We start from the raw sequence: 60,948 nt of genomic DNA, 5'->3' as shown, positions 1-60,948 counted from the left end.
TCAGTTTACAAGTATTTGAAGAGCAATAAGAATATCAGATCCCAGCTACGAGTAGACGCACGTGGCGTCTGAGTGACAATATGGTACTCGTGCCCATTTGGTTTTGTGGCTTTGGGGTACGACAGTCCACAGCAATCTGGATGATTTCCCTTTAAGAAGCGTGAAGCGGTGCCCCGTCCTCAGAGCGTCGAGTCCTGCCGCAGCGCCCCTCACCTTCCGGCTCGGCCAGTCCTGGGGATGAGGAGCAGCGCCCCGCGCCAGGGCCCGCGGGCGTCAGAACTACGTTACCCGGAAGGCATTGCGCCGGCAGCACTGGGCCAATGAGGGCTCAGCAGAGGCATTTCCGGGCGAGACGACGGCGCCTGGGCGGGCCTTCCTGCGGCGTCTTCCGGCGGCATTTTGTAAACTTGGGAAGGCGGCGTGCGGCAGACGTCGGAGTCCTGGGCGGGCCTGGGCAGGAGACCGCCGTGCCCGCTGCTCTGAGGCGGGTCAGAGGCTCGTGGCGGGCCCAGCGGGCATCACTCGGGCTTGCTCTGCTACTGGGCCGGCCTGCGGACACGGAGCCTGGTACCTCTGCTCCCTTCCCCGCCCCGCCCACTGACCCCGGCGGCTCCGTTTGAGGTAAAGGGCTGGGTCCTGCGGGCCCTCACACAGCTCTTCTTATTCGGCTTCCAAGCCTCATACTTTTGTTGTTTTGCATGTCCTCTTAATGTAAGTCTCGCATTTATTTATATTTACCCCAGTCATTTTGGTCTTACAAATTGTGAAATATATGAAGGAAAGTGCAGAGAACTTAGAATGTGCAATTGAGTGGGAGATACTCGACAAACGTAATTTGGTTCCGCCTGTTTTTAAACTTTACATTAATGGAATCATAAGGATTATGATGTTTTTACTTCGTTTGCACAGTATGTCGTGCTTTTACCCATTTCGTGTCTATCCATTTCATTCACTTTCATTTTTGCGATGGTATTCTGTGGTATGAATAGGAGTGAAATGTCTGTTTTTGCGCATGTTTTCCGCACTTACTAACATTGCTTCTGTAGCTGCCATGTGTTCTGGGGTGTATAAGCACGCAGTTGTCTATCGTGTATATTAAAGATAGGAATTTTTTTCCCAAGTAGTCAAAGGCTTAATGTATTTTATAATGTAATACTAATTTTGCAAAATTTTACCAGTCTGTACACTCAGTAGTAGCTTACGATATTTACTCATTTCTGCAGTTTAACACAGCGATGTGTGTCAGCCTTACCGAATTTTTGCAATATATGAGTTTTGCGTTTTTTTCTGATTACCATTTTCTAAAGTGTTTTGTTTGCCATGTACGAACAAGTAATCGGGTTTGTGTTTTTAAATCATTTACTTATCCTATATATCAACTTTTTTTAACAAGTGGTTTCATCAGCCTGTTTTCAATTGTGTGGCTTGCCTTTGCAGTTCTTATGATAATGGGAGCCCTTTATCTTTACTGTAGTTGGATTTATTGTATATCTTACATGTCTTTATTGCTATGCTTGTCTTTGGTTTGAGTAATCTGTGCTGTTATTGGTACTTTCTTATAACTTGTAAGAGATGTGATTTTTTGTCCATTAACAGAGGTGTAAATTTGTATTTTACCCCCAATTTAAAAGCTGCCTTTTTAATTCTCTGTAACACCACTGCAGCCATAAAGCAAGCTCTGTAGTTTAACCCTAGTTCTATGCGACTGTACTAATAGCACTCTGCTTCTTTATCTAGCTTTATAATCTCATAATTACTCTTAGAGTGAATGCTCTCATATTGTACTTTAAAAAGATTTTTGTTTACTCTTCACTTATAACCTTGTGGTTTTTCAGAAATGGCTTTTTCTCCAATCCAAAGTACTAGGGGTTTTTACACTTGAATCTTACTAACTTCTCCCTACTCAAAAAACTATTGTAGCAAACTCTCATAGTCATTTGTACTGCAGCAACAGCAGTTAATACTGTCAAGAATGAAGATTGGGAGAGGGGCGGGTGAAAAATATTTTTATGAATGAAAAACACATTTTCTTACTCTCTCCATACTTATTTGCTGACCTCGCTGACTTGGTATCTTCTCTTATTGGAATATTTTCCAACCTGTTCATCCTGGTATTCATTATGTGGAAACATTTCTAAGGCATGTGCCAAGGTTTTTCTTTATTCTGAGTCTTTTAGCACTGTAAACATTCTGTTTATAATCCTGCACCCTTTTTTCTTGAGAAGTCTTTCATCTTCACTAGGTAGGGTTTGGGTTTTCTCACTCTCTCATTTTTCATATAATCAAGGTATGATCTGCCCATTTTTTCCCAGAAAAATAATATAACATTTAAAAAATTTACAGCCCAATTCACCTCTATTGTACTTTTCTTCTGTATTATTGGCTGCATACTCTTTGATTACCTCTATCTTGGGACAGTTCTGTAATTGTTTCCATAGAGAAAATGGGAATATATATTTTTATTATTATAGATAGTTAAGAAAGTGTTCATGGTCCCAAATATTGCCATGTAAATGTTTAGGATTGTTGCTAAACTCAGGAAAACATTTTTTATAGGCATTTCAATTTTTTTTTAATTTATGAAGGTTTCACCTGAGCACCATTGTAGTTTCAGCATTCACCCATATTATGAAGTACCCCCTCCCACACTCCAGGGAGTCACTGTCTACCAGTGTAGTAAGATGCTGTAGTCATTACTTGTCTTCTCCATGCTGTACTGCCTTCCCCGTGACCTACCTATATTGTTAGTGCTAATCAAAATTCCCATTAATGCCCTTCTCCCTCCTTTCCCAACCCCTCCCCTTTGATAACCCCTAGTCCCTTCTTGGAGTCTGTGAGTCTGCTGCTGTTTTGTTCCTTCACTTTTGCTTCGTTGTTATACTCCACAAATGAGGGAAATCATTTGGTATTTGTCTTTCTCTGCCTGACTTATTTCACTGGGCATAATACCCTCTAGCTCCATCCGTGTTGCTGCAAATGGTAGGATTTGTTTCTTTTTATTATGGCTGAATAATATTCCATTGTGTATTATGTATGACATCTTATTTATCCATTCATCTACTGATGGACACTTACTTAGGTTGCTTCCATATGGCTATTGTAAATAGTGCTGCAATAATATAAGGGTGCATATGTCTTTTTGAATCCGAGAAGTTGTTTTCTTTGGGTAAATTCCTAGGAGTGGAATTCCTGGGTCAAATGGTATTTCTATTTTTAGTTTTTTGAGGAACTTCCATATTGCTTTCCACAATGGTTGAACTATTTTACATTCCCACCAGCAGTGTAGGAGGGTTCCCCTTTTTCTGCATCCTCGCCAGCATTTGTTGTTCTTTGTCTTTTCTATGTTGACCATCCTAACTGGTGTGAAGTGATATCTCATTGTGGTTATAATTTGCATTTCCCTGATAATTAGCATCTTTTCATGTGCCTGTTGGCCATCTGAATTTCTTCTTTGGAGAAGTGTCTTCATATCCTCCACCCATTTTTTAATAGGGCTATTTGCTTTTTGGTCATTGAAGCGTGTGAGTTCTTCATATATTTTGGATGTTAATCCCTTGTCAGATATGTCATTTACAAAATACTCTCCCATACCGTAAGGATGCCTTTTTGTTCTGTTGATGGTGTCCTTTGCTGTACAGAAGGTTTTTAGCTTGATGTAGTCCCATTAATTCATTTTTGCTTTTATTTCCCTTGCCCAAGGAGATGTGTTCAGGTAAAAGGTGCTCATGTTTCTTCTATTCAAGAGATTTTTGCCTATGTTTTCTTCTAAGAGTTTTTATGGTTGCATGGCTTACATTCATATCTTTGACCCATTTCGAGTTTACTTTTGTATATGGAATTAGACAATGATCCAGTTTCATTCTCTGACATGTAGCTGTCCAGTTTTGCCAACACCAGCTGTTGAAGAGGCTGTCCTTTCCCCATTGTATGTCTATGACTCCTTTATCATATATTAATTCACCATATATGCTTGGGTTTATATCTGGGCTCTCTTTTCTGTTCCACTGGTCTGTGGGTCTGTTCTTGTGCCAGTACCAAATTGTCTTGATTACCATGCCTTTGTAGTAGAGCTTGAAGTTGGGGAGCATGATCCCCCCCTGCTTTATTCTTCTCAGGGTTGCTTTGGCTGTTTGGGGTCTTTTGTGGTTCCATATGAATTTTAGAACTATTTGTTCTAGTTCGTTGTGTAGAACCTGAAGAATCAAAAGTTAGCATAAGCACAGCCATCTTAAAGGCTCAAACACCATTTTCTAACCTAGAAGGAGAAAAATTACTAGAACTTTGAAAAACAAGTTAGTCAGCCAGTGTTAATTGTAGTGACCTTTAGTTAGCTAACCTCAATCAGTTAAGCTTATCTTGCTTAGAACCACCCTAAACATTCCGAAAGTGATTTTATCTAACCAGACCCCCAGGATGTGGCGTCAGCCGAAAATTTATGTGTCTATGGAAAAACACTGTATTGTGACTGTAGAAAATACTGCCCCTTTGAAAATGCTATAAAAACTTCTGGCTTTGTGTGTTCGGGGTCCTTGTTGAGACCCGCTGCGTCAGGCTAACGCATGGACCCCAGCTAGCTGGCCTCTGAATAAATTCCTCTTGCTTGTTGCATCAAGAGACGCCTTCCGTGAGTGATTTGGGGCGGCGTCCTCCTCTGGGAGAATCCAACAGTTGAAGAATTCTGTTGGTATTTTTATAGAGATTGCATTGAATCTGTAGATTGCTTTAGGCAGGATGGCTATTTTGACAATATTAATTCTTCCTATCCATGAGCACGGGATGTCTTCTTTAGTTTTTCTAATGACAGGGTATAGGTCTTTCACTTCTTTGGTTAGGTTTATTCCTAGGTATTTTATTCTTTTTGATGCAGTTGTGAATGGAATTGTTTTCCTGATTTCTCTCTGCTAATTCATCATTAGTGTATAGGAATGCCACATGTTCTGTGTATTAATTTTGTATCCTGCAACTTTACTGAATTCAGTTATGCTAGTTGTGGTTTTTTTGGTGGAGTTTGTAGGGTTATGTGTAAATCTGCCATCTGCAAATAGAGTTTAAATTCTTCCTTACCTCTTTGGATGCCTTTTATCTCTTTGTGTTGTCTGACTTTTGTGGCTAGGATTTGAATAAAAATGGTGAGGGTTGTTTTCACTGTTAAGTATGATTGTTGGCTGTGGGTTTGTTGTATATGGACTTTATTATGTTGAAATACTTGCCCTCTACACCCTTGTTTGTCCCGACCCACAGGACAGTCAACGGGGGTCGACGACCTGGAGGAGAGAATGAAGGGGCAAGGGACACAAAGAATGGACAGCAAGACAGGATATCTGATCAAGCTGACACAGTTTATTGTTTGCAGGCTCAATTTATACAGGTAGCGAGGAAGGGGTGGGTCAAAAGGTGATTGGGCCTTAGGTGGCGCCGGCGGGAGCGGAGGACCCGGAAGAGAAGCAGGGAGTTTGCCATCTTGTGGGTGGGGGCCCTAGGGAGGGAGGTTTTAAGGGTGGGGCTTTCGTAACCAAGCCTGCCTAAAGGCCCACAGGTTTGCTCCCAACACTTGTTAAGAGTTTTTATCATGAATGCATGTTGAATTTTGTCAAATGCTTTTTGTCCTTTTTGTTGATGTGGTGTGTGATGTTGATGGATTTTCAAATATTGTAACCTTCCTTGCATTCAAATCCCACTTGATCTTTTTGGTTTACTGATATTTTGTTGAGGACTTTTTTTTTTTTTTTTCTGTGAAAGGGGCTTTTACTTTTTCTTTTTTTAAAATAATTTTGCAGAGCGCACTTATTTACATTTGATGATTTGGTGAAGGCAGAGTACATATCTTTATCCCATTTTTGATTTATGGTTCAGTGGTTTTCAGTATATTCATAAAGTTGTACAGTCTTCACCATTATCCATACCCATTAGTAGTCATTCCCCCTTTTTCTCCCTCCTTAGCTCCTGGAAACTACTAATATCCTTACTAAATATATGGATTTGCTCTTTTGGACATTTTGGGTAATCATACAATATGTAGCCTTTTGTGTCTGGCTTTCACTTAGCATGTTTTCAAGGTTCATCTATGTTGTGTAATGTATCATAACTTCATTCTATTGTATGATCAAATAATATTCCATTGAATGGATATACCAAATTTTGTAATCTGTTCACCAGTTGATGGACATTTGGGTTGTTTCCACATGTTAACTATTAAGAATAATGCTACTATGAACATAAGCAAGTTTTTGTGTGTACATATGATATCAGCTGTTTGGTACATACTTAGGAATAGAATTGCTAAATCATATGGTAACTATATGTTTAACTTTTTGAAGAACTGCCTAACCATTTTGCACAGCAGCTCCTCCATTTTTCATTCCCACCAGCAGTATATGAGTATACCCATTTCTCCGTATCTTCAGTTACACTTGCTGTTGTCTGTTTTTTAGCCATCTTAGTGGGTGTAAAGTAGTATCTCATTGTGGTTTTGATTTGCATTTCCCTAATGATTAATGATGTCTAGCATATTTTCATGTGCTTATTGGCTATTTGTATATCTTCTTTGGAGGAATGTCTATTCAAATGCTTTGTCAATTTTTTTAATGAGTTGTCTTTTTACTGTTGAATTGTTAGAATTCTATAGGTATTCTAGATACAAATCCCTTATCAAATATGATTTGCAAGTGTTTTCTCCCACTCTATGAGTTGTCTTTTCTTTTTTTTTTTTAATTTTATTTTGGTATCATTAATCTACAATTACATGAAGGACATTATGTTTACTAGGCTCCCCCCTTCACCAAATGCCCCCCACATACCCATTCACAGTCACTGTCCATCAACATAGTATGATGCTGTAAAATCACTACTTGTCTTCTCTGTGTTGTACAGCCCTCCCCATGCCCCCCCCCCCCACACTATACATGTTAATCGTAATGCCCCCTTTCTTGTTGAGGACTTTTGCATCTATGTTCATCAGAGTATTTGGCCTGTAATTTTCTTTTTTGTAATATCTTTGGAAGCATTCCCTCCTCTTTTACTTTTTGCAATGCTTTAAGAAATGGGTATTTAGCTCTCCTTCAAATGTTTTTCTCAAAGAACCATGGCCTGATGAGGTAGGAAGCCCAAGAAAAGGATGAAGTTTTTTAACCCAGGAAGCAGGGGGCTCTCCCAGCATCGTGGCATTGTTGGGGTACAGTATAGAGATGCCAATGATATATCTCATCCTGACTCTGTAACCAGTTAACCCACAACATAAGGAAAAGCTGTTTTTCTTTAACCCTGTAGTAAAGGTATAGAAGACACGGCCCCATTGTGCTCGGGCTCAACCTGTAGGTATGAGTCTGCTGAGCCAGTGCTGACACCAATAAAACTGCTTCTCGCCCCATGTCTCAGGGTCCCAACTCGTTTGTAGTTCCCACAGTTCCTACAACTGGTTTCATTGATTTTTTTCTGTTGCTTTATTTTTCTTTATTTCTGCTCTGCTCTTTATTATGTTCCCTACTGCAACTGACTTTGGGTTTTCATTTATTCTTTTTCTAGCTTCTTTGTGATTTTTGACTGTTCATTTTGGATTTCTTGTGGTAAGCCTGTTGCTACATACTTTCCTCGTAGGCCTTTGCTGTGTCCCATGGGCTGTTGAACTTGATTTCTGTTTTAATTTGTTCATTGTTATTTAGAAGGGTGTTATTTGCATCCAGGTGTTCTGTCCGTCTTTTTGTTTTCTTTGTGGCAGCTATGGAGTTTTTGGAGCAGGAAAAAAGTGATGTGACTCAGGTCTTTTCTAACAGGTTACGCCCTGGCTGCAGAGTTCAGAACAATAGGCTAGAGACAGAAAAGACCGCTAAGGAGGTCACTGCATCATCCAGTTGGACATAGTAGATGTGGAGGCAGGAGAAATATTGGGCTTCTGGGTTTGTTTTTAAAGTGGGACTGACCAGTTTTCTTACTACAGGGTACTTGTTCAGTGAGACTGTTAGGATTTCCGTTTTGGGCTGTGTTGAGTAGTCTATGTTCTGGAGACTCTCTCAAGTGTAGTTCATGAGAGGCCAGCTGCGCCTGCATGTCTAGGGAGGGCTTCAGGATGGAGACATTAGAAAATGTGGCATCTGGTGTATAAAAAGACGGACAAGAAATAACAGTGGTGTCAGGGATGGTTGCAGCGAGCGGCAAGGTTTCACAGGGCAGTAACCATGGGACATAGACGCAGAGGCAACAAGCACTGGAGGTGAGGGGAATATGAAGCTAGGCTGCTGCCAGTCACTGTTCTGGGTTTTGGGTGACTAAGGTTGAAGCTAGAAACAAGGCCAGGTGGGACGGACGCCTTCTGAGCAGGACTAAGTTGGAGGTGTATGGGGGCGAAGTGGGGCCTGGTCCACTTGCCAAACACGCTCTGGATGCCATATGCAGAGGGTGTGTGAGACCAGAGAAATACCAGTTTTATGGGCCAAATATATGATGAAGATAGGGACCAATGAGTAGGACTTTGAGAAAGGTTGTATCTGGGAGACATGATGCAGGGCTCCCTGAGGCTGTCCTGCAGGAGGGATGGGGCTCTGCATGCCAGGCTTGGAGCTTAGGTGATATCTGCCCCACCCTCCATTGTTGCTGAGGGTTAAACCCAGTGATGAAGGGCACAGGAGTGTTGTAACCTGTGGGGTCCCCAGGAGAGAGGCCACTTTTGGGGGCATAACTGTCCCCCATCATCCCAGGCCTCTCTGACCTTTGATGATGCGGCTGTGTACCTCTCCCAGGGGATGAAGCCCAGAGACTCCCTGCACTTGTTGCAGTCCCTGAGTAAGGCTCTCTTGCAGCCCCAGCATCCGGGGCTGCTCTGCCTCCCCATTTTCCTGGGTGCCTACGGTGTGGTGTATACTATACCTCCTGTGTAAGTACTGTAAGCCCCTATACAATACCAGCGCTGGAAGGTTTTACAGGTAAAAGAGACTAAGAATTTAGGCCGGTGGGTGCCATGTGCCTTGGCAGCTCCTTAGGAACCACGCCCCTCTGCTGCAGCTTCCGCGCCTCCTGGATGACATCTCCTGGGGCTCCTGGGGTTGCAGGAGCCCAGCACGGTCCTGGTCATTATTTATAGGATATTATTTCCCGAGGTTGTTTCGGGGTTGGTGTCTTAGACCTGGCATCTCGAGGTCCTGGGGTCCCGTGTAGTGCCCCTGGAGCTGGGGAGGACTGGCCCCTGGGGGTTGTCATGAGGGACCATGTGATGTTGGGTTAAGATCAGCAGGACCATGTCTTATGTCCAATACTGTTTTTAATGCAAATGCCCCTTGCTGTGTATCTCATTTCCGTCCTCCCCACCCTGTCATTTTGCTCACATCATTTCCACTCTTAGAAGTGACCTGGCTTCCACCACTGACGGTTCCCTGCTCCTCTCTCCAGTGTGACCTACATACTTAATGTGTCGTGAAATCTATACCTATCCTTAAAATAGTTCTTGAACACCAGTTCTCAGTGCCAGTATTTTGTTGGATTTTCTTGGCTCGGGCGCACCCTTCCACCCTGTACATGTGGGTCCGGCAGGCCCCTGGACCCTGCATCTCCTTGCCTGGTGACCTCCCTGTTCTGTGGTACTCGGCACAGCCCCATTCCCTCCCTCAGCGTGCTGCCAGGCATCTATTGTTTTCCTTGGTGTGTCAGACACACCCTTTATGCTGAGGCTGCCTCCTCCTACGGTAGTCTGCATAGAAGTTCACCGGCATTTTTCTCTGCTTTCAGGTTGCTGGCATGGAGCAGATGAGCCACCTTCTGAGCAGGATATGCCATGGGAGTATCTGTCTACCCAGAAGGCCTGTTTCTGGGAGATGGGTAGACTGGGCACAGAAGATGACTTGCATCTTAGCTGAGGACCTGCACCAGCGAACCCTGGGCAGAAGCTGTGTGGAGCGTATGGGGAATCTCACAGGTTACCGGGAGCAGCCCCGCGGAGAGAAACTCTTCAGAAAGGGTGGGACATGCCTCCTGCATGCAGAGCTGCCCAGTCAGTGTGTCAGAGGAGCCCTTCCCCTGCCAGGAGGCGGCTTTCCGCCGTGGCCCTCCAGCACCGGCCTGTGCACAGCTGAGGGTGCGGGACTGTCGCTTTGGATCAGGCGCAGTGAATGAGGGAAGCCTTGTCACGTAGACTTCTCAGCACCAGGGTCCACACTGGAGAAAGAGGCCCTATGAGTGCAACGAATGTTGGAAAACCTTCAGCTGCAACAAACCTACTGTCCAGCAGCAGCCGGCATCAGTGGGTGTGGTCTGTGGCCTAAAGCTCCCGTTCTCAAACCACCGGAGTCCACGCTGGGGCACGCACAGTGCAGGGGATGTAGGCGGTTGTTTCAGTCAGAGCTTTGGCCTCCCTGAACACCAGAGAATTCACGCTAGTAGGTGAGCACATTGAATGTGGAGAAAGGTCACGCTAGAGCATGTGGCCTCATGAGTGCAGTGACTGGGGGGAAAGCCTTCAGTCCAAGGCCTGAACTCTTAGCTGAAGTTCGCCCTGGAGAAGGCCTCACTGGCCCTCACAGACTGATGCAGGCAGGCCACGAGCTGTATGTTTGACACAACCCGAGAGGGGCATCAACTTGAAGTTGACACCATGCAGTCCTAGTTAGAGATTGTGAGCACAGGTTTCTCAGGAAGCTTCTAGAACTACACTGTACTGAACCTGCTCAGTCAGCCCGCCTTACATGGCAGCAGGCTTTCTGCGATAGATGCCACCTCCCCCGCTCAGTATAAGCTCTGCTGGCTGTCCCCTGCCGTCAGCCCTGGGGTGCTGTCGTTCTCTCCCATCTGACTGGCCCCGTAGGACTAGGATGGGCACCTAACAAGCCTTCTGACCAAGAGCCCAGCCTGCATTTTGCTGAGGTTCTAACCTTCCACAGCCACTTTGGTTTCATGAGTTGCTCATGATTTTATTAGCCTCCAAGTCAACCTTTGTAGGAAGTATTTGGCTCAGTTTGGGGTGGTTTGTGCAATAAGAACATTAATCATTTAAGCCATTTTTATCTTGGGGTTTCTAGTCAGCTGGTAATGTTGAAAACAGGTGGACTCTGCAAGGATAAAGAAGTGAACAAACTCAGGCCTCACCTCAGTGAGAGATCGTGGCAGAGAAGTCACCAAGGTTTGCTGGAGCTAGACTGCAGGGTTTTTTATCTAATGGAAGCCAATTTGTGGACCCAGAGGGTCCCCCTGAGAGGATTGTTGTAAGAACCACCGCTGTTTTAGAGAGGGCATATAAGCCAGCTGGTGTCACTGATTCCTCTGGGCATCAGCTAGGGGGCCTGACACCAGAGGGGGATGTCTGTCCTCAATTTGCATCCAGAAACGTCCCAATGACTGTTTAGGATAAAGCCTTTTGTCAAAATTCTCACACCCTGGCAAGCGTAAAGGTTAAGCTCTTACACCTCCAGTGGCATGCCAATTGGGGACTGAGAGTGGAAACACATAATCCAGACATGTGATTTTCGCGACTAACAGAGCTCCTGGTAACTGAAATGGAAACCCTTCCTGTTAGCAGTGCTCACTGTTCGGTGCAGCAGGGCCTCCCTCCCCTCCAGAGTTAAAAGGCAAGATTGCTTTATAATTTTTCACATGCAGCTTCGCAATTTTAACGTTGTAATTCCAGTACCCATTCTTGTATTTGTGGCCCTTCCTCCCTGAACTCCCAGGGCATTTGATTACTTTTTCAATATTCAGTTGGTGCTTTCTGGACTCTTGGTAATTGGAATCTTAGTCTGTTTACTGTATTTTTTTACTCACCTTTTGTGGGTACATAGTTTATTGAGAATCATCCAAAAAATAAAGATGTACTTTTAATTCCCATAAAACACCTTTTGTTCCTCTAATCGACTAACCACTCACATTTTTTAAAGGGTTGGGGTTTTTGGTGTTCAGGTTCAACTAGCACCTATGACTGTAAGACTAGATTGTACTGTAATAGAAACATAGGCCACAACATAACTTTAGTCTCTATTAAAATTCCCCATGACTTTAAGGTGTAGACAGTTAATAAAAACACCTTTGTTTGTACTATTGTTTCCCATTTCCCCCTCATTAAATACTTGAACTGTGGCCAATTTCCCCACAGAGAACATGATTAAGTCATCAAATGTGAATTCGGAAAGAGATGTGTGTGCAAGAGGTCGTGACAACACCATTATAACCTGAGGAACACAGGAATTAGTAAAATAATTATGAAAGAAACGACTTTGAGTTTACTGTGCAATGAAGAGTTAAGTAAAAAAAATGCCAAAGTTGTCTAATGTTTGAACATCTGAAAGAATGGCTTGGCACCTGCCTGGCTCCTTGGGAGATAAGCCCTTAAAGCATTCTGCCTCTTTCGTGCCCGAGGGGGCTTTGGGCTAGATGGTTTCCTGCTAACTATCATTTATGGTGGATCTGCCACACAAGAGGCTCCTTGTATATATATATATATATATATATATATATATATATATAGAGAGAGAGAGAGAGAGAGAGAGAGAGAGAGAGAGAGAGACGACCAAGGCTTGGGTCTCACTGCCTTGGTCATCTGTGCTTCCTGCACCATGTCGCACTGCCGAGAAGGAAGCTGACATGAGCTCTCCTGGCCTCTGCCCAGACATTGTCCAGCCTGTGTCCTCACAATAGAACTTTGCTCAGTTCTGAGAGTTCTCGTGAAAACCTGAGCTGGTCTTGGGGATTGAAGAACTAAGACTACCTTTGTATATACCTCACTTTAAAATAAGGTGCACGGTTTGATGACAAAACCAAAAGTTCTTTTGTGTCATTTGTATGACTCATCCCCCTTCAAAAGGAATGCATTGGAAATGCCAGGAACCCAGCTCCTATATTTTTTCATCATATACCTAATTAGATGTGTTCTCTCACCACCACCCCCTTACACATAAACCCCCTGTATCAATGTCATTTAACTTCTACAAAACAATTTTCAAAAAAACGGCAGTACTTTTTTCATTAAAAATTAGGGTCACACCTCCTGTTACCTACAGAAAACCTGCCTTAACTTTATATAGCTGCTGCACACAAATTACTGCCGCGGCAGGGGGCACATGAGTGAAGTCCTTTCCCAGAGCTTTGGTCAGTTGCAGTGGGCTGGAGTATGGTTCCCAGTCATTAAAGCCCAACAGTGTAGCATCTTGCTTTGCGGGTCATTAAAATCAGCCTCCTCTGCAAATACTGCCTCCCTCTGCCACGTACTGTAAGGGCACCTGCAAGTACATGGCTCAGAACCCTGAATCGCAATAAACGGATGGTGCATATGTCTTTTTGAATCTGGGGTCTTGTTTTCTTCGGGTAAATTCCTAAGAGTGTAATGACTGGGTCAAATGGTATTTCTATTTAAAATAAAGTTTTACCTCTATAACTTGGCCATTTACCTATTATACACAATTTGACGCATTCTAGATTAAAAATAACTTGATTCTCTCGGATAATGTATATTATGTTGACCACTGTTGGGGAATCTCCACAAATGTAGAAAAGCTATTGAATTAGCACGAAAACAATGTGATGGACATCCCAACGCAATACATTGGAGACAGCGTAGAGACGAGAGAAATCTCACCTTTTCCTTTGTTACACAGTTTACCCTAAACCTAACTGGTGATTTGAGGTGGGGTCCTGTCTCCAAAGGAATAGAATCTCTCTTATCTGACAGGTAGGTTAGTTGCAATTAGAACCTGACGCCTAAATCCACCCCTCCTGGCATCTGGGAGCGCTCACCTTCCTCGACACCCGCTTTTCAAAGAGGTGGCACAGGACTCTTAAAAAGCCCTTCCAGTGGCTGCTTCCGCGTCGGTTTTAGATTATGCATTAGCTACATGGAAAATTATTCCCAACGTCTCCATAAACTTTATGGCTCATAAAGGCCAGACTAACAGCCAAAAAGTTTCCTTCTTTCCTGCAAGTCGGCTTCCGTGGAGCGGGCAGGATGTGGGCGCTCAGCGTGAGCAGGGGCAACGTGTACGCGCTTCGGAAAATGGGCACAGCGGACAGGCAGCCTCCTGGACAACCGTTGACCGCTGGGACCAGCCCGGGGGCAGAATGGGCCCAGCAAGGGAGGGACCCGCGCCACACAGCCGCGAGGCACAACGGGGTGGTGCAGGATTAACCGCCCAGCGGGGTTCAGGTAGGCGGAGCCCAGGTTAGAACGAGGCCCAGGGGCCCTCAGGGTACCGATGGCCACAGGCCTGCAACGCCCCTTAGATTCGCCCGGCTGTTTTCCCGATCAGCGGCGAAGCCGACCAGCCCCCGCGAAGGGCCGGGTTTTACTACCTCCCCCGAGGAGCCGGAAGGTTTGCCGGCAGGGCGCCCGCCACAGCCCCGTGAGGGAAGCGGAGACACGCCACCGTTTTCGCCGTTGCCCAGGGCACCCACCTACCCGAGACAAGGAGCCCCGCGCGGACGCACAGCCCTGGGTGGCCCCCGCGGTGCATGCGGCTGGGAGCCCCGGCCTCGCGGCTCTCCGCGGGGCCAACCGCCCCCACCCCCGGGACGCACTAGGCGCCTGCGGGAGGGGGCGGAACGGCCCCCGGATTACGGCCGCTGCCGCGAGGCGGGCCTCGTCCACCGGACGCTGCCACCCCATCCGCCTGCGCCGCGCAGGCTCCGCGCGTCCAGCCCTCCGGCAGCATCGTAGCCCAGGCCCCTCACCACGGATGGACTACGGCGGCCAGAGGGGCGCGGGCGGGTGGCGTCCTTCGCGTGGGCCGCTGCGCCCTCGGGATCTCGGGCGACGAGCCGGCGGTGCAGCGAGACGGGACGAGGCTGGCCGCTGGGGGTCACTGGTCTCTGCGCGCGGCCTCCAGGCCCTTGCGGTCCACGCGGTCGCGGGCGTGTGGCCGGGAGAACACGCTGGCACAGCGCTTCTTGCTGACGAGCAGGTGGGGAAAGTGGACCTCACGCTCCAGCAGCAGGGGTGGGGAAGGGGCCCGACAGCAAATCCGCAGCCTCCGTTCCAGGGTCGCCGCCTAGGGCACGAGACCACCCAGGCCCATGGCAGCGTCGCCTAGCCCCCCATGGCGTTGGCGCCGGGGCCGTTCTCCACCGCATACTTGGACCCATCAGTTGCTTTGCTTTCCCAAGCATCTGGCACCCGAACCCGGTGACGCTCGAGGCAGGGAGGGCGGGGAGACGGGTTGGCGGACCACTGAGAACCGCCCAGGGAGTGCACACCCCGTGAGAGCCGAGGCTCCGAAGGCCCAGCACGCGACTCCAATGGGCCCCACAGCGCAGCACCCCCCCAGGTAGAGGCGGGGCAAGGCCCCGCACTCCCGGCACGCCCTCTGGGGGGGAGGCGCTGGATGGGAGGGAGGGCGAGGGGACCCCGTGACCTTGCCCCCCTCCTCCGGGCGTCACACCCCTCCCGCGCGCTCGCCTCTCTCGACCAGGGCCCGCACTGCCCGCCCCGCACGCTCTCCTGAACCGATCCTTCCCCAGCAGCAGCCTTGCTGGGACTCCCTACTTCCTTCCGCCAACCTCCACCGTCCCTCTCCAACGACTTGGGCCAGCCGGAGGCGATCCAAGGGCCTCGCTGAGCCATCCAACCAGCAGCAGTGATGGCGCAGTGTGTACAAAAACGCAACGACTCACAGGCACACACTGGAGCACTGCAAGCCCCATCGGGAATGGGGTCAGCGGTTACCCGCGCCTGCCGGTAGGGAAGGCACCCACACACTCAGCCAGTCCGCGAGGCGCAGCAGCCCGAGACCTCGGAGGGCATCGTCTCAGACCCGGTGTCGTTCATCCTCGGTTAGCTGCACAGCAGTCGTGCCTCAAGAGGCAGGGGGACATCGGCCATGCAAGGAACACAGAACTGCACAGGCCAGTTTCATTAGTTACCGGAAGTAACCAACCTTCTCTCCACCAAGTGCCATGACCACCGCGTGGGAATGCCCTCAGCAGTCGGCATCGTTTATGGCTAGAACTGGGGCATCTTGTAGTCATCTCCAATCTCCTACTTTGGGCTGTGATTAACAAAAACATTCTCAGCAAATGCTTTCAATTCCCCCACGTATTGCGCAAGTCCAAGTCTTTCACCAGTAGGTGCAAAATACCAAAGCGATAACCATCACCTCTTAATCATGGCTTTATCACTCCCAAACCAACAAATTTGAACGGCAGTCCCCCCTTCCATCACTTCCGGCTGCAGTATCCAGGCAACGAGGGCCTGCTTTTGAATAGTTTCCAAAGTAAATGCTTACAAGGCCACAAGGACAAGCCACAAAAACACGAGGACACCAAGAGACGAGGACAAGGGACAGGTAGGGGACCACATCGTGGCAGACCATCCCCCAGGGTCAAACTACAAGCTTTCTCACTGTAGCAACGTACACCTTATTGGAGCTGTAATTACCGCAGCTGCTGGCATCAGATTTGCCCTCCAAGGATCCTTGATTAAAGGGGTCTCATTCCAATTGCAGGACTTCAGAAGAATCCTATTTTTCGTCACAACCTCTCCAGGTGAGGAGTGGTAAGATGTGATAAATTGTTTCTCCGACTTCTAGGCGGAATTGAATCCTGATTACTGTCACCCGTTGTCACCAGGGCAGGCACAGCAGCTACCGTCAGAAGTTGATAGGACGTTCGAATGAGCGGCACTCCCCGGGGAGCATGCCACCGGGCCAGGTAGTCTAAGCCTGAGGCACTACACGGTAAAGCCACAGGCCCATGCGCACCTGGGTACGCCTGGCTCAGTCTTTGAGGCAAAGAACGACGGGGGAGGCGGGCGGGAGCCACATTGGCCCCCCTGCAATCACGGGGCTGGGGGGTGAACCCCAGCCCCAGGGCAACCCACACTCGCGAAACTGACCGCCCAGGAGAACACACACATGGCAACACGGAGAGGCAGTGGCTGCACCCTCGCGCAGCCCGGACGGCAGTTACTGGGCACGCGCGTGAACTGGAGCGGGGCCGAGACCAGGCCCTGAAGCGGGGTGCAGGCGCGGAACCCACGCTGGCCAGGGGCGCCCCTCCTTCGAGCCCAGCGCGGCGGCTGCCCAGCCCCTCAGCCCTCACGCAGGTGCCGAATCGACAGCGGCGGACACCTAGGGCCACGGCGGACCCAGGAAGCGATACGAAGCGGACGTTGGCTCCGGGTTGGGAACCGCCAGGGCCAGCGGCAGACGGCTGTTGGCGGGTATAGGTGTCTGGTGGTGGGGAGGCGCCCTGGGCGCCGCGAGGGCTCGGGAAGCTTTAGTCTCCCCACCGCTCACCAGGGCCCCCGGCAGCCACTGCCCGACGGCTCCCGCAGAACAGCGGCAGGCCCCGTAGCCTCGAGGAAGCCACCTGGCCTGGGTGCCTCCTCCAGGTTTCGCCCTGCCTCCACCGCCCTCCGACATTTCGTGCGGCCTCACTGGGCTCCATGTGGGGCGAAAAACACCCGGAAACGGCACTAGCCGTCGGGGCCGGTGCGACACCCACTCCGAGGCTGGTTCAGTCCCAGGCCGGACAGCACAGACGGTCGACCTAGCTCGGGCAGGAGAGGGTCGTCAGTAACCAGGCGGAGGCGCAGCCCAGGGCGGGGACCCAGAGGAACCCAGGAAAAGGCCTCAAGGCGGCCACGTCCTTGAACGGCCGTGGGATCCGCCCCCACAAACACCAGCGTGGCCTCTGGATGCCTTGCATGCGGCCAGCCTCGCCACCCTTGAGCCTCCACCCCCAGGAACCCCACAAGATCCCCGCCGTGAGGTCCAACCACCCATCCTTCCAGGGCGCTCTGGAGCCACGTCCCTGGAGCGTTCCGGAGACGGCCCGACGCGTGCGACCCTGCTGGTGTCCGGGCCGTGAGCTGTCGGAGGGCCGCACGCGGCATGGGGCTTGGAACGGGCCCCTTGGTAGGAGTCGGAAAAGCCGGCCCTGTAGCGCTCCTCCCCCGCCCAAGGAGCAAAGAGGAACCCAGCGGGCAAATAATGGTGCCCGGCCCACCTCAGGGCCGAAGACCCTGCGAACCGGGGAGGAAAACGTGCTTGCACGCGGTGGGTGGAAGCCGCACCCATGGCTGCGGTGCGCGACCTGCACTTTGGAGTCCGGCACCCCAGCATCCACTGGGCGCACTAGGGACGTCACCTTACAGAGGGCGCGTCTACCCAACCCAGCGCCCCGACGGGTGCTCGCCCTCGGGCTGGGACCTGTGCCCCACGCTGGACGCGTCGGTTTGCCGAGCAGCTTCGCATTCTTACGACTTGTCCCCTCACGCGTCCACGCCGCGCGGCAGTTTCTAAAGACGCTAGCGCCTCGTGTCTGACTTGTCCCACGGCTCACCGTGCAGGGCGCGCCCGCCGGACACACTGTGCGCAGCTGGAAGAGGGGGCGACTCTCACACGTCAGGGACCGGAGGGCTGCCAGGAATCGGGACGCCGCCGCCGCTTGGCCTCAGGCACTCGGGGGTCGCACAGAAGACCAAGGGGCTGCAGCGCGGAGAGACGCCACTCCCCTGCGGAGAGCGGCTCACGGGGCAAGCGAGAAACGGACAAGGACCTGCAGTGCCCGAGGCCCCGGCCGGCCAGCGCCGTGAGGCCGAGGCTGGCAGAGCCAGGACGGCCGGGTTCCGCAGCCGTGCCGCCAGAGGGAAGGGACAGGATGCGGGCAGAGGCAGGGCAACGCCCGTGGCTCGACCGGCGGAGCCGGGGCCGGACCTTGGGGGCGCGATCCCGCTACCCGGCTCCGGAGACCCTAAGGGCAGTCCGGCGAGAGAGGCCACCGGAAAGCCCGCGGGCGCAGCCGATCTCCGTTCTGAGGGAGGAGCAGCCGGCAGTCCCGAGAAGACACCTGCGTGCCGGCAGTCTGTAGGGGGCTTCTCGGCGCGCCTGGGCGCCTGCGGGCAGTGCTCGGGGCGGGCGACCGGCCCACGGTGCTGGAGACCAGGGGCGGCCCCGCGTCCCGGTCGCCCAGGCGCAGGAGAGCCGGCGCAGGCCCCGGCGGCCCTCAGGCCGGAGACAAGCAGCCGCGCGTCCCGTCGCGACCGACCCCAGCGCTCGATTGCGAGTGTAAGGATCCCACCTCCTCCGCTGACCTCCGGGGAGCCTGTCGGCTGCCTACTCGGCTGCAAAAAATGTTAACTAAAGGCGAAACAAAACGCTGCTCCCGCGGCCTGGTAAGGCCGACGGGTCACGACGGCTTCCTGGGACCGCTGCCCAGCCCCCCAGCCCCCGTGCCGCGCCATCTCCGTCAGCCCTGGAGCTCCTGGGCAGGCCGGTCCACGCGGGAGCCGAAGGCATTGAAGCGGCCCGAGGACGCCGTCTGCCGGAGGGCGGGCGGGATCGGTCAGTTGTGTGTCCAAATCGGAACTTGGAAATACTCCCGCGGAGGCGCCCCCTCTCCAGGCCGCGCTGGACGCCCACGTCAGCCCCCGGCAGGAGTTCCACCGAGGGGCCTCGGCCCGCCCCCCAGGCGGCTGGGCGTCCAGGGGCCCCACAGACGGCGGGGCCGGTGCGGACTCGGGACGATGAGCGAGAAAGCCTCCCAGCCACCGGGACCCACGCGCGCCGGCGTGGACGCCTCCCCTGCTGCAGCGCGGTTCGCTGTTGGGACAGAGAAAATTCCGCAGAGGACGGTGCCCACGAGGGACCGCGGCCGGGCCCCGCGCATCCTATGTGGGCCTCCACAAGCCCAGGCCGGCGATTTCGGGCCGGGACTCGGGAAAACGGGGGAGAAGTTCGAGTCCGACGGACGAGCCCGTCGCGCCCTCCGCTGGACTCACGGCTGGGCCCGGGCCGAGCTCCCCACGGAGCAGGGCGCCCCGGTCGGTCCCCGCGGGTGGAGGGGCACTGTGAGTCCGGGGAGAGGAAATCCCGGGGCAAAATACCTCTAAAAGCCGAAATCGGTCAAAAGGAGAAATGAAGTTTAAAACCCATTTATTACTTACAAACTGCAGCCCAGCGCCATCTGCTCCGGAAGAAGCAGGCAGGCCAACCAGCCCCTCCCCTTAAACCCAGGATCAGACACGCCCTCAGTTGCCCAGGTAATTGCCCACTGACCCCCCCCCCCCCCCCTGAGGATGTGCAGATGCACCAAAGCCCGGCGCGATGGTCTGGAAATATTACAAGTTTACCCACACCGTCCCAGACAAGCCCTAGTTCTCCGCTCTTCCTGGTGTTTCTCGGGTCCTTTCCTCTCGAGCAGGCGTGAGTTTCTAAGCCCACCTCGGAAGTTTTCTAGGTGTTGGATTACAGCTGCGGCAAACAGCGAAATACACAACTAAGTAAAATTCCTGATAAATTCAGAAAAGCAAGCATGGAGAAATCTCATTGTTAAATCTTACAGAAGTTTCTGTGAAGTGTTGTAAAGTTCCTGGAGGTTTAACGGGCAAACTGACACATGCAAACGTCATAGCGTGGGGTTCGCAGCTAATGCCGCGGACCCCTTCCAGGCGCTCAGGTCAGTTCCGCTGCTTTGAAATTCTTCCTTCGGGGCTAATTTCAAACTCCATAAAAGCATCCACATGGCCTTTGAACTACCCAGAAAGATAAAAATCATCGTGTCTGCTCTCCAGCCCTCCTCCGGGCCTTGTGTATGGTCACACGCATACTCGGTGTTGCAGTGTTGGCACTAACCCTTGTGTGGTGTTTTTCTTAATGTCGTCATTGCACACATTCCTCTCAGTGAAAAAGATACTCACTTTTTCCTCTAAATTTTTAATGTTGTTAGGACAGCATGTATAGCTCCTATAGTCTTAAGGAAATGTGTTGCCTTTTTTTTCTCTTCGAGAGCCTGACTTTATTTCCTTTGGATATATGCTCAGAGGTGGGATTGCTGGATCATACAGTTGTTCTATTTTTAAGTTTCTGAGGAACCTCCATATTGTTTTCCATAGTGGCTGCACCAATTCACAGGGTAAAATCAATTTACAATCAATAAGGTACAAGGGTTCCCTTTTCTCCACATTCTCACTAGCACTTGTTATCTCTTGTATTTCTTTTTTTTTTTGTATCATTAATCTACAATTACATGAGGAACATTATGTTTACTAGGCTCCCCCCTTCACCAAGTCCCCCCCCACCCCATTACAGTCACTGTCCATCAGCATAGTAAGATGCTGTAGAATCACTACTTGTCTTCTCTGTGTTGCACAGTCCTCCCTGTGGCCCCCCACATTACACGTGCTAATCATAAGGCCCCCTTTCTTCCCCCCCTTATCCCTCCCTTCCCACCCACCCTCCTCAGTCCCTTTCCCTTTGGTAACTGTTAGTCCATTCTTGGGTTCAGTGACTCTGCTGCTGTTTTGCTCCTTCCGTTTTTTCTTTGTTCTTATACTCTGCATATGAGTGAAATCATTTGGTACTTGTCTTTTTCTGCCTGGCTTATTTCACTGAGCATAATACCCTCTAGCTCCACCTATGTAGTTGCAAATGGCATTGCCTTTTGAGGGCCCGCCTTGTTTCCTCTCCTCTCAGGAGGACTGTCTGGGCCTTAGCTGTGGCTGTACGTGGACCAGAGATGAGAGGTGGGGAATCCTTTCTCAGGGAACACTTCTTGGTTCAAAGAAGAGGGTTTTCTTTCTATATCTGGGAGTTTTTTGGCACAAGGTGGTCCATCAGGAGCCCTGGGCCCCAGACTGCCTGAAGCGGGAGTTAGACACCTCCCAGTGGGTGAAGCGCCCACGAGGGATAATCTGTCAACATCCAGCTCTCTCTGTCCAGTCTTCATATACGTGGTTGTTCTGGGGGACCTGCAGTGGCCCTGCTCCAACAAGAAGAATGTTAGCCAGTCCCTGTCTTTCTCCAAACTCTGAGTGCTGTGTTCTCGGTAGTGGGATGACATGGATGACAGCAATGTGGGGCTTGTTCTTGAGCAGGGAAGGTGGTCATCAGTCCATATGGGAAACATGAAAACAGATGGCACAGCGACTGTGACAGAAACATACCGAGTGTGTAAGAGTGAGAAGGCTCTGGTCTTGGAGGCATGGCACAGGTGAGACAGAGCACCCTGATGTCTGAGAGCTTTGATTCTGGGAATAGAGAGGAATTCACAGTGGACACCATGAACTGTTGTGCTTTGACTGGAAATATCATGTCACTTCTCTCCAGGCCTCATGTCCTCCTCCGTAAAAGTGGGAAGATGGACATTTAGATGTAAGGTATAGGGAAAATGGCAGGCAGTAAACAAAAAGTGACATTGTTGGAATATCTGCAGCTGGTGTTTTAATAATACACAGATAATACACTGGCTGAGGGAGGAGGCACAAGATACCCACACAGGGGGCACCAGGGAGCACCCCAGCATGCACACTCCCCTTTGGGGAAGTGAAAATCCCAGGGCCACGTTGGTTAAGGTGCAGTATCAATACATTCACAAAAGGAAATAAACTCAGTTTTGTCATACATCCCAGACTGAGGGCGCAGTGAGCTGGAAGAAGGGCAGTCCTCTGTCCTAGGTCCCCAGCGAGCAGGAGCCAGGCAAGCACGTGTTACTTACAAGGTGTTGGGGCAGCAGCCCCTCATTGTTGATGGCTTCACTTTGAGTGGTTTTTACAAGATGCCTCGGGAAAAGCAAAGTGGAAACTGGTGGTGGGAATCCTAAACTTGGGTCCTTCTCTCAATGTCCAGACTGGGTGTGAGCAGGCTTGTCATGCGGTAAAATGCCCAGGCAGCAACTCAGAATGGCTGTTTTCACATCACAAGGCTGAGTTGTGTTCCCCAAAAATTCATAAGTGGAAGCCCAGCCCAGTACCTCAGAATGTGAGCATGTTGGGAGATGGGGCTTTTGAAAGTAACTTATAATGAAACCATTAGGGTGGACACTAAGCCAATCTACCTGGCCCCTTATAAGAATTAGGACACACAGATTCATGTGGGGTGCATGTGCTCAGAAGGACCACTGCATGAACAGGAAAAGGGCGGCTCTCTGCAAGCCAGGAGCAAGGCCTCGATGCATACCAACCCTGCCAGCATCTTTATTTTGGACTTCCAGCCACAGAACTATGAGAAATGTTTCTATTGTTCAGGCCACCTGGTCTGTGGTGGTGCATCAGGACAGCCCTGGCAAACTAATGCAATGACCCATTCACCCATGGATGGGCACAGGCAGAATTTGTTCCCAGTGACTGGCTTTTGTCAATAAAGCTGCTGTTGCTGTGGACACACATTTTTATTGCTCTTAGGTGAACACCTACAAATGAGGAGGCTGCATCACATGGTCAGTGCATGTATAGTTTTATGGAAATTTCCAGTTTCTAAAGGGGGCTTTAACATCTTGCACTCCCCCCAGCACCATGCGGGAGACCTCATCACATCCTCCCTGACCTGACAGTCTTGGAATTTAGCCATTCAAATGAATGTGCGCTTGTGGGCCATGATTTTATTCTGTATTCCTACTGCTTAATCCTGTTGAGTATATTTTCATACTTATTTATCATTCATCTATGTCCTTCAGTGAAACATGTATTCACAACTTTTTTTTGGTTAAATTGGGTTGTTTTTTATTATTGTTGAAATGTTATTTTAAAATCTGCATACATTATCAAATATACTATACTTTGCAAATATTTCTTACCAGGTATGGCTTTTATTTGCATTTTTAATTTTATTAAATATGTCTTTTTAGTAGCCAAGGCTTTAAATTTTTTTAAAGCCCTAATTTACTACTTTCTTTGCATTTTGATTTTTATGCCCTTTGTGGAAGTCTTTGTCTAACCCACAGAGAGTGCTCCTCATGTTACCGCCTGGGAGATGTATTGTTTTTTAATCGCATTCAGGCTTATGATCCAATTCAAGTTTATTAGTAAATGACTTGAGATGTTTTGAGGTTTTTAGATTTTTCATATGGATGTCATAATTTTGAAGCAATTTGTTGAAAATATCCTTTCAGGCTTGAAATATCTTGACAATTTTACTGAAAATGCTTTGACAATATATGTGTGGGTCTATTTCTGGACTCCAGCTTCCGGCTGCAGCCATCCTCTCATGATAATAGCACAGCTAAAAATCAGGTAAAAGGCTTTCAAATTTATTGTTCTTTCTAAAATTTGTTTTAAGTATTTTAGCTCCTTTGAATTTTCATATGAATTTTAGAACCTGTTTGTCAATTTCTATAAAAAAAATTACTGGGAATTTGGTAGTTATGTGAACCTATGAAACAAGGGAGAACAAATTAAAATTAAAATATTGCTTTTAGATTCAGAAATGTAGTATAGCTCAGTAATGTTTTGTAAATTTGCTTATAGTTCTTGATTATATTTAAACATATTCCTAAATATTTCATATTTTGATGCTGTTTTAAAGGGTGTAATTTTAAAATTTCCAAACATTCACTATATATCGACCTTTTATCCTGGGACCTTGGCTTATCTACCTTATTAGCTACCTACTTAGCTTCCTAAGTAGATAACTAAGGATTTTCCAAATAGAGAAGCATGTCATTCATCCGTGAATAAGGACTATTTTTGTTCTTCCTTTATAATTTGTACACCATTTATTTTTATTTCTTTTAATTTTCTTGTGTCCTGTCACAGATCCTTACTGCAATATTAGAGTGGACATCCCTGCTTATTCCTAATATTAAGGAGAAAGCATTCAGATTTTCACCATTAAGCTTAATGTTAGCTTTAGGTTTTTAATGGCTGAACTTCATCAGGTTAAGGGAATTGGTTTTGAAATCAATTCTCTAATAGCAATTACCACAAGTTAGCACCACTTGCTGTATCTTTAAGGGCTCAGTGCACCCCAATTAAGTCCTCATTTCAGATGTCGGCTGTCCTTCTGGCCAATTGACTATAACCAGGGATCCCCGCGATACCTTCAGGTTCAATAATTTGCTAGAATGATTCAGAGGACTCACTGAAAGTGGTATGCCTACAATTCTAGTTTAGTTATAAAGAATACAACTCAGGAACAGCCGAATGGAAAGGATGTGTGGGGTAAGGGCTGGGACAGTCCTGATGTGGAGCACCCAGGACCTCTCCCCAGGATGTCAGGTCACCCGGGCCTCCTGCACATCAGCGTGTTCACCAGCCAGGCAGCTCCACCATGCTTTGGTGTCAAGAACTTTCATCGACGTCTCATTGCACAGGCATGATTGATTAGTTCCTGGCCACATGACTGAACTTGGCCTCTAGCCCCCCTTCCCTCCCAGCAGGTCTGTCTGGCTGCTTCAAATTTCTAGTCATATGGTCTTTCTGATGACCAGCTCCCACCCTGAAGCTTTACAGGAGCCCATCATGGGTGCCTTATTAGCATAATACAGTCTCCTATCACTCCAGGAATTCCAAGATTTTTAAAGATCTGTATCAGGAACATGGTTCAAAAGGCAGATATTTCTTTATTATACTGTATCTTCTATTTAACATGCATTAAATTAATACACTTCAGTTGTTCAATCGTACATTCCTGATTGGCTTAACAACTGAAAACATTAAATGTGTATCTATAGTGTGTGTGTGTGTGTGTGTGTGTGTAGCTAGATTTAATTTCCTACAATTTTGTTAAGGATTTTTTTTGCTTCCATGCTCATATTGGTCTTTAATCTTCTTTTAATATCACTACCCAGTTCTGCTATCAGGGCAATATTGGCTTCATAAAATTAGTTGGGAAGTGTTCTATGTTATTAGTTTTTGGAAGAGCCTGACAGATACTTCATTATTTCTTAAGTATATGGTAGGATTCATTAGTGAAGCCACCTTTGCCTAAAGTTTTTAGTGAGGCTTTTTACATTTATATGCAGATTAACACTACTAGTGCTAAAAATACTAATTACATGTTTTTATTGGACAAAGGACTTTTTAGATGATTTCTTCTTAAGTGAACCTGGTTAGTTGGAACTTTCAGTGAACCTTTGTCCTCCAAATTTCCATTTATTGGGAGTTGTTTAAAATAATCACACAATACTGTATGTTTTAGATGTATCTAGTGCTATATCCTCTTACCTTGCTCATATTTATAATAGGTGATTTGTCTTCTCTGTCTTTTCTGATGAGGTAGGAGATATCAATTTTCCTAATTTACTCAAGGTTTCTGCTTTAGAGGATTCACAGATTTCTTGAAAAAAAATTTTAAATTATATGAAACTGATTCTCAGCACACTGGACTTCAGGCACACAGTGACCTGAGAGAAAGCAAATAAATGATGTGAGCCACATGGCTGTCCCAGGGTGCTGTGCAAAGAAATTCCCAGGCCCTAATGCAAGGACGGTGAGTGCAAAGACACCCCGAATCATGGAGACACCTTGGAGCCTGCACCTGCCACAGTGGCCGGCGACCACAGAGCTCGGTACAGGAGAAAGAACCCTTCAGGGATATAGCTAGGGTCATCCTCTAGTGCTATGTAGAAGTCACCAGGGGCTGGGTTTAAAAAAAAAGGATTAGACAGCAATAATCCAAGGCGAATATGGAGAAGGGAAGAGTTCCTGTTCCAGTCAGCTTAAGCGAGAAATCTCACGAGGCATCAGTTGGCAAACACTGAATGGTTGGGTCTCAGTAGTGGGAGGGAAATTAGCCTTCAAATGAAGGCTGCAATAATTCCACCTACAAATGTTTAGAATCAAGACGCCAAAAGATCATATTGCTTCCAAGGACCTTAGCCATGTAACAGAAAGAAACCATGAGTATCTACAGAAATGCAAGTATTTCTGCATACTCAGAAAAGCAAAATCAAGTGCTCACCATGTTAACAGTATCAGACAAGGTAGATTATTTGGAGCAAAGAATATTACTACAGATGAAGAGAGTCATTAAAAAAAACTACACAAATAGGCAACTACAGTTTTAATTCAGAGATGTAACAATTCTCCTCAAATAGTTGATAGAGCCCCTACCAAAAAAAATCAGTAAGGATACAGAAATAGACATTATCAACTGTTTTAACATAGTTGATTTTTAGGCCTTCCATCAAACAATACAATATACACTCTCAAGTCAGCATGAAACACGAGATAGCCCTTAGTCAGGGCCATAAGGCAGGTCTCAATACATGTAAATAGTTCAAGTCATAATGTACTCCAACTACAATGGAAGTAGAAAGCAATTACCAGAAACATAAGGAAAACCCCAAGTATTTGAAAAGATACACTTCTAAAGAGAGCCCATGTCTCAAAGGAAAAACTCAAACAGAAACTGGAAAAGATTTTAAACTTAACTAAAGTGAAAATACAAAATATCAGGTTTTGTGGTAAGCAACTAAAGCAGTTCTTACAGGATAATTTTTAGTATTAAACAACTACATTTGGCAAAAAACAAAGATTTCAGGGGATCTCAGCTTCCACATTAAGAGTAGCAAGAGACATGAAATCCAAGAAAAGCAAAGGGTAATGATAGAAGGATAAATTAAAAAAAAAAGATACAGAAAAATCAGTGAAACCAAGTACTTTAAGATCAACAAAATTGATAAACTTCTGTTCAAGAAAACTGATCAAGAAAAAAGACATATAGGCATTACCAGTATCAGGAACAAGGGAGATGGCATCACTACAGATTCTACAGGTACTAAAATAAGAAACATTTGAAAAATCTGACTACTTAAATAAATGAACAGCCACCCTGAATGACGCACACTGCCAGAGTTCATGCTAGAGAAAAGAAATAACTTCTGAAGACCTATATCCACTATGGAAATTAAATTTGTGGTTAGAAACCTTTCCATAAAATAAACTCCAGGCCCATACACTTCACTAGTAAATTCCATGGAACATGAAGAAAGCATACCAATTCCTAATGACCTCTTCCAGGAAACAGAAGTGGAGGGAATACTTAACCTATAAAGCCAGCACAATGAGGATACCAACCAAACCCAGAAATTAAAGAAAATTAGAGCTCCATATTCCATAGGTGCAAGAATCTTTAATAAGAAAAAATACAGCAAATAAAATGCAAGGGGTATTACCTCAAAGAGGCAAGGTTGGTTTCCCTTTTGGAAATTAGTCAATGTAATTCATCAAAGACTAAAAAAGTAAACAAGTATAAAAGAAAAACAACTAAGATTGCAGCCCCTAGGGTCCAAGACACCCTCCCACAAATCCCCACCTTCCTATATTCACACTGCTGTGGAGTCTCTTCCCTTGTGGACCAGGATTAGTCTATGTTTTGGGAATAAGTCAGAAATAATGGCCCATCACTTTCAGATTAAGGTTGTAATAGTGACAATCACTTTCTTTAGAACTGTTTCTCTAAAAGGAATACTTTCAGCAAATGTACTGATGAAAAGGAATGAACTAGTGATACACAGAATGATCACAAAACAATTCAGTTAAAGATGCCAGACACATGAGTACATATTAAATCATCTTGCATACATATGTAAAAAATTCTAGGAAATGCAAACAAATCTATAGTGACAAAAAGCAAGATGAATGGTTGCTTGGGAATGGGTGAGGAGGCGAGGGAGTACAGCCACTCAGGAAACTTGGTTTCATAGTGCAAGCATGTACTGAAACTTGTCAAGTTGTACACAATAAATGTGTTTATTGCAGAAAATGCTTAGACTTATTGTTGTGACAGTGACTGAAGCCATAGACACACATAGAGGAGTCCTGAGCATTTCTGTAAACCCTCATACATTTGTGGACAGACCTTTCAAAGATTCACACTCCAGTTTGCTACAGTCTCCCAAATCCCTATTAGAAAGTGTCACTGTACCACTCATGATTCCTACCTGGTCCTTGTAGGGGAGTGATATCCACCTGCCAAATAATAGATTTTAGGGATGTTGGCAGGTCCCAGAGGGGTTAAGCTCTCCTCAAGAGGTCTGGGGAGTAGGAAACATCCATGGGAACAAGGAACCCCATTGGTGCTGCTACCAGATATGTCAGAAGGGGTCACAACAAATGCCCACTGCTCTCAGGGTGATTCTGGTCAAAGGTCCATATTCTTTCCTAGGAGGCCTTGAGCAACAAGGCAGGTCAGACTGAAACTAGAATAAAGCTGTTCTTTGCCAGTCATTCTACCACCACCCAGGCACGACAATTGGAGCACTCACAAAAGCCATTCACCCCTTCGTGGTGGCAGTTCTGTTCTCAACCCAACCCATAGTGAGTAGAATCCCCAAGGTAAAAAGTAGCTTAAAAACTAAGATGTTTGTTGCAAAACCAGAAAATAAGAGGCAGGCAATTCCCAAGTTAGGTAACTTGGTGGCTGGAGAAATCTGTAAGTGCAACACAGTCCATGAAAAATGGAAACCTGCAAGCGGCCCATGGAGCAAGCGTTGCATCCTCCCCACCCAAACTGGTCATGTCCGTGCTTAAACCAGCTGTGGAGGGTGAGGCTAGAGAATGAGCAGATTCAGTGGGCTTAGGCAACTGAAGAGTCCCTCTTAGGAATGGGGCAGAGGCATGCCTATGAAAGCATGTTGTGGTGACTTACGGCCCTGACACGAACAGATGGATGGCATCTTTCAGAGACACTGGTAGTGAGAATTCTGGCAAGGGTCCTGGGTAGGTTACAAATTGCAATATTGCTCCAAAAAGCTCCCCATATAGCTGGCACTCATCACGAAGGCTACTCTCAGAATTTCTCTGGTGCCAGCCATTATGTTGAATGAGGAGACAGCACATCCCTGCTATCTTAAGGCCTTTCTCCAGCATGAACTTTCCAATGCCGGATGAGGGAAGCCCTCTGCCTGAAGGCCTTCCCACATTCACTGCACTTATATGGCCTTTCTCCAGTATGGATTCTGTGGTGCTGGATAAGCACATGTTTGTGGCTAAAGGCTTTCCCACACTCACTGCACACATAGGGCTTTTCACCATTGTGAACTCTCTGGTGTGCAATGAGGTCAGAGCTTTGGCTAAAGAACTTCCCACATGCAATGCACTCATAAGGCCTTGCCCCAGTGTGAACACTCCAATGTTTAATGAGTCTGTATTTGTGACCAAAATATTTTCCACATTCACTGCACTCGTAAGGTCTTTCTCCAGTGTGGACACTCTCGTGCTGAACAAGTGTGGATTTGTGGCTGTAGGCTTTCCCACATTCACTGCACTTGTAAGGCCTTGCTCCAGTGTGGACTCTCTGGTGTACAATTAGGTTGGAGCTATGATTAAAAACTTTCCCACATATGCCACACTCATAAGGCATTTCACCAGTATGGATTCTCTGATGCTGAGCAAGTATGGGTTTGCGGCTGAAGGCTTTCCCACATTCACTGCACTCATAAGGCCTCTCTCCAGTGTGGACTCTCTGGTGCTGGACAAGTGAGTCTTTGCGACTGAAGGCCTTCCCACATTCGCTGCACTCGTAATGTCTTTGTCCACTCTGAAAGGCCTCCACACACTTGGCGTTTCTGTGTGGCATCCACTTCCTGGGTGGGCAATGGTGCTGGAAGATACTCGAGCTACTTGGGAAGTCCTTACAACTGTCCCCTGTCATAAAGGGCGTCTCTAATGGTTGGACAAGGCGGCTATTCACAAGAAAGGCCCTGTCCTCCCTTCTACAGGGTTTCTCTCCATTGCGCTGCTTCTGGTGGTGAAGGTTTGAACTGAAACAGAATTGTGTCCCACATGCCCCAAATATGTGTGGTTTCTGCCCAGAGTGTGTTCCCTGGTGCTCAGCCAAGAGCAAAATGTCTTTTAAGACCAGGCCACATGTCTGAGAGGGCTGGGCCTTCTGGGTAGAAGAGTCTGCCTCAGGAGTCCTGACCTGCGACAGTGTTACAGAAACGCTCTGCTGAAAAGGTATCTCCTTACCCTCCACTCCATGCCAACGACCTGAAAGCAGACAAATGCTGGTGAGTACAAACTGACCTGGTGGGAGCGACCAGCTTCATCACAAACATTTAACGGGACTAGGATCAAGGTCATAGGACTGCTGTCAGGACAAGGCCTGAGCTCAAGTTGAGTAAAGGGCTGCCATGCAGCAGGTGGCACCTGAAGGTTGCAGAATGGAGGCGGCCTTGCAGGGAGCAGACACAGACGTGGGTATGGCCTGGAAGAGCCAGGGTCTCCATGAAGCCATTCCCAAGCAGGTTTTAGTGAGGCCTTGGCTTCTGGGGACAGGTGACGGCTGTGCAGAGGAATGAGTCCCTTAAACAGCTACGACTGAAGAGCTGGTAGTTGAGGACTATCTGAGGTTATATGCACACCTCACGACACAATAAGTAGCACCAACTCTAGAGAGCACTGCGGAGGGAGCAGCAGAGAGGACCAGGAGAGAGGCGGAAGCGGGGGGTGGGGTGGGGGGGGAACAGCCAGAGGCCAAAGAGCAGACACAGCCTAAGTGTGGAAAGAGGAAAGTAAAGACAGAAAGGAAGTGCAGACCGTGGCCTTGGCACTAGGACAACTGCGGGCACAGAGAGGTCACATAGTGATTGGAGCCCGTCCCTGGCACCACACCTCCCCCAGCTCCTGCTCACCAGGGCCACACCCGCCCCGAGCCTCTCTGGTCACGGCTGGAGTCATGTCTGCCCAGTCAGACAGCCAGGGCTTGCTGCCGGGCGCCAGCGGGGAAATCCCACGGGACGTGGAAGATGTATATCCTAAAAGGACAGGACAGGTAAGTAGCCAGTACTGGTCTGGGTAACCCAACCTTCAGAGAAGAAAATTAAGTATTATAGAAATAACCTTGAAGCGGGGTCTTGCAGGAACCTTCCGGTGGTCCCACCAAATAGTGACCATACTAGTTGCTGCAATTTCTGACACAGGCAGGCCACTGGGAATGTCAGCTAGAGGAAGGGGGGAAAGCTGGGGCGCCGGGGTGCCATTGGTCTGGAAGGGTCCCCGCCAGGGAGAGGACAAGCTGGCTGGGACCTACTGTGTCGTCACGATGCCTCACTATCCCTGTGTCCGCGCCAGCCTTCAGGGCAGCAGGCAGCCGGGAGGGTGGCAGTAAGCACGGCTCTGACACGGGAAGGGCCAGGCTGCCCCCGGGGGGGGAGGGGCAGAGCCCGGGTCCAGGGCACCGGAGAGCATGGGAGGGCCTTACCCAGCGAGGCCATAAGTGCCAAGTTCTCCAGCATCACCTCGCGGTACAGGAGCCTCTGGGCCTCATCCAGGAGCCCCCACTCCTCCCAGGAGAAGTACACGGCCACGTCCTCAAAGGTCACAGAGCCCTGCCACGACGGGGAGAGCCGAGTCTGTCAGCAGCCTCTGCGCATCGTGCCCCACACATCTCCCAGCTTCGCTTCTTCCTGACTTCTCAACTGAGGGGGTGCCAGGACCAGGTGTCCGCTCTCTCCTCAGCGTCCCTGTGATCATTGTGTCCAGCCACGGCAACAGGCGGGCGGGCAGAAAGGCGCCCTCTAAGCTCTGCGCCTGGCCTGCAGGACTGCACCCCTCACTCCCCGCACCTGCTGGCCGGGGTTCGTGGGCTGCTGAGGTCTGGTTCACCAGACAGCCAAAGCTGGGCTCACCTTCCTCCCTCAAGCCCCCAGACCGGGGGCCCTCGGTTCATACCCTTTTCAACACGCACATCACTCCTTTGGATCACTGTCGCCTCATAACTGGCTCTACACTGCGTCGCTGGCCTCCACCATCACGTTCCTGGCCCGCTAACTGCACTCCCATTGTGGACGTGCAGATTCTCCCTCCTAATCCTGTCTACACTCCACCTTCCACCTGGAGGCGGAAACCCCTCACTAACATCGGTCCTGTGCCCAGCAGCTCACCTGACACCTCCACCCCACTCAGTGTCCTCTGGACATCTCAGACTCGGCCACAAATAAACTCCCGATGTCCACGACGTGCCTCTCTCAGCTGACAGAGCTTCTACTCTTCCAGCTGGTAAGACCCAAAACCTTGATGTCATCTCTCTCTCTCACATCAACAAGTCTGACTGAATCACTTTTCGCGTCTGCACAGCCACCCCTCTGGCCCATGCACTACCACCCTCACCTGGACTGTTGAAGCTGCTTCTCCCTGGTCTCATCTCCACCACGCTCCCTCAACCCTCATCACACACAGTCAGTTCATCACTTGGCATCCAGAGGGTGCCTGTTAGCACGTGGATCAGATTACCTCCCTCCTCTGCTCCACCACCCTCAGAAGAGAAGCCTAGCTCGACCAGCTGACCTTTCCAGGCCTGACTCCTGCCCACCTGCTCTTGATTCCTACCAAACATGGTAGAGACCTGCAGTTTCTTGAAAACTCCCAACTCAATCTCATCTCCAAGTATTTGCACCTGCTGGTTCCTGTGCAACCAGCCTGGAACATATTCCACACCTTAAACCAATGGCTACCAGACATGAAAACCCTTCCACATAACCCCTGGCCTGGACTCAGAGCCCCGGCTTGGGGTTTCTCGGACTCCAGAGCTGGGAGAGTTCTAGGACACCACGATCCTGTAGGCTGTGGGGTGGGGATGGGGTCGATGAGCACAGACATCCCCTTTCACCTGCATAGTGCCCGAAATGGTTTCTGAGTTCTTGGGGGCCTGAGGGAAGAGGGAAACTGAGACAAGAAACCAGCAAGGGGCCCAAGGGCTCCTGCCTGTCCCCTGCCCCTGCTCTGCCACAAAGACACAGGCTGTCATCCTCTGTGCCTCAGTTCCCAGGGCCAACTACCAGCTGTTACCTGGGACTGGGTCTCAGTCTCCCTGTGCCTCTCTGTCCTCATCTCCCCAGCCCCACCCCAAGTCGGCTCTCCTCTGAGCAGCATACGGGTACTTTTATACCCCTCAGGTCGTGACCCTCCTCCGTTCAGAACCTTCCACGGCTCCCATTACCCTCGGGATGAAGACTGGCCTTCCAGGCGTCACTGCTCCTCAAACTCTCTGATCTTTTCAGACACCAAGAACCCTGAGTTTTCCGGACGCTCAGGCTGTGTGGCTCCTCCAAGCCTTTGCACAGCTGGCGCTCTGCCCCTAACGCCCCTCCGCATCCCATCATCCTGACGCCTGGAACAGGACCAACCACGAGCGGGGCTGCTCCGTTGTCTGGACACAGGTGTCGGGGCTGCAGGAAGCCAAGGCGGCCGTCATTCGAGGATCCAGGATTCAAAGATGGGTCTCGGGGAGAAGCACCCACCTGCAACGGGCCCAGCGGCGCGGCCGCCGCCATCAGAACCTGTGGAGGAGATGAATCAGAGGGCGACGAGGCGGGGACCCACACTTTAGCGGCCGGGTCACGCAGGCCTGCCTCTGTTCGGGGGAGACAGCGCCTCCTCTCGCGCCTTCCCTCTCGGGTCACCTCGACTCTGACACCACGTCCCCGAGACTGTGCGGGCGGAGCAGAAGCAATCAAAATGTCCTCCCGAGACGGAAACAGAAGTCCCACCCCGAAGTCTTCCGCACGAACGGAAACGCCCTTGACCTGGTATTTCATGGACTCGGCGCCGCCGAGAATCCTGGGTAGTGTAGTTCCCAAGGCACCAAGATGGCGAGTCGCAGCCCGCGTCACCTCCAGGGAAAAGGCCAAGCCTCGGAGGTAATGGAGCCCGGGAGCGGCTTCTTACGTCCGGAGGATTACGCGAAGTCTCGCTTACTCTTAAAGGAGCCCTACTCATGTATTCGGTGAATAAGAAATGTCTTATTTCAGGCTTCTTTACGCAGAGGTGCTCATCAAAAAGTGAAATAGACACATCATATGGTAACATCACTCAGATTTCTATAGCTGGAAGCTAATAAATATTATGTTATCAAATAGGCACATTGTGGATAAAATTGTAACATTTCCAGAATATCTCGCCTGGCTTTAAGTTCATTTGCATATCCTCAGGAGTGGAGAGAAGTTCATCTCCACGTCAGTGGGTAATTACCTGGGCAACCGAGGGCGTGTCTGAACCTGAGAGGTTAAGGGGAGGGGCTGGCTGGCTGGCTTCCTCCGGAGCAGCTGGGAGAGACGGCGCTGGACTGCAGTTTGTAAGCAATAACGGGTTTTAAACTCTCTTTCTCCCTTTGACTGATTTCGGTTTTTAGAGGCATGTTGTCCCAGGATTTCCTCTCCTCGGACTTACACACACATAGCCGGAATGTCGAGTTAATTTCGTGAGCCTCAGCATGTTTGGTCGGGAACATGAGAGAAAAGACTGCAGACACGACCATGGCTTGGAACTTGGAGTGGGACGTCGGGCACCGCTGAAGCCCGTAGACGATGCCTGCGTCTCCGGTTACCTCAGAATGTATTTATACCGCCTGTAAAAACCAGTGATTGTGCAAACCCAGCGAGTAACACTTAAAAAAAATTTTTTTTTACAGATAATCTTACTCTGTATACAGAGATGTATTCAGTTCCTTTTAGTTATCTTACAAATATGTGAAAAGAAAGGAGACTTAACAACTGTCATTTGGCCACTAGGAGGGCAGCGAGAACCAGAAATAACCAAACAAAATTTCTATATACAGTAAATACGTCTTCTAAGAAAGTGTGACCTAAGACCTTTTGAGGCCAAAAATGATGAATGTACTGGAAAACAAACCCAGAGTAATGAAATGTTAAACATAAAATTCAAGTCTAAAGGAGGTTGATCCCAGATGAAAGATCTGAGATGAGAAAAGGAATGAGGACTGAGAGAAGTGCACCTTTTGATTAAAATAACTACTTATCTATGTAAAACATGACTGCATTTCCTTACGGAGTTAAAATGATGGAATTCCCAAGCATAACCTCAGAACACATACATTTAGAGGAAGCTAATTGCTTATATTTAAATCCCTTATATTTCTAAGTGGGAAGTGAATGTATGTCTATCTCTGTACTCTAATGTATTAAATAAGTGTAAATTTTACCTTAAATATAATAAATGGATTCTGAGTGTATGTTTTTCAAAGTGGAAGAGGAAACATTTGGAATATAAATAATCAATAAAAAAGTGAAAACAATAGTAAAAGAAATGGAGCAAATGGGGCAAAGCACAATGCAGGACACGTTTAAGTCTAAATGAGCAGGGACTAGATGCTCAAACAAGCGATCTGTAATTTTTGATAGACCAGGACATTCTTCACAAGGGATTCTCTTTTCTTCAGTGAATATCCAGAGCATACTTTAAATTTTCACTGAAGGCACAATTAACAGTCCATGATGTCTTCCACTAGCTCCTATCTGCAGGTGGGTAAGAAATCATGGCGGAATGAGGAATGTCCAGAGCTTGCTTTAGAGAAGCCAAGGCCTTATGCCGGATGCTCACCCGGCCTTTGATCCAAACTGAATGGGCCAGGATGCCATCAGGAATCTTCAGGCAGCAACATTTCCTGGTTAGGAATGGAGATGGGGAAGGTAATGACTGGATACAGGGGTTACACCATGAGTGACTGTAATTATTAACAGGAAGTGGTATTAAGTATTTTCATGCCCTGGACATGGCATTAGACACTTAACACCGTGCCCTTTGACCTGCACGACAAGCCCTGTGTGGTAATTTGTTATCTGGAGTAATATGAGGAACCTGAGGCTGCAGAGGGCCATGATTTGCCCTCAGTCATGGCTGTTAAGTAGCTCACCTGAGAGTGGAGTCCACAGAACTATGACTTTAATCACTGCCCACCACGGTCTCTACCCCACCATCTATACCTGGCCCCCTTCCATGTCCGAGAAATGAGGCAGTGGACTATTCAACTGCCCAGGTAACTGACAAAAGGGCAGCGATGAGTCTCGCCTTTTCTTTGCCCTAGAAACAATAGCCTTCAGCTTTACTTATTCCCTAAACATGTGTTTCTGGGCACTGACAAAAAATCAGAACAGGAAAGCCCTGCTGGCCTAGATATAGCGAGGGTCTGAGGCGGGTAACTGTCGTTCCCTAAGCCCAGCCCCATCATTCCCACCACCCACACTTGCCCTCACCTCTGCTCCACAACACTGACTCCGCTGCCTTGGGCTGGCCCACCAGGAACACATCTCTGAACTGCACGACAGCCCTGCCCTGTCTCTGCCATCGGTTCTTGCTCTGCTCCAGCCCCTTCTCCACACATCAAGCAGAAGGTGATTTCAAAACAAATAGGGTTCTGTTCGGCAAGTTCAGGTGGATAGGAAGCACATTGGTGGCCAGAAGGATGAGGGCCTCAGCCCTCCCTGCTACCTGCTCTCCAGATTTCAGCCCCATTGAGTGTTAGCATCTTTCATACCTGACTTGGCCCCATCTGTGGTCGGCGTCATTGCGTGCCTATCTGGTGCCAAAACTCAGGGAGGCAAAGCAGCCCCTGCAGTCCGCACAGCGGACACGAAGCAGACGTCAGCATGCGGCGCGTGCTCTGCCCCAGCGCTCTCCCCAGGACTCCGGGGGCACTCGTTCCTCTTCTTGAGGTGGACAGAACATCGGTGGCCTTCAGGAACAGGGCCGTGGATTTCACGGAGAAAGAGCAGCAGCCGGTTAGTCTGACCAACCACCTCTACAGCCCAGGTCTGGCAAATTTATTCAAACTGTCCGATCCTAGTCCTACCCAGTGTGCCTACCTGCCTCCTTCCTTCCTTCCGGTGGCAATCCTCTTAATAAAGGCTCTGGGCCGTAATTTCCCTCCTCTCCCTCCTGCCTCCTGACGCGCTCTGCTCCTTCCCCATGAGGCTCTGCTCTGTGACTCCTGTTTCTAGAGATCTGAGTATGAGCTACTGAGAAACAGCACTTCTGTGTCTGTCTTACCATACCTGTTTAAAACAAATCCCAGGTACGTTTTGAGAAAACAGATAATCATTTTACTTAAACTAAATGATTAGTTTTTTCTTTCCTCATTGATCAAGTTATATCAAATTCCATACCATATGAAGCTGTTTTAGTCTGTTGAGATCATCCATTTGTCTATTCCTATGACAAATTTAATGCCTACACAGCCTTTTCTCCTTATTTTATAAACTGTCATACATTCAGTGCGGTGTTCATAAGAGATGTAAATTTTTTTCTTTTCTGAAGACCACACCTATAAAGCTATTACCCAGTGTAAAACAGAATATGTAATTATTTCTTGGATGTCCTCTGTCCCTTTGTCCCCTTACATGTCCCTCTGATCCCCTAGAGCTCACCTGACATTTTGAGAATCATTCTCTTGATGTCTTTATAGATTTTCCACTCATCTATATTTTCCTAAATGACAGACTGTGTATTATGGCCAGATCCTAAATTTTCCATAGATTGTATCATGCATATGCATTTTGCTATGACTAGATTCTGCAACATGTAATATTCACAAATGATCATGGCATGGTCGTCAGCTCATTTTCACAGCTCACTGTAATCTGCTAAGTGAATAATCCAGAATCTACTTGGAGGAAGTGATACATCTCTTCCTGTGTTTGGTTTAAGGGCGAATTTCTCTGCACTTGATCTCACATCTGTCAGGAGCGATCCCATGCTCTCAATTCCAATATTGGTTCCTCTCCTTTCCAGAATCAGCATGTACTGAACACCTAGTTTCAGGAAATTTCAGGAAGGAGTGAATACATCATCTTTTATCCTAATGGGTCACTCCAAGGCAGTGACGGAGTCGGTCATTGCTTACAGAGCTCTGCAGCTCTGCCCATTCACAGCCTACAAATGACGGGGATGGAAGAATCAGGGAAACGAAGTTTGACACAAAAGACATGGAGTCGGCGGTCTAGGATAAAGGAGATGCTAGGAGTACACATACTAAAGTGCTGATCTATCTTTTATCAACAGCTGCCTGGGTTCACCAACAGTCCAGCAACCTTCCCACTGGCAGGGAGTGGGCTCTCTGTCTGGAAACAGAAGGGCAGTGGGTACACAGAGTAGGCAGAAATGCAGGGGAGAGAGCTACGGGGACAGGAGTGTTGGCTTTATGGGTTTGGGGCCTGTTCTGCTTGAACACCCATGTTGGGCCTAAAGCAAGGAGAGGGTGCAGAGGAGCATGGGGCGAGGGGGAATGGTGATCAGCTGGGGCCCCTGACTATCTCACCACCTACATCCAGAACTCAGTCTTGTCTTTTCCTTGCGCATCAGGCATTGCGTCACCACCGCTGCCTTTGACACTGGGTGGCAGGGGAAATTTGGTAATGTGTGACTGGTTCAGTCCATGAAAACCGCTTTACCGTGGCTCTCAAGAGCCTCTTTAAGTCGTTCAAGAGAGAGGAGACTGTAGCACCAGCTGCGCAGAGAAACCGGTCCCGCCCGCGTAAGATAAGGATGGTCTCTGCACGAGTCTGGGACAGTTCTCGACTCCGATTTCCCCTCCACCGCCGCCTGCGAAGCTCGGCCCACTTCTACGATGGGAACTACATTACCCAGAAGGCGCTGCGCCAGTCGCGCCGCAGCTCTGCCAATGGAAACGAACGTTTCCGCAAACGCGCAGCGCGTGGGCGGGCCTTCCGGCGTGACCGCAGGAGCGGTCGTTTCGGGGGCTGAGGCCGGCTCGTCTGACCTAGGGCTCCGGAGCGCTTGTTTGGGTTGGGGTGGCGAGAGTGGGCAGGCGCGGGAGGTGGCCGGCGTTGGGGTCTGCGGCTCCGCAGCGGCCCAGTTCCAGTCGGGGCCGGGGATGTCCGGAGCCCGTCCTGGTCCTCGTCTCTGGACCCCGCGGCGCCCCCAGAGTCCGAAGGCGGCGGCCGCGCTCAGGGGCCGGGCTCAGGTACCCTCCCGTCCCCGGGCCTCCCGCCCTCAGCCATCCACCCTGGAGCCCCGAGTGCCCGGGCCCGGGACGGAGAGGCGCTCATGGGCGGGGCCCCTGCTCTGAGCGCCGGCGTGGCGGCCCCCGAGGAGGGTTATGGGCGGGGGTCCCGCCTGTCCTGAGGCTGGAGGTGGGACTGGGCTCTGAGTCTTAAACCTGAGGTTTGTCCCGTGTCTGCTGGAAACAGCTTGAGAGGGAACGAGTCACACATGGACAGGCAGACCGAGAGGCTGGGCCTTCATTCCGAGGGCGCTGGTGGGCTCGGAGTGCTGCGAATAGAGGAGGTTCTTGATCTGTTTCTCAGAGGCACACTTTGGGGGACCCCAGGGGACTTGTCTGGCAGGAGGGTTAGGCTTTGCATGCCAGCCCAGAGCTCACGTGACAGCTCTCTGCCCAGCTGCCTGTTGTTGCTGAGGGCCGAACACAGTGATGAGAACCAGCGTCAGTGGCACCAGGGCCTGGCACCTCCTCCTCCGAGAGCTAGGGAGGAGGGTGGATGTTTGAGGGGATGCCCAAAGTCCTGGGAAAAGAGGCTGCCCATAAACTCAGCTGTTCCCCTCTTGATAGGGCCATGTGTCCTTTGAGGATGTGGCTGTTCACTTCTCCTGGGAGGAGTGGGGGCTCCTTGATGAGGCTCAGAGACGCCTGTACTGCGACGTGATGCTGGAGAACTTTGCACTGACGGTCTCCCTGGGTAAGACCCTCGCCCCGACTCCTGCATCCTGGGCTGTGCCTGCCCTTCCCCTTTTCCTGGCGGGCAGGTCTGTCCTTCCCAGAGTAGGACCACAGGCACCAATTCTTTCCTCGTGCCCTGGATCTGGTGTTGTGATAGCCTGTGTGCACTCCCACTTCTCTCCCTGAGCTTCTCCACGGTCGAGTGGGAAAGGGCTTGGGGATCAGGAATCTTGCAGTCAGCCTAGTGATCACGCCCTCTTGGCCTCTCCCTGACCTGGTGAAGATGTGAAGATCCCTGGCAGTCCTGTGCCCAGGCCGTGCCCTCTTCCTCTGCATGATGTGAGGGACCTGCCTGTGCCAGGAACTGAAACAGCAACACAGCCACTCTTTGACTGGGTTGTTCACACAGGACTCTCCAGGGTGGTTTTTTTTTTTTTTTGGTAACATTTAGTTTTATTTCCTGCTGTCTGTCGCTGGGTGGGTCACTTTGATCCACTTGTCTTTCCCTTAGGACTTGCATCTTCCAGGACCCATGGAATGACCCGCTTGGAGCAGTGGGGAGAGCCCTTCCCACTTGCCCGTGGAGTCATGCCTGCAGCCATGCCAAGAGGTACATGGCGGGAGGAGCTGGGAAGGTGTGAACTCAGGGATGCCTTCAAATCATACCGGGAGGCTTTCTAATGGGCCTGGATGTTTTGGTGCCAAGTTTGACTTCCATCTTTTCTTTCTTGCCCACTTGTCATGTCCACTCTGATTTCTGACCCAGGCTATCCCCCACCTCTCTATCCTCCACATCTCCCCTGGTCCTCTCCATGGCTGTCTCTGCAACGCTCTCCAACACTGGCCTTTTTTTGTATTATATGGTCAGTCACGTGTGGCCACAAGAGGAAAAAAACAAGGGTTTGTTCTGCTCAGCAGGTTCAGACAGACACTGCTCGCTGAGAGGGAGGTCACAAGGGAGGAAGCGCCCGTGGAGTGGGCTCAACCAAGCAGCAGGAGCAAGGGCCTGGGGGCAAGTGCCTTTACTGGGGGCCAAGGGGAGCGCACAAGAATGTGAGTGAGGAGGTTTCACTGTGACATTTCGATGTTACCAGGTCACAGAAGCATAGGAAAAGGGACTTGTGGCAGGGGCCAGCCTGATCACTGGTGCGCTTGGTCACCTGGGTGGGGTGCTCATGGCCTGTTTGCAGGGATGTTGAGGCAGCAGTAAAATAGAAAGTTTTAAAGAGTACAATACAGTTGATGTGGCCTCTCAATATCATTAACAATACTAATTGGGATGGATAGCACTTGTCACCAGGGTTGTGGAGATGTTAAAAGTGCCTAGAATAACTTGGTTGAAGGCAAGCTTTGACAAAGGTGACAACCTGGAGGAGCCCTACACAGGCAGCAGCCAGACACGGCACTTCATGGGGGAAAGCTGAGGAGAGGCCAGGCCCCTTTGGGTTTACAGGGATCCATTGGAAGCTTTGGGTTATGTCATAAGAGATTTTTTACCTCTTGGCCTGAAGCTGTCCAGAAGTTTCCTGAGGTCACCAACGCCTCCTTTCCTGGCTAGTAAACAGGAGGCCATCTTTCATCTATAACCATTTGGGCTCAGAGACTCACAGGCTTGTTGCCTGAGGACATGTTTTTGTTTCATGGAGGCTTTTGTATGTGAGCTGATGGCCGCCAAAAGGTGCTGGTTGGCAGTCATGGCATGGTCTTGTTTGACAAAGGCTGCTGTGCTGGCATCTACTGCAGCTATGGCAAGTCCTTTTAAGGGGGGAGTAAATATTGCCCTTTTTGTCCAGCGTCCTGGGTTAATGGAAAAAGGTACCCAGTGAGTAAAGAACTGGGGATCCCCATTGTAACCACTGCACACTGGGGCACAGTTTCATTGGCATTCAGCAGGGAAGAGCATGTAAGGTGTCAACCATGGGTTTGGGCCACAACAGAATCCAAAGCTGCCCTTATTTAAAGCACAATGTGCTAGTGAGGTTTTATCATGAGACGAAGGCCTTGACTTGAGGAACTGGTCAGGGTGGCTCCTGGGCACAAGCTGTAGGCCTGTAGGGAGACTTGATTGTAACATGCAGCCATCCTAGGTGAGTACAATTGGGAACAAAGGCAGGTGGGATAAGTGGACGAAGGTTTTGGGGGAACCCTGCCTGGGTCCTGGCAATACACATTGTGGGCAGTTGCTGGGCTGTTCAAATAACGCATAGACAACTCAGTAAATATATGTTGGGTTCCTTCAAAGGTAAAGGTGAACTGGGGTTGTGACTGATGGGTAACAGGTGCACAATAAATATTGGTCAGCTCCACCACAGCAAAAGTCACCAGGCACCGTCTGAGTATCTTTAGTGAATTCAATCATGTTATGTATTGGAGCCTTGATGGGGGGTTATCTTGAACTTTGAGGTTCTGATGATCATTAGTTAAGTCCCACTCTTGGTCGAAGCCTTTAAGACTGGCCAGATAGGGCTATTGAGAGGAGAATTTAGGAATAATCCCTCCTCCTTTTAGTAGGCCTTGAATTACCAGCCGAAGGCCAGCAGTGCCTTGCTTCGGGCACTATGGTTACTGCCTTCACCAGCAGGGACAGCCCCTTGGCTTCTCTGCCGGACCAGCAGGGCCAGGGACCTTGGCTTGTTCCAGCATGGACACAGCATGCAGTGGCACCTCTATCTCTAATAGGAAAACTCAAAGTGTAGCAGGTCAACCACGATGGGCAGCCATTTAATAAAGACTGTGGCAATATTGGGATCCAGGGCAATTTGTTTGCTGTGAATAGTTTTATCAACATTACCCTGCAGGTTAAAAGGGGCACCTCTGTTTACATTTGAATGGGTTGCATGGAGTGATGGAGTGATGGTAACTTGGGCTCCTATATCAGGTAAAGCTAGAAAATGCCTATTCTTAAAGTTAAAGTGAATCACCAGAGTTTGTATGGATGATTGTCCCTGGGTGGTGTGACAAGGCCTGGGGACTGGCTGAATCCCCGTCGGAGGCCTTGGTAGTTGCCAGTTTGGGAACCAGAGGCACCCTCGAGTGTACTCAGAGGAGTGGTTCCCAGAGCCGCCAGACCTGTGGGTAATGGATGAGGCTCTTTTAATTGTAATTTTAGGGTGACTTGCCTAGTAATTAGTTCATGAGGCACACTGATGTCTCAGTTGTCAATAATGGGGTGAGTCCAATCACCTGGAGACACTGGGGGCACCAGCCAGCAATTGGAGAAAGAGCAGGCTGAATGGTAGTGGTGTAGGGGTACCTGCACGGCAGGAAGGGCTTGTGTTGTTAGAATTTTTAAGTCAGGATGGGCAGAGCCCTTGTAGCACAGCATTTCAGTTCCATCACTGGCCTCCTGTTTGCCATGGGACATGCTGATAAATCTGATACCTGAAAGAACAACTAGACTGTGACAAAGGGGGCCTCCTCTGGGTCACACGTGTTCAGGGTTCTGAATCCTGGACTCACTATTCAGAGAACGGGTAGATCCATTGAGGCATTCCAATATTTTCCAGAGGATCATGCCGGCTTCCTTGATAGCGTCCTCCTGGGCATCTCTAGGCCATAGAAATCCAAGTCAGTAATGGCAGGGCTTTTGGAATCGAGGAGTGGTAGAGGTTTTAGGTTCCTCATCTGAAGCTTTTACAATTTCGTTAATTTTGGGGGGCCTTGTCATGCCTGCCCTGTTTGGGATGCCTTTTGTTTTGGGTGCCTTCAGCCTCAGAATGCCCTATGAGAATTGGACTTGGAGAGCCAATGGGTCATTAAATTATTTTCCTTACTCTCTGTAGTAATACCAGCAGCCACCCAAGCCCACATTAAATGCTCTCAGTAACCCCTTTTCTCTCATCTCTTTGAATGAAACCTTTCAGTACAGTTTAAATTTCTAGTGTGAAATTGTGAATCTGTTTCTGATTCCTTGTGATCTCCCATGTTCTTGACCTGCTGGCTCTGGGAAGAACTTGGACATTCCTTTCTGTGTCCCATCTTCACTGCAGCAGCCTCACTCCCTAGGATGACCTCAGCTGGGTTAGGGTCCATTTAGGAGAGCTAGGGTGGCTGGATCTACTTTGGGATTGCTTCTAGACTGTAGCAGCTGAATAGTAGTTGGCATGTTGACAGGCAGCAGCACTGTGTAGAGGTCTTAGTGTGGCAGAGGGGGTTCACCTTTCTTGAATGACTGGCTAACATTGGGAGGTGATGGAATTAAATATTCCTGCTGAAATCCTGGGCCATAGATCTTGAGCCACTGATCTCCAGGGATGGGACCCACAATACTCATGCAATCAGGAGACAAAGTGCAATGGCAGTGGGGAAGGGATTGCCATGGAGGACTTCTCTTGAAGGAGATGCAGCACCACAGGTTAGGATTGAGAGGGAAAATGGACCGGAATGTGAACATCAGGAAGCTCCCATTCCTGGTGCCACCAGTCCACAGAAATTGTCTCCCAGTTACCCAGGCTTCATTTGTCAAGACATTTAATAACCCTGAACCTGATACCAGTGTTCCTTTGCTACCTGCAGGGAGGTCACCCTTCCATTCTCACCATCGATCCTGGTGGAGTTCCATAATATTGCTAGCTGATTATGCCAGTCTGTCCCATGGTCAGGGAGCAGCAGGAGAACCCTTCTTCCCTTTTTGAGTCAGAGCTGGCTTTCAGTGGACTCTCGGTATTCTAGGAAGAGATCCACAGTTTGGGGTGGAAAGCCTCAGTAGTTACTGAGGCAACACAGAGCAGCTTAGAGCAGCCCACAGGAGCACCATGACATTGAGCCTCCCCAGATGGCAAAGCCCCACAGGGACAGCCAACTGGTAAACCAGCCAGTTAAGGGGCATCTCCTAGTTCATCCCTCACCTGTGACTAGACTGTCCTGTTCACAGTGCCAATCATTTTTTTATGCTCTTAGGTGAAGCCGCAAGAGGAGACAGAGGTGAGGTGCAGGAATAAACAAAATGTATTATATTCACAGGTCCCAGAGAGAGTCACTGCACACTGAAGGGGGGCCCTTTGAGGAGGAGCACCAAGGGAGCAGGCTCAACCAGGCAGGGGACAAGTTGAGGGGAACCACGGGCAAGTGCCTTTACTGTGAGTCAGGTGGGGTACACAAGAAAAGGAGTGAGGGAATTTCACTGGAGCATTTGAATGGCACTGGGTCCCAATCAGGAGGGGAGGAAGGGGAAGCTGTGGCAGGGGCCTGCCTCATCACTCTGGTGCCCCTGGCTGTGCCGTCCACAGCCTGTTTGAGGCAGCAGAATACAAAGCAGGCTTTCACTGAGTCCGTTGTGAGATGTGCACATATCCTGAGATAGTACTTGAACACCTGCTGTTCAGTTGCTTCGGGTTTTTCTGGGCCTGGACACATCCTTCTACACTGTTCCCATGTTGTCAGCAGCAGTGCCCTACTGAAAGCCATTTGCAAGAGTGTGTTGGAGACCCTGCCTTTGCTCCCTGAGCCGTACCTGATCCTGTGTCCTTGCTGCTCATGAGGCCTCCCACCAATATGTGAGCTTGCCAGGTCCAGCTATGTGCAGCAGGCTCCTCATGGGTGTGTCAGACACACATTTATAGGTGTGCTGCCTCCTCCCACCAAAATTTACATACACTTTAACATTTCTTGCTTTCAGGTTGTTGGCATGCAGTGACGGTTGAGGCGGCCCCTTCTGAGCAGTGTGTTTATGTAGAGGGAATGCTCAGAGAAAACCTTCACCACCGCTACAACCAGCCCTATGGAGAGACAACCTTAAGAGAAGAGGCAGAGGAGGGTGACAAGGACTTCCCTAACAGCTCTGGGCTTCTCAACAAACAGAGCAGAGGGGAGCCACACAGGACTACCAAAAGTGGGGAGGCCTCTCATCCTGGAAAAAGGCATTACAAATGTGGCGAATGTGGGAAAGCCTTTGGTCAGAAATACTTACTTGTTCAGCACCAGAGACTACACACTGGAGAGAAGCCTTATGAATGCAGTGAATGTGGGAAATTATTTAGCCATAAATCCAACCTTTTTATACACCAAATAGTTCACACTGGAGAAAGGCCTTATGGGTGTAGTGAATGTGGAAAATCCTTTAGTCGCAATGCTGACCTTGTTCAACACCACAGAGTCCACACTGGAGAAAAGCCATTTACATGCAGTGAATGTGGAAAAGCCTTCAGGCATAATTCTACACTTGTTCAGCATCACAGAATCCATACTGGAGTAAGGCCTTATGAATGCAATGAATGTGGGAAATTCTTTAGCTTTAACTCAAGTCTCATAAAACACCAGAGAGCTCACACTGGAGAAAGACCTTATAAGTGCAGTGAATGTGGGAAATTCTATAGCCACAGGTCAAGCCTTATTAATCATTGGAGAGTGCACACTGGAGAAAGGCCTTATGAGTGCAGTGAATGTGGGAAATTTTTTAGCCAAAGTTCTAGCCTCATGCAACACCGAAAAGTTCACACTGGAGAAAAGCCTTTTAAGTGCAATGAATGTGGAAGATTCTTCAGTGAGAATTCCAGTCTTGTTAAACATCAGAGGGTTCACACTGGTGCAAGACCTTATGAGTGCAGGGAATGTGGGAATTTTTTTCGCCACAGCTCGAGCCTTGTTAAACATCGAAGGATTCACACTGGAGAGATGCCTTATGAGTGCAGCCATTGTGGGAAATCCTTTAGCCAGCGTTTCAACCTCACTCAACACCAGAAAGTTCACAGTGGAGAAAAGTCTTGAATGCAGCTAACTTGGAAAAGTCTTTACCAAAGCTGTGCTCTGATTCAGCAACAAAACCTTCACAACCTTGTTAGGCCTTAAGAAGTGATCATGAAGAAAGGCTTCAGCCAAAGGCTTAGCCTTGTTGGGCACCAGAAAGTTCAGACTGAGAAAAGCCTTAGGAGTGCAGGGCATGTGCTGTCATCCTAAATTAAATTAATCTAACTTAAAACTCTGAAAGTAGCCTTTATGAAGGAGTCAGCAGTTGAACTTCATTCATTCAAATATGCACACTGGGGGCAGGAAGAGAATTGCTGACATAGTGCCCCTCCTGAGAAGATAGCCCTGTGTTGGAGCTCCAGGGAGAAAGAGCCCTGCATTCTTTGCTGTATGGGTCTGGAGTGGAGTTTTCATTTCTCTTCAGTTTGGAGGGAGGAAACAGGGAGTGGTCTTGGTTCAAATGCAACTGTCTCTTGCTGTTATTACTGAATATTAGATCTTCTTGAGTAAATATTTGTATTTGCTGTATACCTGTAGGACCATTTCCAGAGACTTTGAATTGTGTTTTTTAAATTTTTACCAATATTAGTGGGAAGCAGACCTGCAAAGCTCCTCACAGTAATGCTGGAAGTTGAGCCTAATTAACTTTTTAAAAACTTGCCAAATACACTCTAAAATGGGTATAATATTTCACTTTTGCTCTTGAAGCATATTAGATTTCCAGTTTCTTCATTTCCCTGCTGACCTTTGTAAGACATGAGCTATTCATGTTAGCCATTCCAGTAGGTGTTGTAAAGTATTTCATGGTGGTTTTAATTTGCATTTCCCTAATGACTCACTGTTGAGCATTTTTGTGTGCGTTTGTGATCCATATATCTTCTTTTGGTGAATTTTGTGTTCATATTTTTTGCCTACTTTTAGAAAAATTAGTTTCTTATTGGTTTTGTGATATGTTAGCACATTCTGGATACAAATTCCTTATTTGATACGTATTTTATCAATATTTTCTCATAGTCTATAGCTTTGGTTCTCAGTTCTTAACACTCTCATAGAGCAGAATTTATTAATTTTCATGAAGTCCAATTTATCTGCTTGTTCTTTGCATATTTGGTACTGTTATTTTTTTCTCTTACAGTACTGTATCTTTGCCTGTAAATAAATGTCTTATCTGAGTATCCTATCGGAATCCAATGAATCCTTTTAAATATCCAGGCTTGTGAAGTCTTTGCAGATTTAAATATAAAGAACTCAATATATTTAGACATACTTAAATATATACATACCCCCTATCTCTTCTGAGACGGCCTAGGAAGCAATGGGATTCCAGTAGCCATGAGCATATTTATGCCCAAATATTGGCTTATTAAAAACAGTTACAAAAAAAGAACTTATTGCATTCCTATATACTAACAAAAAATTAGCAGAAAGAGAAATCAGAAAAACAACTCCATTTACAATTGCATCAAAAAGAATAAAATATGGAAGGAATAAACCTAGCCAAGGAGGCAAAAGACCTATACTCTGGAAACTACAAGATACTCATGAGAGGAATTAATGAAGACACAAAAAAATGAATTTCCATGCTCATGGATAGGAAGAATTAACATTGTCAAAATGGCTATCTGGCCCAAAGCAATTTACAGACTCAATGCAATCCCTATCAAAATACCTACAGCATTTTCCAATGAACTAGAGCAAATAGTTCTAAAATTCATATAGAACCACAATAGACCCCGAATAGCCAAAGCAATCCTGAGAAGAAAGAATAAAGCAGGGGGAATTATGCTCCCTGACTTCAAGCTCTACTACATAAGCCACAGTAATCAAGACAATTTGGTACTGACACAAGAACAGAACCATGGACCAATGGAACAGAATAGAGAGCCCAGATATAAACCCAAACATACATGGCCAATTAAGAAATGATAATGGAGCCATGGATATACAATGGAGAAATGACAGCCTCTTCAACAATTGGTGTTGGCATAACTGGACAGCTACATGTAAGAGAATGAAACTGAATTATTGTTTAACTCCATATACAAAAGTAAACTCAAAATGGATAAAAAACCTGAATATAAGTCATGAAACCATAAAACATACAGGAAAACATAGACAAAAATCTTAAATATAAACATGGGCAAGGGAAACAAAAGCAAAAATGAAAAAATGGAACTAAAAACTAAAAAGCTTCTGTACAGCAAAGGACACCATCAGCAGAACGGAAAGTCATCCTACAGTATGGGAGAATATATCCGTGAACGACTTATCTGATAAGGGGTTAACATCTAAAATATATAAAGAGCTCACATGCTTCAACACCCAAAAAAACCAAACAACCCGATTAAAAAATGGGCAGAAGATATTAACAGACACTTCTCCAAAGAAGAAATTCAGATGGCCAACAAGCACATGAAAAGATGCTCCACATTGCTAATCATCATGAAAATACAAATTAAAGCCACAATGAGATATCACCTCACACCAGTTAGGATGACCAACATCCAAAAGACAAGAAACAATAAATGCTGGTGAGGATGTGGAGAAAGGGGAAACCCTCCTACACTATTGGTGGGAATGTAAATTAGTTCAACCATTGTGGAAAGCAATATGGAGATTCCTCAAAAAACTAAAAATAGAAATACCATCTGACTCAGTAATTCCTCTACTAGGAATTTAGCCAAAGAAAAAAAGATTCCTGATTCAAAAAGACATGCACTCCTATGTTTATCGCAGCACTGTTTACAACAGCTAAGATATGGAAGCAGCCTAAGTGTCCATCAGTAGAAGGATAAAGGAGATGTGGTACATATACACACAATGGAATGTTATTCAGCCATAAAAAAAAGAATAATCCTTCCATTTGAAACACATGGATGGAGCTAGAAGGTATACTCAGTGAAATAAGCCAAGCGGAGAAAGACAAGTACCAAGTGACTTCACTCATTTGCAGAACCAAACGTTTAAAGAATAAATAATACAATAATACATCCTGTCAAAAAATAGGAGGATCCAACATTTTCCAACTCACTTTAAGAGGTCAAGGAAGATAGGCAGAGCAAGATGGCAACATGGGAAGATCCTGAACTGACCTCCTCCCACAGACAAAAGTCTGTGGCTGCATACAGAACAATTCCCTCTGAAACAAAGGCTAGAAGGACCACATCAAGACAGGTAAGAAAGGCAGAGAACCATGCCCCTAGTGCAGTGACTCACAATCAGAAGGAATCTCATAAATATTGAAATTTCCCAAGGAGTGAGAGGATTGTGCCCTACTCCAGGCACCCCAACCCTTGGAACAAACTCAAACATCTGGGTTTTAAAACCAACAGGGCTTATGTCTAGGAGACCTAGAGGGCTTGTGTTTAGATTCACTTGCCCTGGGACCCAGCACAAAAACAGAAGTTTGGAAAGTGCCTAGGTCATAGGCAAAGGAGATTCTTTTGTTAAGATGTCTGCTGGAGGGGCAGGTGCTTGCTGGAAGTCTGTCCAGGAACAGAGGCAGTGGTGGGCACTATTTTTATGTTCTCCTTCTACCTACCTAGTGCTAGCACTGATGGGCACCATTTTTACACTCTCCTAACCTGCTAGCAAAAGTGGGTTTGCCCCCACCCACCACAGCCCTGCCCGAAGTCCCTGCAGACAAATGTGGAATGTGCATCCCACACAGCAGATATCTCAAATGCCTGGCTCTGGTGATTGGGGGTATAGCATTTCTGGGCCTTAAAGAATTGGAGAGACAGTTTTTGGCAGGCTACCATCCGCAGAGCACTACAGAGCAGAGTGAAATGTACCCCCATGTTCCTGAGAAAAAGACTATTTACTTGTCCTCAAGCATCAGCCTGGGGGGCAGGCTACAGGTTTATTACACATCTAGAGGCTATAGAAGTACTCTCAGGAAACAAAAGCCAGAGGATGCCATTTTTATGCTCTTCTTTGGCCTTGCTACAGTTCATGGGTACCTCTTGTAAGGGAGCTCACACATTTGTCCTGGAGCCCCAACTTTTGCAGCTGTCACCGAGGGGCACCTCCAGATTGCCTGATCTGGAGGTCAGTAGGGTTTATGACTGCAATCTCATAAGACTTGTATACCTTAAAAACTGCTGCCTGAGGGTCTGGCATCCAAACACCCTCTAAATTAGATAATGAATGAGATACCTCCCTCTTGAACACTCACAGGGCTTGGCATACCCTCTACAACAGGGTACTGTCAAGAATAAATCAGGCTGCTTAGACAATCACAAGGATTCAAGAGAAAACTAAGAGCTAGAGTAAGTTTAAACAATAAGGTTCATCTATACAAGGTCACTCCTTCAAGACTGGGAGAGATAGGTGTTGTGCCTAATATGTAGTAACATACAGTCAAGCAAAATGAAGAAGCAGAGGAATATGTTCCAAATGAAAGAACAATATAAAACCCAAGAAAAATACCTTAATGAAACTGAAATAAGGAATTCACCTTATTGAGAGTTCAAAATAATGGCCATAAAGATACTGAATGGAAAGCTGAATGGATGAACACAGTTAACAACTTCAGGAAAGAGACAGAAAATATAAGAAAGTACCACACCAAACCACAGAGCTGAAGAATACAACAACTGAACTGAAAAATATACTAGAGGGGTTCAACAACAGACTACATGAAGCAGAAGAAACAATCAATGATATGGAAGACAGAACAGTGAAACTTACCCAAACAGAGCAACAAAAGAAGAAATAATTTTTAGAAGTGAAGATAGTTTATGGGACACATGGGACAACATCAAGTGGAATAACATTCACACTACAGGCATCCCAGAAGAAGAGTAAGAGAAAGGGGCAGAAAGATCATTTCAAGAAATATTTGTAGACTTCCCCAAATTGAGGAAAGAAACAAATATCCAGATCAAGTAAGTCCAGGGTTCCAAACAAGATGGATCCACACCAAGACACATAATTAAATGTCCAAAGTTAAAGACAATGAGAGAATCTTAAAAGCAGCAAGAAAAAAACAACTTTTTAAGTATAAAGTAACCATCATAAGAGTTATCAGAGTTTTTAGCAGAAACTTCACAGGCCAGAAGGGAGTGGCATGACAAATTCAAAGTGCTGAAAGGAAAAAACTTCCAATCACGAATATTCTACCTGGCAAGGTTATCATTCAGAACTGAAGATTAGATAAAAGTTTTCTAGATAAGCAAGAGCTAAAGGAATTCATCACCATGAAACCAGCCCTATAAGAAATGTTATGTAACATCCTAATATCTTTAATATAAAAAGGGTACTAATTAGTAACAAAAACAAAAAACAGGTAAGTAAAAAGCTGAGGTAGCTATTCTTATATCAGAAAAAAACAGACTTTAAAAAGCAAATATTGTAATAAAAGAAAAATACAGGCATTACATAATGATAAAGGGATCAATCCAGTAAGATAAAAATATTTGTAAGTATTTATGTAACCAACAGGAGCACCTCAATATGTAAGCCAAATATTAACAGACCTAAAGGGAGTAATTGACAGCAATACAGTAGTGACTTTAATACCCCACTTATATCAATGGATAGTTTGTCCAGATAGAAAATCATAAGTAAACAGTGTCAAATGACACTTTAGAACAAATGGACTTAATAGATATACACAGAACATTCCATCCCAAAGCAGCAGAATATGCATTCTTCATGTAGTACATTCTCCAAAATAGGTAATATTTTAGGCCACAAAGCAAGTATCAAAAAATTTAAGAAGATGAAAATTGTATCAAGCATTTTTTCTGACCACAATGGTTATGACACTAGAAATCAGTGACAGGAAGAAACCTGGAGAAATCACAAATATGTGAAGGTTAAACAACATGCTACTGACGAACCAATGGGTTAATGAAGAAATCAAAGGAGAAATTAAAAAAAATACCTGAGACAAATAAAAATGGAAATATACCAAAATCTATATATATGGGATCATCAAAAGCAGTCCTGAGGCAATTTATGATATAGGTGTGCCTCAAGAAACAAGAAAAATCTCAATTTTAATTTTACACCTAGAGGTATGGCATGAACTAGAAAAAAACAAACCCCAAAGGGAGAAGAGAGGAAATAACAAAGATTAGAGCCAGAATAAATGAAATAGAGACTAAAAAGACAATAGAAAAGGTCAATAAAACTAAGACCTATTTCTCTAAAAATATAAGTTGACAAACCTTCAGCTAGACTAAGAGAAAAAGAGGGCTCCAATGAATAAAATCAGAAAGAAAGATAAGTTACAATTGATAACAAAGAAATATCATAGGTCATAAGTGAACATAAGGAACATAAGAGATGCTATAAGTAATTATACACCAACAAATCGGGCAACCTCAAAGAAATGGATACATTCCTAGAAGTATACAATCTTCCATGACTGACTCATGAAAAAACAGAAAATCTGAATAGGCCAATTAGGAAGGAGATTGAATCAGTAATAAAAAAAACTCCCAAAAAACAAAAGTCAAGGTCCAAATGGCTTTACTGGTGAATTCTACCAAACATTCAAAGATGTAATACCTATTCTTTGGAAATTCTTCCAAAAAACTGAAAAGTAGGAAATGCTTCCAAACTCATTTTACAAGGCCAGCATTAATTAACCTGATATCAGATAAGACAAGGACACCACAAAATAAATCAGAGGCCAATATCCTTGATGAACATAAATGCAGAAATCCTCAGTAAAATATTAGCAAATTGAATTTAACAACAAATTAAAAAGATAATACACCATGATCAAATGGGATTTATTCCAGGGATGCCAGGATGGTTCAGCACCTGCAGGTCAATCAGTGCGATACAACACATTAACAAAATGAAGGATAAAAATCATATGATCATTTCAATAGATGCAGAAAAAGCATTTGACAAAACACCCATTTATGATAATCTCTCAACACCCATTTATAAGAATCTCAACAAATCTCTCAGAACATACTTCAACATAATAAAGGCCATATGTGATAAGCCCCCAGTTAATATCATACTCAATGGGGAAAAGCTGAAAGCCTTAAGACCAGGAAAAAGATAAGGATGTCTACATGGAATCAACACTTTTATTCAACACAGTATTGGAAGTCCCAGCCAGAGCAACCAGGAAAAAGAAAGAAAGGGCATCTAAATTGGAAAGGAAGAAGTAAAACTATCACTATTTATGGATAATATGATTTTATGTATGTAAAACCCAAAAGACATCACCAAAAAAAAAGTTAGAATAAATGAATTCAATAAATCTGCAGAGTACATCAGTATGCACAAATCTGTTGTGTGTTTATACACTTAAGAATAAAATGCAGAAAGAGGAATTAACAATCTCATTTACAATTGCATCAAAAACAATTAAATACCTAGGAATAAATTTAACCAAGGAGGTGAAAGACATGAACACTGAAAACTATTAAGACTTTGATGACAGAAATCGAAGACACAAATAAATGGAAAGAAATTCCATGCTCATGGATTATTAGAAGAATTAATATTAAAATGTCCATATTACCAAAGGAATCTACAGATTCAATGCAATCCCTATCAAGCTTCCAATGGCATTTTCCACAGAATTAGAACAAAGAATTCTAAAATTTGTATGGAACCACAAAAGATCCTGAATAGCCAAAGTGATCTTGAGAGGTCAGGACAAAGCTGGAGACATCATGCTCCTTGGTTTCAAACTATATTATGAATCTACAGTAACCAAAACAGTATGGTAGTGTCGTAAAAAGACACAGATCAATGAAACAGAATAGAGAGACCAAAAATAAACCCATGCATATAAGATTAATTAACATACCACAAAAGAGGCAAGAATATACAATGGGGAAATGACAGTCTCTTCAATAAATGGTGCAAAAACTGCACAGCCATCTGCAAGGAATGAAACTAGACCACTATCTTACACCATACACAAAAATTAATTCAAAATGGCTTAATGAAAGACCTGACACCAGAAAACTGTAGAAGAAAATATAGGCAGTAAACTTAACAACATCAATCTTGGTGATGATTTTTGGACCTGACTCCAAACACAGGGCAACAAAATCAAAAATAAACAAACAGAACTCCATTAAACTAAAAAGCTTTTTTGCACAGCAAGGAAACTATCAACAAAGTGTGTGTGTGTGTGTGTGTGTGTGTGTGTGTGTGTGTGAGTTCTAACGCTATCTGCCCAGAGATAGCAGCAGAGTCCCCAGGTTAAGGGTTCCATCCTACAAAACTGCCCTCCACCAGATGCCAGTGGCAAGCCCCAGGCTGTTACCTGTGCTTCTGACCAACCAGCTACAGATCGACAGTTCCCAGCACCGCCCCCTTAGATTTGATTAATTTGTTAGAACAGCTCACAGAACTCAGGAAAACACCTTTACCAGTTTAATACAAGATACCATAAAGGATACAAGTTAACAGCCAAATGAAGAGATACATAGGGCAAGTTCCCAAAATGGAGATACCCTATCCTCCTGTAGCTTGGGGCCTGGCTCAGGGGCATGTGGAAGCTTTCTGGCTCCCTAAGCTCTCTCTGACAGAGAAGCAGAAGCCAAGAGAGCAGTTTTGCCTCTCGGGTTTTTGTAAGGGCTTTCTTGCATAGTAATGATTGACTAAATCATTGGCCATTGGCTGATTCAACCTCCAGCCCCAGCCCCTGGGTGGGGGTCCAAGAGTCTCTCATTAACATGACAAGACAGCTGTTTCACCTTTAAGGCTCTGAAGTGTTTTCAGGACCTGTGGATGAAGATCAAATATACCTGGGAAATATATAACTCATTATATCACAGGGGTGGACATAAAAAAATGAATTCATAAAATTCATTAAAAAAAAACAATTAAAATGTGGGCAGAGGACTTAAGACTCTTTTTCCAAAAAAGACATACAGATGGTCAGGAAGCACATGAAAAGATGCTCCACATCACTAACCATCAGGGAAATGGAAATAAAAGCAATGAGATATTACCTCACATCAGTCATAATGGCTATTATGAAAAAGAAAAGAAATAACAAGTCTTGGTAAGGATGTAGAAAAAGGGAACCCTTGTGGGCTACTGGTGGGAATGTAAATTGGTGCAGCTACTATGGAAAACAGTATAGAGGTTCCTCAAAAGATTGAAAACAGAACTACCAGATCCAGCAATTCCACTTCTGGGTATTTAACTAAAGAAAATACTAACTCAAGAAGATATGTTTATGAAGCATTATTTACAGTAACCAGGATGGGAAACAATCTAAGGATCCATTAATGGATGAATAGATAAAAGATGTGTACACACACACTGGAATACTGCTCAGCCATAAAAAAGGAAATCCTGCTGTTTGTGACATGGATAGACCTTGAAGGAAGTATTATGGTAAGTGAAATAAGTCAGAGAAAGACAAATACTATATGACCTCACTTATATGTGGAATTTTAAAAAGTATAAAAAGAAAAAAATGAACCCATAAATACAGACAGCAGATTGGTGGTTTCTAGAAGCAGGGTTGAGGGGATAGGAGGATGAAGATACAAACTTCCAGTTATAAAATAGGTAAGTCATGGGGATGTAAGGTACAGCATGGTTACTATAGTTAATAATACTATATTGTATATTTTAAAGTTGTTAAAAAAGTAGTTAAGTTCTCATTACAAGAAAAAAAATGTAACTGTATGGTGATGGATGCTAACCAGACTTACTGTGATCATTTTGCAATACAAAAATATAAAATCATTTTTACTTGGCACTAATGTAATGTTATATGTCAAGCATATCTCAAAAAAGATATAAAGATAAGAAGAAAACAAATCCTACCATTTGCAACAACATGGATGGAGCTAGAGGGTATTATGCTCAGTGAAATAAGCCAGGTGGAGAAAGACAAGTACCAAATGATTTCACTCACCTGTGGAATATAAGAACAAAGGAAAAACTGAAGGAACAAAACAGCAGCAGAATCACAGAACCCAAGAATGGACTAACAGTTACCAAAGGGAAGGGGTTTGGGGAGGATGGGTGGGAAGGGAGGGATAACGGCGGGGAAAAGAAAGGGGGCCTTATGATTAGCATATATAATGTGGGGGGGCACGGGGAGGGCTGTGCAACACAGAGAAGACAAGTAGTGATTTGACAGCATTTCACTACGCTGATGGACAGTGACTAATGGGGTATGTGGGGGGGACTTGGTGAAGGGGGAAGCCTAGTAAAGATAATGTTCCTCATGTAATTGTGGATTAATGATACCAAAGAAAAAGATATAAAGTTAAGAATAGACATGTAATTACTCATCCATAATGATTATCTACATTTAAAAAAAAAGCACATTATTACAGCTGATAAGGGAAACCCAACTCACTGGATACATGTACTATATATAATCAACACATATATTCAATATAAAAGTAAATTCATTCTCTACACCAGGAACAAAAAATTTTTTAATGCAGTTAAATAAAATATGCCATTTAAAATAGCAACAAAACATGAAAAATTACAAGTAAATCAGATAAAACATGACCGTGTGTTTTAGACTGTTGATACTGTCATAGTGTACTTGCTTGTGTTGATTTATAATACACAATTCATAATTGTGTAATTATCTCCTAATTGTTCTGAATAAGATTGTTATCCAAATAAAACTTTGTCAACATCAGGAACTGTGAGTCCTATTTGTTACACTATCATATTCAGTAGTGTGCAATACTAAGACATTTAAGAAATGAAGCTATTGAGAAGTTTTAAAAAAACGAATAAAGCTGATAGCAAAGCTTAATGAGTACAAGGAAAACAATTACCTAACTATAGTTCTCACTAATACAAGTGAAAAAAATTATTAACATATATAGCAAATCAAATCCAGAAAAGAAAGTAAAATATTAAAATGAGTAACTGGATTTTGTCAAAGAAAATATGGCTGGTTGAACACAAAAGGAACCATCAACCGTCACCCTCCGTCTGTTCTCTGTGCAGCCAGAGCCTGTAGAGACCTGAGTCAGGACCTCCTTCCTCAGCTCTAAACCTTCTGTGGCTCCCACTACCCTCAGAACAGAGGCCCAGCTCCCTGCGTGCCATTCAGGGCTGACTGCTGGCCCCCTGCTCTCCAGGTGCAACATACAAGCATAGACCTGAGGTTTCATGAATATTCCCAGTTCAGTACCTCATCCAAGCATATGTATACGGCAGTTCTTATGCCTGGAAACCCTACTTCACCCAGAACTTGGAAAGCTTTCCTTATAATCCCTGGTCTTGATTAAGGACCTGGGCCGAGAGTGATCCACATCTGGTGATCCCAAACTCGAGGGCAGGTGGGGAGCCTTGCGAGAGCATCCTCTGTATTGCAGCCCTGACAGTGGCGTAAGGGTGCCAGGGCCGGGCAGCCCGAGGCCCGTCCACTCACCGGCGCAGGCCCCGCGAACAAGGCGGCGACAGGGGGCGTCCCTCGGGCTCAGCTGACTCCCCATGCCCGGCCTTGGTGCGAGTGTGACCTCGGCTGACCCACACTCCGAGCCCCAGTTTCCCTCGTGTGAAGGGCACACGAGGTTCAGGAGGCCGCCGCCGGGCGCCGAGGAGAGCGAGAGCGGGCGCGGGGGCGGCTCGGGCCGGGCGCGGACGCGCATGCTCTCCTCGCTCCCCTCCTCTGTGACGTCGCCGGGAGCCCCGCCCCCGCGGGCCCCAGGAAACGCCTACCCCGGGGTCGTCCCGGGAGGCGCCCGGCCCCCCTCGCGCGGCACGGCCCCCTGGGTCCGCGCCGGGTTTCCGGGGCCGCCTGGGCCCGGCCACATCCGACGGGTCCCGCACGGGGATCTCCGCCTGTGCGGCCTTACGAGGCCAGTCACCTCAGCCTCTGAGATGCTCAGGGAAAAAATATAATTTAAAAACGTGGTATAAAATCGGTCCTGGGGATGTAATAAATGTACAGCATGGTGACTGTGGTCAACACTGTATTAAAAACAACGAAAAGATTTTTAAAATAGGCAAGAAGATACAAGTTGCTGGTGGCATCTTTGTGCACTAACATTAAACGGTGCTCTGATTCATTGGTTCCCAAACCAGTACCAGCAGCAGCACCTGGGAATTTGTTAAAAACGCACTTACAAGGACCCCACCCCACCATCAGTCCTTGAAACTGCAGCTCCCAAAACAGCACTAAATCCTGGGGAAGTGTGGCAACTGAAATCACTGAGGGTCGAGGAGATATCCCCCCAGAGGAGCACAAATGAGTCAACGTAAGACAAAATGTCACCATCTCTTCTGCCTATATTCCCATTGCTCCAAAGCCCTTTCCATGCCCCATGGAAGGTAAGCTGGGTATCCATAAAGAGCAAACAGGACTGGAGAACATTCTAGTACCATCCCTCATCAAGTGTCCATTTTATTATTTCTACTATACCCTCAGCACTATACTCTAACGGTGATAACCCAAAATCCCTTGCCTTCGTCGCCACGTTGGCCTTTCCGTCCCTACCTTGGCAGAAAGCCTACAAAGTCAGTCACTCCACGGCTCAGTGGAACGGCCTATTAGTCAAGGATCTGAAGAGAAACCCCTGTCTACCTAAATTTCTAGGAGCAGGAAAACTGTCTTTTAAGATAGAGTATGATATATGACTATTTCAAACCCAAAATGAGAAATTTAATGGAAGATTTAACACACAGAAAATGAAATCCTAGAGGTTATAGTTAAGGACTTTGGAAAGTGATTCCAGGTGACGTACTTGCAATGAAAGAAGTAATAAGGAACCAAGAGGGGAACGCGTATATGGATCAATACAACTGCTCAATTGATTGACTGCAAATAATTATTTGCATTAAACACAAATATTCCCTCAGGGAATTCAAATAATGAAGTTAACATGCGCAGTCTCAACATATATACTGAGATAGGACATATTGGTTAATCTTCTAAGACCCTTATATTGCCTGGGAATAAGGAAAAAGTATAACTGTGATATATTGTTTTAAGTGTTGATAAAACTTAGCTTAAACAATAATTAACAGAATCAGAGTATATACTTTCCAAACTAGAATAATGAAAATCTGGATTGTTAAAATATGGATTATAGAAAGTTCTTTGTTTTTCTTAAGGACCAGAAAAAGAAATAAGGTAAAGAAATTCACAAAATAAGAAGACACCCAAATATATGAACCATTACATTAAATGGGTATGAAATAAATTAGCAGTCAGTACTGTTTAAATCCCTACAAGTGATTTAATTTTCATCAATAAATTTCAATTCCAAACTTTGAGCTTCCATTCAAAGCACAACTAACATTCCATGGCATTCTCAGCCACCCCACCTACACCAGTAGAAAAGAAACCGGGGGATGTAGGAAATGTTGGCTTAGCTGGTGGTGAACCAAGACCTTATGCCAAAGGTCACAAGAACCCATGATCAAGCTTCTTAAGGCCTAAAATCATCTGAGATGTCCCTGAGGCCTGCAGCATATTTTTACCAGCAAACACCATCAGCACATCTGGTGGGGAAGGAATAGGATGGCACAAAGGGGTAACATGCCAGTAACATTCATTTTAATAACTCACATTTAAGTCATATCCATGTCCCAAAACCATGACAAGCATTTCCCAACACCACCCTTTAACCCACACAACCACCTGCTGAGGTGGGTCCGTCAGCACTCTCTTGTTTCACAGATGATGAAGCTTAGGATTCCAGTGGCTATTAGGTTGCCCAGTTTACAGGGGAGGAAACCAAGCACCCAAAAGTTCCCTGAGTTGGCCTGTATTATGGGCACCAATTAAGTAGGACAGCAGAGAATGGTGCCCACAGTAATGCGGGTCTCATCACTGCCCCACACGACCTCCTGCCCCAAGCCATGCAATCTGTACAGGGCTGGGGCCCCTTCCGGGTCAGACAAGGCAGGCCAGGGGAAGTCCACCTGCCCATGCAACCATCACGGGAACAAGGAGCCGTTCTGCCTTGTGTCCAAGAAAGGGAGCCTTTAGCTCCACTGGGGCAACATGCTTGTTAGGTGCTGATCAAGAAAACAACATAAGGACAGACTATGTTACAGTCCATGGATGCAGAAGATTCTCTCTTGAGGACAGGGTGGGGGCAGGTCATCCTGTGGGGCTCACCCTGTCATCCCATTGTGCCCACAGCCTGCCGGCTCTGCCCCCCAACACGTCCTAGACCATCATCTCCCCCTCATTCCAATGCCGTCAGCCTGGGCGGCCCGCTGCCATTGCACTCCCAGACAGCCCATGGCCTCATCCCTGTCTCCCACATCAGTTCTTGAC

The 60,948-nt window shown here is 46.9% G+C and overlaps 2 protein-coding genes and 1 long non-coding RNA gene across 6 annotated transcripts; 2 read left to right on the top strand and 1 right to left on the bottom strand.

Annotated features, from left to right (window-relative positions):
- The first annotated feature begins 295 nt into the window (after positions 1–295).
- On the top strand, positions 296–16,698 carry LOC130682263 (uncharacterized). Of its 2 annotated transcripts, none has more exons than XR_008995498.1 (3): positions 296–633; positions 9,730–12,399; positions 12,456–16,698. It is a non-coding gene; the product is annotated as an uncharacterized LOC130682263 (long non-coding RNA). The 2 variants fall into 2 exon arrangements; XR_008995499.1 differs by having other exon boundaries at positions 12,452–16,698.
- An 11,031-nt stretch (positions 16,699–27,729) lies between these two features.
- ZNF772 (zinc finger protein 772) lies at positions 27,730–34,173 on the bottom strand. 3 transcript variants are annotated; one of them, XM_057496506.1, is made up of 4 exons: positions 33,748–34,173; positions 31,824–31,950; positions 31,255–31,377; positions 27,730–30,610 (listed from the first exon to the last, which is right to left on the bottom strand). In XM_057496506.1, exons 1-4 carry the CDS (start codon positions 34,156–34,158, stop codon positions 29,469–29,471), a joined length of 1,803 nt encoding a protein of 600 aa, XP_057352489.1. In that variant the 5' UTR covers positions 34,159–34,173; the 3' UTR covers positions 27,730–29,468. The 3 variants fall into 3 exon arrangements, with proteins under 3 accessions (XP_057352489.1, XP_036753204.2, XP_036753206.2); XM_036897309.2 differs by having other exon boundaries at positions 33,862–34,173; XM_036897311.2 differs by lacking the exon at positions 31,255–31,377 and having other exon boundaries at positions 33,862–34,173.
- Positions 34,174–39,086: 4,913 nt separating this feature from the next.
- Positions 39,087–48,157, top strand: LOC118918457 (zinc finger protein 773-like). Its single transcript, XM_036897316.2, has 4 exons — positions 39,087–39,338; positions 39,945–40,071; positions 40,564–40,662; positions 45,670–48,157. The coding sequence occupies exons 1-4, from the start codon at positions 39,249–39,251 to the stop codon at positions 46,755–46,757; spliced, it is 1,404 nt and encodes a 467-aa protein (XP_036753211.2). The 5' UTR covers positions 39,087–39,248; the 3' UTR covers positions 46,758–48,157.
- The last annotated feature ends 12,791 nt before the right edge of the window (positions 48,158–60,948 follow it).

Source organism: Manis pentadactyla (genome assembly GCF_030020395.1).
Source record: "Manis pentadactyla isolate mManPen7 chromosome 15 unlocalized genomic scaffold, mManPen7.hap1 SUPER_15_unloc_1, whole genome shotgun sequence".
In the NCBI taxonomy this organism is placed as follows: Eukaryota; Metazoa; Chordata; class Mammalia; order Pholidota; family Manidae; genus Manis; species Manis pentadactyla.
Note: the sequence above shows the minus strand (reverse complement) of the source record. Positions and strands in the feature narration are given on the sequence as shown.

Excerpts from the sequence above, each read along its gene's own strand:
- ZNF772 (XM_057496506.1), bottom strand. The coding sequence starts at position 34,158 with ATGAAATACCAGGTCAAGGGCGTTTCCGTTCGTGCGGAAGACTTCGGG. Across the intron at positions 31,378-31,823 it reads GGCACTTATGGCCTCGCTGG|GATATACATCTTCCACGTCC; the intron begins GTAAGGCCCTCC and ends CTGTCCTTTTAG. Across the intron at positions 30,611-31,254 it reads TCGGGGCGGGTGTGGCCCTG|GTCGTTGGCATGGAGTGGAG; the intron begins GTGAGCAGGAGC and ends GTCTGCTTTCAG.
- LOC118918457 (XM_036897316.2), top strand. The coding sequence starts at position 39,249 with ATGTCCGGAGCCCGTCCTGGTCCTCGTCTCTGGACCCCGCGGCGCCCC. Across the intron at positions 39,339-39,944 it reads CGCTCAGGGGCCGGGCTCAG|GGCCATGTGTCCTTTGAGGA; the intron begins GTACCCTCCCGT and ends CCCTCTTGATAG. Across the intron at positions 40,663-45,669 it reads GCCTGCAGCCATGCCAAGAG|GTTGTTGGCATGCAGTGACG; the intron begins GTACATGGCGGG and ends TCTTGCTTTCAG.